This window comes from Odontesthes bonariensis, chromosome 4 (assembly GCF_027942865.1).
Source record: "Odontesthes bonariensis isolate fOdoBon6 chromosome 4, fOdoBon6.hap1, whole genome shotgun sequence".
NCBI lineage: Eukaryota > Metazoa > Chordata > Actinopteri > Atheriniformes > Atherinopsidae > Odontesthes > Odontesthes bonariensis.
In genome coordinates this window covers 33,610,369-33,681,411 of record NC_134509.1, presented here as the reverse complement: position 1 = coordinate 33,681,411, position 71,043 = coordinate 33,610,369, and the positions used below count along the sequence as shown (strand labels likewise).

The window sequence follows — 71,043 nt, the reverse complement described above, 5'->3', positions numbered from 1 at the left end:
GAGGGAAGTACTGAAGATTTACTGTACTGAAATGTTGTATGTATTACAGTAGGCTACTGTACTTGGGAGACATTACAGTAATTGCAGCTCCTTGACCCCTTTCAATATAAGGATTATAATGATAATTGTATCATACAGTAAACTGTAGTTTTCTGCTGCAGTTTTTAGCCAAAATGTTGATGTCAGATACAGTAAAGCAAATACTTGGAAATCTTAAATCAGGTAAAGGGGGGACAGAAGCCCAAAAAGTTTAGGAACCACTACTTACAGTATTTACAGTTAAGGTTATGATGACAGACAAGCACTAACTGACTTACTTCTACATACTGGTACCGTAGCTCTTTCACTCTATCAGAGTTCCTCTCAAAGGGTACCCTGTAAATATGTTTCATGGTCATGTGATGCTTCTTCAATGTCCGGTCTATTGTGGAGATGCTTATAGAGTTGATATTGTGGAATATGGCATTGTCTTCAATAATGGCAGTGAGGATCTGTCTCAATGTGATGGCATTATTTGCCAACACCATGTTACAGATCTCTTGTTCTTGTTGATCACTGAGAAGTTTTTCTCTGCCACCCATGCAAGGTTGTCGTGCAATCCTAGGTCAACTCTGTATTACTGTACTGCACAGTACAATTTGTATTTGTCTGCCTTGTGTTTTTCTTACAGAATGAGTTACCAATGTAATTGTATTGTTGTTTTACATGTACTGTAGTGTAATTGGTCCTGGTCAAGCTCTTTATATAGGCCTACATGTTTGGCAGCACTCACAATCATGGACAGCATCTGTCAGGTAACTAACTATGCCTACCATTTGATTGGTCACCTGAGGTGCTTGAAACTCCTTCTTCATTAGTAAAGTTCTAGTTTCACCTGATTGTCAATTACTGTCATGAATTTATCAAATGTTACATGAGATTCTATATGGTATTGATGGTATCATGTTCTTGGCCCATTTTGACAATTGAACAGATTATTGTGCATGTGATGACTTATACAATGAAATCATGCTAACATATTTTGGATAGAAGAACCATTAGACCAAGAATCAACTAATCAGTTCAGATCACCAAAATCTATTCACTTGGAAAATGTGCTAAATGTAGGCAAACTGTGCAAACTGTAGGTTACTTGTACTTAATCTTTTGCAGAGATGCACTGAAACAATTGACACAATTATTAAGACAATTGCAATTTGATGAAAGCAATGAGAAATGCCATTCTGTTGTGAACAATTGCGAGGTGGTTTGGAGATTTGTCCATGTTATTTTGATAATGTAATTTCTGTTTCAAGAAATGAACCAAGCCAATAGAGAAAAACTGTAACGCATGTTTTATATTTTTTTTAAATTAGAGGGGGAACAACGTGCAGCACAGGGCCGTCCGACGTGGGACTTGAACCGGGGCCAGCTGCAGCGAGGACTATAGACTCTTGTACATGGGGCGCCTGCTAAACCCACTACGCAACGGACCACCCCTGTTATAATATTTATTTTATTTTGTAAAAGTCTGTTCCTCACAGGCTTTTTTATTTTGTAAAAGTCTGTTGCTGTCTGCTGTGGAACCGGAAAAGAAAGTAATCGGCGGATCCACCAAACATGGATAAGGGTACGGAACTTTTACTCGGCCATTTTCATTTTAAAGTTCTTCCAGACGCCGGAGTTGACAGAACCAAAGTCATCTGTAAACACTGCCAAGTTGAATTGTCTTCTCACCGTAGTAGTTCCAGTCTAAAATATCACTTAAAGGCAAAACACACAACTGATACCAGCAAGTCATTCAAGGAAACAGACAGTGGAGCGAGGCTTCTTCATAAAAACTGCATATGAAAATGCTGATGTTAAAAGTGTGTTTGCACAACAAATGTTATGGCACTTTCATTCATATGGCAGCACATTTAAAATAAAACTAAATGCTAAAAGCTATACACTACTTTTGAATTCATTTTTGGATTTTGCGTACAAATGTGATTAATCGTGATTAATCAGGGAAATCATGTGATTAATTAGATTAAAAATTTTAATCGTTGCCCAGCCCTAATTATAACATGTAAGATCAGCAGTACAGGGAGGATATAGAAACATTTACACGCAGGCATTTAAAAGCGTGACACATTTCAGCCACATTTCCCGTATGTCTCTTCCTTCACAAAATCATAATGAATTCAACCCTAAACAATTGGTTTTCAAAGAAAGAATCACACAAATAGTTTCTTCTCAGTGCAGCACTTTAAAAGACATAAAGCAACACAGAAGTGAACCTTTTTCTTATTTAAAGCGTTGCTGTCATCACGTTCAAAGTTCAATAATAATCATTTAATAAATGTCACTTTTGACATTTGTCATTGTTGTACTATTTCTAACTGCATATACAGTTGAAATGCTTTACAAAGCATTGTACTGAACTGATGTTCAGGAAAATTGGTTGTACATCAGCCACAGGAGCACCAAAATTATGCACTGAAACAAAAAGTGATTGATTGGAAAAGTGGGTAAAACACAGTGCAGCTGCATTTATTTGGCAACTCACAAAGTCTTCCCAAGCAGACCAACACTGAAAGACACTGAATGTGGTGTTTGCCTGATAACAAATTACAGCACCCCAAAAATGACCACTGAGTTAAACCCTGTGTGTCTGTCGGCTGCAGCAAAATGCCATCGTGAGCTCTGCCAATCTGTGCACAGCTATTGTACAGTGAAGGCTTTTCTGTCATTCTGCCCATCCCCGCATGGTATGTGTCAGCTTATACCATTTCCAGATATCCTCTCTTTTGTCATACATATGCATGGTAAATTGATGTACACATTTTTTTTTTAATTTATTTATTTGTATCTATTGTTTGCAGCGATGGCATATATTTTGGAGGACATCTATTTTCCTTAGCGAGTGCGTGTTTGTGTGTGTGCTGATGTGTGTGTGTGGCAACAAGCTATGCGAATGGGGTTTGATAATGAGAAATTCTTATCAACCTTCAACAGCCTGTCAGCTTGCTGCTATTAGCTGTTAACCCAACAAAGTTACAGGTAGGCCAAGAGTGCTCTAATTGATTCCAAACATACCCGTTTGTCTTCCCAGAAGGCGCGCAATCAGCAGACGGATTTAGTTGATTGGGATTATGGGTAAGTCATTTGTGCTGGAAGTAAGTGGGCATTTTTAGCAGAGCTATTAATGTTGCGAAATTAGTTTTCTAATACCTGAGGTGGAGTTGCTTTTTGAATGTAAATGATTGTTTATGTCAATTGTTTGTGAATGAGAGAAAGGAGTGCTGAAAGAGGAGGAAGGAAACGGGACCAAGCATACTTGTATATGTTGAGTTGTTTCCATCAGTGTAATAATCCTTGCTGAGGGGGCTTTCAATATAACCGAGTGGCTTTTTCTGTAGAGAGACCCATTTAAGTATAATGGTAACAAGAACCTTGACAATTAGTTAGACAGGGGAGGCCATGCAGGGGCAGAGGGGCAGCGGGGCAGCGTTCAGAGTGACAACGTGAATAGACACCAGAGGGAGAACAGAAGGGCAGCAGACTGAGGAGAGGAGGCACAACCTGATCCACAACTTTGTTTCTACCAAAACAATTAATCACCTTTCATCCCACTGCGTTTCTTGTAATTGGTGCTCAAGAGGAAGCGGATGAAGGCCATATTTCACTAATCAGACTGGTTTTATCACATAAGGACGCTGAGATGTGGCTGATAGGACTTCAGTCATGCTATGAGCTTTTCACAAGACTTGCATCAGAAACAGGAAAGTGAATTATGTTGCTTTAGCAGCACATGACTTCATCAGATTTGACAGTCAACATTGAACAGTTGTAAAAGCTTGTGCAATAATGTTGAAATGGGAAATTACATAAACATAATATATGTAAGGGAACATTTGTTGAACTGAAAACATCATAACATCAGAGCAAAGATATTTGCGTACATGTTATATTCTACATCACAAAGTCAAAACAAAGCAACAGATTTTTTTGGTCAAAACTGAGTTAAGACTGGACTTTTAGCACTGATTTAGCTATAATGTGAATATTTTTGCGCTACAAAAGTGTATAATTTCTTTAAAAAGCATCTCAAATTACAAAAAGACGTAAAAATATCGTAAAAGATGGCATTAAGCTCAGACAAGACCAGCTGAGAAAACAGAGCTTGTAAGCGAAAGGTGAGGATAGTCACCACTAACCTTATTTAGGGCTAACTAAGCTTGTAAGAATGTAGCCAATGCAGCTGAAATTAAATCAGTGTTGGAGATATTTCATATTATTTCAATTATTTTTGGATACACCTGCTAGAACAAGCCAATTGAATATGTTCTCAATCCTAGTAGTGGCCTGTTGATCATTGGTGCTTGGGGTCTGCGGTATAACCGGTCCAGAAACTACCTTTAACTCCTAGGGGACGAACCTGTAACTGGACATCAGCACCAATCTCATCTCTTTGTCTGCTAGTTGGTGCTGTCTGTTTCAAAGCCCTCAATGTGAGATGTTAAAGTCAGTAAATGTGTGTTTCTGAATAGAAAAGGTGAGCTGTGCCCCCTCTTGTAGCCCTGACCTAAGCACCCTCATGTGAATCCAGGTGTTGCGTTGCCATCAATGCCCGCCGGAGCTGAAGCTGAAAAAATTGATTCAAGACTGAATACCAAGTTAACACTTTCCAATTGCACTCAAACGTCAGATGTCAGTGGATGTTAGTGGGTTTTTGACTTGTTTGGAAAGGGATTTAGATGCCAAAGTAATTCTAAGTAAAAGCACCTGTCCTTCCAGTTGATCTTTTCAGTTGTCAGGTCATTAGAGCAGGTTGTCTCTTCAGTTCAGCTTCCTTGCTATTCATTTGTTCATCTTCTCAGTCTTCTTTTTATGTATTTTTGTCCTGTAAATTTCTTTAGGTTCTTGTAATCTTCCCTGTGTTTTTTAAATTTTTTTCTGAACATTGCCTCTTGTCAGCCTCATGCCTGTTTTGTCCACTTTGCTGAATGCTTCTCTGTATGACCTCTGCCAGTGAGTTAAGATTTGAACATGACTTTTACCTGCTTCTGGTATTCTGCCTTCGGTTCTTCTCTCCTCTGACTCACCCTACCTTATCAGTTGGTTTTGGTACCTAAACTTAATTAAAGAGCAATTTAAAATTAAGATATTGTGTCAAAATAAAAACATATCATTTCTCCTGGTTGGGATATGGATCTGCATTTCCTTGATGAAAGTTGAGCGTTTTTCCACCAACAATTTATCCTCTTAGTATTCTCTTATATACTCTGACATTTCTTAGCTAGTTTACTCTTACATGTAATTTTTTTCCTTACATGATGATCATCTAATCTTGCTATGCCATTACAATCTTTCTGTAACAAACCTTTTCTTTTCCCAACATCTCTGTCTCTTTGGTTGGGGTCACTGCTGCCAGTACAGTAACTGTTATGTAAATCCAGTGCTCTGTTTGTCACAGACATGTTGATCATGGCATAATGTGGTAGCACTTTCAGGTTGGACAAAGGCTACTCATTCTGTTGCTAATCATGTGTGTTTTTTTTCAAGGAAGACCTTATTAGATTGGATACCAGCTGCCACAGAGGATTGAGACTGTGACAGTGAAACATGTATATGAGATTTTCAGGCAGATGTCAGACAGACAGAAGGGTTCCTTAAGAGGACATACAACTTTAACAGGATTGGAAATGGTAACGACCAGCTGTAAGTGGTAAGAGCTAGCAGGGGATGAGAGTCAAAAGGGAGACTACGGAGGGGTGGCAATGCAAGAAGTGTTTTCTTTTAGCCGCAGAGTTGACCAAGAAGACATTTTTGCTTGCTGCAGCAACTTGGGGAAATGGATAAGAAGGATGAAATAGATGCGAAAGAAAAGGACGGAGCTTTGGGATTGAATGAAGCTGTTTAAACATGTCATCAAACGCTGGAGGCACAGCAGGGGGCCTCGGGATACACCCGTCTGAGAGATGGGTGGTGTGGATGTGTGTATAGTTTTGTATTGGCCTAATAAACCATCCATCTGCAGGGAGAGGGAAGCAGTGGATGTGAGTAGTGGGGGTGTACCCACTCTTGACTAGTGTTCTATTTGCTCCATATTTGCACCCATTTCAAATGCACAGACCGACAGGCGCACAGTCCTGCCCAGAGGTTCTTTGATGCTTGTCGATAACGCTGCGTGATGATGTCATACGGCAGAGAGCAAGGGAGGGAGGCATGATCAAAGGAGAGAGGGAGGGATGAAGACGCAGGAGAGGATATCCAAGACAACAACGGGACAAAGATGGCGACTGCTTCTGCAATGGGACGTCCACTGGCGTCAACACCTCCGAGTGACCAGGAGAAACCCAGGTCACACAGCAAGTGTGTTCCCTTCCCTTATTCTAACAGGATGACCACCAGTATTATACATTTGAACCTCCACGCCAACCTCAGCCTTCTCAACCGCCAGGCTAACACGGTAAGCTCTCCGTCTACCTTTGCCTTTCCTCCGCTGCCGTTAAACCTCCAAAGCCTCAACACCCCGATGTCTAGTTACCATCACTCCATCCGAAGTATTTTTTCATGAGTTGCCATTCTTTTTGATATCACATTTTCTACCCATTTTCCTTCCTTTTCTTAGCCCTTTCATCATGGTCTTTTGCCTGTTAATATAGGCCTCTCTTTGCCATCAAAGGCAGCACATCAATTGCCTTGACTCCCAAGTGTATGTGTGAGGGTGAAAGGGAGAAAGGGAGAGAGGAGAGAAAAGAAAACACCATGTACCAAAGATCAAGGCAAGCTTTCATGCCTGTTTTGGCCTTATTTGGGTTTTGCTTGCAATCATCTTTCCAGCGCCTTTCTCCACCTCTTCCATGCGCTACAGATGCTCTCCGAACCCACTGACGAGTCCATCGAATCCTCCAAATTCCGCACTCGTTGAAAAGATGAAATTAGACGCTTTTATGGGGAAATTGAAGCAAAGACATTTTTTTCTTTGAGAATATTCTGTAGCTTGCTGGCTCCCGGGCCAGAGCTCTGCCCCAGTGATGACAATACGTGAAACAATATTTGAATAAGCAGCAGGAGGGCAGCCAGCTAATCCACTGTGGCTAATCCAGTATTGGTGCAGGCCATATTGGTAGCTGGAGTATTCAGCCCCATCACAATACACATCAGCAGGACGCCATGGCAGATATACTGACACTCTTACTACAGGCATGGCTGGGAAAGGCCAACAGATGGATGGATGGATAGATGGATGGATAAATAAGAAATAGATGGATGGATGAAATAACTAATAATATACCTGCCTATTTTTTTCTATTATCTTAGTGTGCTTATGTAATTAAATTGGAGCAGACAACAAAAAAAGACAAGAGACTCTGGTAAGGGCGAGATACTTGAGGTTCAACTCACAACGTCATCCGCAGCTTTATGATAATGTTTATGTCTAATCTCAAAGTAAAGCTCAACATTAATCCACCCGAAGTGCTGATAACACCCTAATCAAAACATATTGACCATATAGGCTCCACTGTACAAGTGTTATTCTCCTTTTGAGTTTTTTTTTTTGTTTATTTTGTAATTAAACAAAATACATGTCTCCAATTAATATTCTTAAAGAGTTGGGAGTCTGTTTGTATTTCAAGACGTTTATAATGAAGATTTCACTCTCACTGTGAGGATCTAAATGGGTCATTGTGCTGGGAGGCCCCCAAGAGATAAGCCTGTTTCTGACAGGCCTCCGTACAGGCGCCGAAATCTGCTGTGGCAGCTGGAACAAAGGGCCCCCCTGAGCTGGACCAGTTCACTGACAAAAAGCCCCGTCTCAGTAGTCCAGGGGGCTGCCTCGGTTTAAGAGTTAATAAAGTACTCTTATCTCCTCTGGAATAGTTTAATTTCATCACATAACTGACATAATTTAAAGGGTGGTTGGATGGTGGAAGCAACATCATCAATCATTCATTGTAGCAGTGGCAGAGTACACATGACGCCATCACGCCGTGGAATAAAGCAGAAAAGTGAAACTATTCAGTCGTAGCAGATCTTTTTTATCATCATTACAATATTGATTTAATTTGGCACAATTTTTTTTAATCTTTGAACGTACAGTGATATATTCAGATGGAATCTGTGTGACTTGCGGATTGATCATCCCCCATGTAACTTCTTTTTTTTTTACTCCCAATTTAAATTATTGCTGAGGGACGATTTCCTCACCTGAATAGGAGTTCAGAGGGTGGCTGTGATTTGCAATATCAGGTTAACGTCACTTCCAAAATAATCCACAATAGACTTGGAGCACACATCATTTTGATAATATACTGTTAATACTGTATATTTCAGATAACTTATACATTTTCTTTTATTCTTATTTTATATATTTTATTCATTTTTATTCATATTTCATATTTAATTTTAATTATCTTTTTATTGGTAGCAGGACGAGGAAGAATTTCACTGCGCATTGTACTGTGAATGATTGTGTATGTGACAAATAAAACTCTCTTGAATCTTGAAATCTTGACATGTCAAAGCAGTAATAGCTCAGTTGTCAAAAAGGAATAAATAATGGCTAAATACTATGCGTATATTTTACTTTGAGCTCCAGAGTTGTGCACTCTGCTCTTTCCTTACTATGCTAAGGTACAAAAGACCCACGGCTTAGTATAAGCAATTAAAATCGTCAGCATCCCCGTGTGGCACAATCGTGTGACATTTAACAAATATGTGTTGTCTCATAGTCATAATGCCATATATTGTCGTATGTCCAAGTCCTGATGTCAAAGTACATTTTCACAAAAATAATTAGCAAATATGCCCAGTTTGTCCATGTCCAAACTCTTATCAATTATGCACACCGATGCTGCTCATCATTTGCTCATCTTGGATCTGTGTCTGCCGAGATCTGCACATGCACATTGTTTCACAAAAAGAATAAAGGTGGTCTCACACAGCAAAGACCAGGAGACAAACACCGTGGAGTGCAAACAAACTACACGCCTCCTCACACCTGAAGCTGTTCTATCCTGACATCCTCAAGAAGATAGATAGATAGATAGATAGATAGATAGATAGATAGATAGATAGATAGATAGATAGATAGATAGATAGATAGATAGATAGATGCGGGGTGAGAGCCAGGTGTATTAGTGCCCCCCTTGTGTGATGACCTTTCTTCAGCTAAGAACTCAGACCTCGACAACACACACACATAGGGGAGATTCATTATAAATTCATAAGTAGCAACATGCCTCCAACCCTTCCACACCAAGACATCATAAAGGTCAAGTTCATCTTCGTCAGTATTCTCTCTTTGTCTCCTCATTGTCTCCGGGGGCACCACAGCAGCAGGAGCAACACCAGCCTGTTGCCACAGGAAGCTGTGGATGCAGGTGCTGTGTGTGTACGTGATTACGAGTGAGTGTTGAACACTGAGAATATTGGCCAAAGCAATGTGAATACATTTGCATAATGAAGTGTGTTTGTCTTGGCCGTAAAGTCTGCCAAACAAGCATGTTGTCATTTTCTACACAACCTGCTGCCTGTCTTCATTCCTGCCCCCTGGAAGCCTTTTCTGGATCTCTGACTGAACAATTTCACACTGATTATCTGTTTAAAGGCATGCTGATAGTTTTAAACGTCCAGGGCTAATAGAGTTTAGGGTGAAAGTGTAAGAGATTACAATGTTTTTCACCAAGTGTCATTGGATTCAATCACACCGATCTAAAAGGTTTAAGATATTGAAATGATAATATTGTGTATTGTGGCTCAAGATATTGTGGGAAAAAAATCTAACTTGATATCGTAATCGACACGTGAAAAATTATTTTTGGGGTTCTGGACTTGCCCATGCTGTGCAAATTAACACAAGAGAAAGGAAAGACAACCATACAAATGAGAAGCAGAACACCTTATTTAAAAAAATATTTAACTTATAATTTACAGTAATACTGCTCAGGTGATGACTGTAGAGGTTCAAGAAAAAGGATGTCTTGTCTGTCGGATCCATATTTTCATCTTGAGTTACCGTCAGTTTCCCATCAGGATTGAGCCGAATGAATATTTTTGAAAATATTGTGCACATGCCGCTGAATTCCACCTTTATCTTCAACCTGTTATGAGACAGGATTATCAACGCGTTATACTCAACCTCAGTGAAGTGGCTGGACTCATAGGTCTGCACTAGTTCATATCTATATTTCTAGCTCCACTGTAATAACATGGAGCTGTTGCTCTTTACCTACCCATTACCATGGTGACGCGCAGTATTTGAGCTCCGTTGGTTTTCTCTTTTCTTTTTCTGCATTGCCCACACACACACTCACCTCAGAGTGATCACACTCAGAGCTGATTTAAGTAACACTTGAGTCCATCGACTCAGAGTTCAGGGTTACACTCGTTAACTCGTGGGCCACATATGAGAAGTGGACATGGTCAAACATTGTCAGACATGAAGCCATTGTGGAATTACCTTAAATTGCAATACCACTGGACCCAGAACATCTTTGACTCCCAAAAAACTCCCAATCAAAACGCATCAACTTCTCAGATGAATCAATAATTACTTTTCTGATGAATTACGGAGATAATAACATTTTTTTTTAAAGTCATCATGGTGTCATTAATAAGATTCACTTCTGATCAGTGTGCTTTAAACTTTATTTAAACCTTAAAGATACATACTTTTGTCCAATCAGCTTTCCAGCTCCACCCCCTTTGTCCAAATATGGTCACTTCTGACTCCAAATGCTGAACTCCTGACTTCAGAACGGTAGTTTACAATTCAGAAATGATCGTGTCCCATTGGTTGCAGGCATTTCTTGACTACAGTGTATGGGGACAGTAGGAGTTTGTTCAACTCTCTATCTGCAAGCTGTACCACAACATTTCATGCGATACAATAACAAAATATACAAGCTTTTCAGAAAACTGGTCTCATGTGGAAAATTTTAAATGGTCTCAAAAGACAAAACTTTATACTCTTTGCATGCTGTTGCACGATAGGTGTGTTAACCTGAGGGGTCAGAGCCTGGCAGCCAGTAATCCAAGCAAAAGATATATATTAATGCTATACATCTGTATACGTCTGTAAAATGTAAAGCAGCGACGAAACAGTGACTAAAGTATGGTGACTTTAAAACACAGGACTGGAACTGAGTTGTTTTGCTTGACAGTCCGGTTTTAGCTCTGTTCTCCGACCCCTCTGACCTCCGAATTACAGACTTTGTTGGAAAATCATGTCTGTGGACGTGAAATTCATCCTTTTTGCCCATTTCACGTTCTTTTCTGAATCCAAGCTGCGACCTGTGGCTGGTCCATCAACTCCATACACATCCAGTTTGGCCTGTCATGTAGGAAGGTCACATTTGAGTGGATAACAAAACCCTGCCCGTGGCCCTTTGTGGCCAATAAGCTAAAACTTCAAGTATGCAACTGTCTGGCCTGCGAAATATCGAAATTTGTTTCATATTGAAAAGCTGTTGTTTCCTACTGTGTCAAACTTCTGCCATACATCGAAGATCTCGAACAAAAAACTTTGTTAATCGTCACCAGTAGGTGTAATACTGTGTTTATGAAGAGTTTACGGCTGAGAATACAGCTCGTCTTTTTAATTTGTGGTCCTAGTTCACTTTGTAAAGTTAACATATGGATGGAGCCACAATGGTGTTGACACCTAACACGTCTTTGTTGAGTTAGAAACCCATAAAGAATGACAAAGTATTGCTTGAACTCCTACTGTGATCTTTGATTATGCACAGAATTCTTAAGGTTATGCATTTATCAGCATAGTTAACTTCATGGAGAATTCAAACCAAATGTATTTGATTTCGCTGTAATTAGGTTGTAGGATGAATACGTTATGTGGTCAAATAAGAAGTTAGTTAAAGGGGTAGTTCACCTCTTTTGACATGAAGCTGTATGACATCCCATATCAGCAATATCATTTATGAACATTTTCTTACCCCCTGCTGCGTCCTGTGAGCCGAGTTCCAGCCTCGTTTTGGTGTTGACGAAGGTAGTCTGGCTAGTTGGCTGGGGCCACAAAAATAAAGCGTTTTGCTTATCTGCACGGTCTGCACAGCACGCAGTGATATGAAGGGAGAGAAAATAGCGCCAAGTGATTGTGAGCTCTGACTTTTTCTGGGTGAACGATTTTGTGATGCAATTGTATTGCTCTTTTGAACGCATATTGTTTTGAGAAGCAAAACGCTTTATTTTTGTGGCCCCAGCCAACTAGCCGGACTAGCTTCGTGGACGCCAAAACGAGGCTGGAACTCCGCTCACAGGACGCAGCAGGGGGTAAGAAAATGTTCATAAATGATATTGCTAATATGGGATGTCATACAGCTTCATGTCAAAAGAGGCGAACTTTCATGTCCACTGCACATTGATGATTATTGATTTTGAGCTACTTTGTTGATGTAAAACCAAAACGCAATTCTGCTGCACAGTCAGTTCATTTCTGTGTACTGTTATTATCATCACCGCCATTATTTTCCAGCTTCAGGTTGTCATGGAGAAGAAGTCCATCCAGGATTGGACAAGGGTGAGGACGAGTGTCTGGTCCCAACCTGAGCCACCGGACCCTGACCTCTTGCTAATGGGACAACCAGCCTGACAGGAGCCATGGTGAGCTACTGTACATGACATGTTTTATAGGAAACATTTCATAGAGCAAATCTATCCAAAATTAATGCACCACAGTTCAGGTTTCTTGTTTTGACAGTCATGGTTCCGCCGATTATCATTTGTGTCATCATTCGTGATTTTTATGTTTCTATTCTGACCTGGTGAACTTTCTGGGATTTTCCAAGTTTCTGATACACATTCAGATCAAAACCACCTGGATGTCACATTTAGTCACTAATTAACTGTCAGAGTACAAACTCCAAACTTAAGTTGTTAAAGCAGGTCAGGTGCTGGTGTACTGCTGCATGGTCAGATCCACAGATTTAGGTGAGTGTGGTCTGTGTAGGTACTGCTGACTGTTGTCATGGAATCAGGACTGCATTAGTTTTAATAAAGAAATGATCCATTTTAATCAAGGCTCACCCTTAAACCACTAATTCTGATGCTTGTAAACATGACAACATTACATTATTCACAAGACAGATATGTCAGATATTGCTCATGTTAAGGCGTGTTTGTGACATACAAATTAAACACCATGTGATATGTCCATATGTAGACATGTGTTGTTTTCGCACTCATCACATGTCTAATATAACTTTCACTTCCCACGTCTGTTAATATTAAACGGCCACCTCTCTGTTTCTCTTTCTTTCTCTCCCTCCCTCCCTCTAAAACACACACAATCTGCTGGCAGCTTCGTGCTCCTGAATGACTGACAGTCCGGCGGAGGAGAGTGACAAGGAGGATGCTCAGGTGGTGGCAGCAGCATGCTCTTTCTGTCCTGTCATTCTCTCTGTTTGATGGCACAACCCGTTAGATCTGAGGTCCTGTTCAAAATCTCAGAGGTGAGTGACCTTCTTAACATTTAAGTTGCTTTAGATTGCTCTACCGTTCAGACCGGTAGAAGGAGCAAAGTGAGCGCTTTACCTGGTCATATTGTCTGGTGCACCAGTGCTGTTCCTGTGTTTATCCAGCGTTATTTTTATATTATACGAATCATTGTTTCTTTTTTTATTATTAATCTTAATGGCAGCGTGTTATCCAATTAGGTTATGAAAGATCAAGTCATAACTTCTGATTAGTGTCTTTTGAAATGTTCCGTTTAGATTGCAAATCCTTTCACATTGTCAAATTATGTAATGACCTGTTCTTGTCGTTGGGGGCGCTGTGTGTTGTATTTTCGCTACCTTGACATAGAACTGTGAAGGATAGAACCGATATAATCAATTTAAGTCACTTACTGATACAGAGGGTAATACCTCTGGACCGAGGCCCTCGAGGACCGACTTTGGACATCCCTGCCCTAAAACCTTAAATTTTGGGGAAAAAAATTGGGGGGAATTCATACCCCATAGAAAAAGAATTTCCTCTTGATATAATAAAGTATATCTGAATCTGGGTTTCAATATATGCTACTTTATATTTACTATACCTGCCCAATGGCTTCTTTTTCTTACATTTGCTGATAAACACGTGTGCTTTGACTTGTAGGTTCTGTAACCCAGTATTCTAAAATGTTAACATTGCGACATAGGGCAGTCGTGTTGATTATTCAAACACCGTGCCTTTCACAGGTGTGGCTTGTGTGTGAACATTAATACATCTTAGTGGAAATAAGTACCCAGAGGATGCGTGTTTGAAACAAAGAAAAAAATCCCCAGTCCCAGCTTGCTGATAAAGCTTAAGATAACCTCATGAGTGGAGTAATTTATAGTTGACATTGCACCACACTATTTATGCAACTCCTACTACATTTGAAAACAATGTTCGTTTGTCCTCATTCTAACCATACCCTTACAGCATTAAAACATCTCTTACTGATATCAGAATCACCTTTCAAAAGCGCACGTCGATTTAAGTGAGACTTTTCTTGATGGTGATTTATTCACAAGGGCGTCTACAATCCCATTTTAAATAAATACTTCTCCTGCGTTACAAGGGCAGTCTTTATCGTGACCATTGATTAAAAGCAGCAGCGACACAAATGTACAAATGAAGAATCCCCAAATGTTGTAAAAAGCACACAGTGGTGTTGGACTGAATAATATGTTTGATTTCCAGGATACCCAAAAAGTAAAAACTCAGAATAGATCAATAATTTTTCGTTTAATTTTTAATTAATTTATTTTTAAATTAATTGTAATTAATTCATTTTAATTTTAATTAATTTAAGTAATACTTTTTTCGTAATGCATTTGATTACATTTCAGAGTTCTCAGACCCAGCCCTGATTGTTACCTTTATTTTGAGAAACTTTTAAAGAGTGCTTTCTTCCAGACTGAGCTCTTCGTGACACTTGGTGCTTATCGCTTCTATCCCGTGCAGGTCTAAGAACGTACTTCATTCCGCACGCAGTCGGTGTGCACGCACGTAGTCTCTCGCTCTGTATTATTGCTCTGAAACTAACCACCATGGGGAGTTAAGGGCAAGGCGACGGGATATTTTTATTAACATTTAGTGACTGAAAGCTATCTCTATGCTGCGTTTCGGAGCACATGGTTCGCGCCAGTATCCCCAATGCAGCGGATTACGGGGAACGGGCTTTCAGAGACGGTAGGGCCAACACTTTTAAGGGAAACACGGGACGTTAACGCAGCTAGCCAGCCAGTAAGCTAACAAACTAGCTCACCCAACGAAGCTAGCTGGCGCTGCAGCCACTGAAGTGGAAAACGTGCCCTCGCTTTCTTGTTTCGTTTGATCTCATATCGGGGGATTTGTTGGGTTCAATCATTCAGAAAGTTTGCGTTGTTTCTGTGGGAGTTTGCTCGGCACGAGTAAATGTATAGCCCACGGTTGTGTGGAAGTGTTCTTGCACGCAGGCCCGTCTTGTGTGGCTGTAGAGTTTGTTGCTGTACCCATCCCCCACCGTCTTTTGCAGGCCAAGATGAATGAGATTCTCACTTCAAAGCACTGGCATTGCTGGTGGCATTGCTACAAGGCTAGCTAGCTGTCTTAGCTTGTTCACACCAGTTGATTGTTTGGAAAATTCTGTATAGATGCGCGAAGTGCGAGTTTTAAGGGCTGTTAGCATGAGTGAGTAAGCTTATTGATAAACACAAGATCAAAACTTGATGGTGAACTTCAGCTTGAAAACTTGCATACGTTGTATTTAGTTGTTTTTGGTCACTCTGAAGCCTTGGTTCAGTGTAGCTGACGGTATGGAAAACACTTCAAATGTAGTTTGATGGCATGTTTATGCGCCACATTAGCATTTTGTCAACTGTTGTAGATCTTAATAGTGTTTTTAACAACACTTACCGGCTTCTTTGTGTCTACTTATGAACACTTATTTGATTCCGTGATATTTTTAACGTGTGTAATGCGGATGTGTTCGTATACGTGTGTGCCTGTGTTTATTTTGGTGGTCTGATTTTTATGTTGCGCGTTCAATATGACTTACTCATCATTATCATTTTACAATTACTGTTTATTTCTGTTGTGTCGACTCACATTGCTGCAGCTAACTGCTGTTCCTGTTTCCATTCCAGGGTGAATTGTTTGCCAGCAAAATCATTGCTAGAGGGGAACGTCTGACCTCTGCCTTGTGCAATCAGAGACATGAGTGTTGTCAGAGAATTACATGGGATTGGATACAGGGGCGGTGGAGGGGTTGTGGCCTCTATGAGCGGCCCTACCCACTTTACCGAAGATGCCCCACGACCCCCAGTCCCTGGTGAGGAGGGAACTGATCTGGACCCCCCAGTCCAGTCAGTCAACACCCGTCCAAACACCCTTTCACAAAGCCTAGGCTATCCTCCGTCTTCTAAAATGGGGGATTCGTCAAGTTACACACCGTCGTCGTCGTCTGCGACCCCACGTCGCCCTGATCTGGACTTGGGATATGAACCTGAAGGCTCAGCTTCTCCAACTCCACCTTATCTGAAGTGGGCTGAGTCACTACACTCTCTCCTGGATGACCAGGAAGGCATCCAGCTGTTCAGAAACTTCCTGAGCCAGGAAGGGTGTGCAGACCTTCTTGACTTTTGGTTTGCATGCTCGGGGTTCAGGAAGACGAGCCAGGAGAAGAGGGCAAAGCTGGCCAAGGCCATCTACAGGAAATACATAGTAGATGGAAGTGGGATTGTCTCCAGGCAGATCAAAGCGGCTACAAAGAGCTTCATCCGAGACTGTGTGGGAAAGCCTCAATCAGACCCTGCCATGTTTGAACAGGTGACTATAGCTTATTCTACAGGTTATCAGTGAAAGTTCCTATGAGTGAAGCATGATGTTTTATGTTGGCCATTGGAGGAAGGTTTAGTTTAACCGCTGAAACGGTTCGGTTCAGCTGTGCTGAACGATTGCGTTCAAGGCTGATGTGCTATTGGGATTCGTATAGACACGGTACCCAAGTGAAACTGAATTGTGTCTGTTTGCAAGATGATACATGACACCCATAAAATTAGACAGTGGGCTTTGATGTCTGCATGTCTGCACTGTACTCAGGCTGACAACCCCCCCCCCCATATCTCACATCTTGCTAGTACACAAGTGTTATAAGCCTGTCAGGATTTACTCACAGAACTGATGGAAGCTTAAAGCTATGTCTGGTTTCACAGACGAATAAAGCCAGCTATGGAACAGGCAACAAACTGTATACGGATGATGTTTTAAAATGTTTTTTTATTTATTGTGGAATTAATAGTACGAGTGCTCGTATTAGCTGCAGAGAGATGTATGAGTTGTTAAACTATGGTTGCTGAGTTGTCAAAGGAAAGATTTAAAAGTTTTAGTGAGGAAACTGCTACAAAATATAAAATAAGATAAAGTTTTAGTTTGCTTATGCTCCCTTTAGGCTCCCTTACACTCTTTTAACCCGTGTTACCTTTCTTCTGCATTCCTTCATTGCTCATTTTTGATACAATAAGCAGATTTGATTGGGGTCTTTTTAAGGGGTACTTTCCTCGCCCCCCTCTCCATTTTGATCACAGGAACCAGAGGTTGAAACACAGGCACAAATAAAACGCCCTCAATGCATAGAAGTTTATGACGTATACAGATTTCTGTTAAAACGACTGGTTTTCCATTATTTGTTGAGCCAACCGAGGCTCTTCTTTAACAGTTAGCAGTGGCGATCTGACAAGGTCGGACACAGTAATGTGTACGCGTGGTTTTCAAGATGGCACAAGCCTGAACTTTTTAAATCACTCCAATTGATAAACACACACAGTAGGGATGGGTGTGATCTGCTCTTTACAGTCAGCACTCAGAGTGCAGCGTGTCAGTCACAGTTCTTTGAAGCATCACCTGTTCAGTAAGCTCAAACGTATAGAAAGGTTGATTTATTTATTTTTTTTTTCCGCTGCTTCCATTCATCACCTGTATGTTTCACACAGCCACAGCATGCTTGAAATGCTGATATGAATTACGGTGATGTGACATGGGATGAGAAAACTCACTCTCAGGCCAATTTGCTGTACTGTCTAGTTTACATGATTGACAAATGCGGTGCACACCATGGTCTGTCAGCCACTGTCGAGGGTTTACCTGCACGAAGCCATTAGGAACATCAAAATAAAAGTGACAAATTTACTGAAAACACCCCTTTTGACGTCTGTATTGAATATTAGTTGGGTTGTGTAAATTCAGATTGACAAGAAGCGCGTATACCTGACATTTGGGAAAAAATTTAAAATGCTTGTGTCCGACCAAAATCTGACTTTTAAAATACGTGAGAAGAAACATGTTAGCCCGACCTAAATTGAGCTTTTTAAATGTGAACTAAAGCACCCAGATAATGCACTGGCGATCAAATCGCTCCTGCATATAGTACAGTGTAAACGTATGTTAGTACAGTTAAATTGCCAATAAAGCTGCTCACTTTCACATATTTTTCCTCTTTTGTCTGACAGCTTAACAAGTCAGATAAAAAAATCAGCCCATTGAGACTTTGTGTCAAGTCGCTTAAAGCACTTTCAGACTGTTGCTCTGCTCTAATAAAATCCTGGTTCTATAACTGCTACGTCATCTTAGGAAATCACCATTCGAGTAACTTAAAGTCGGCGTCTGTGCCGTGAATTCGGCAACACTTGCATGTACGATCTCCCGTAGAGAAAGTTAGACGCTGCAGAATGTCTTGAACCTTCTCTCACACAGTCCATAGCGTCTCAATTCCCCATACTGCGCATGCATTCATTGACAAAGATGGTGGTCGAGTGCACTCGAGCTGTAACCGTGCAAATGTATTAATTGAGAACAATTGAGAGGTTAGATCCATGTCAAGAACTTTGAATCCATGCATCTTTGCTTTAGTCTGACATTAAGATCAGCTATGAGCGGGCTGACTAAAGTGGGAAAAATGGAATCAAATTTGAACCAACTCTTAAGTCCCATGTGTGTGACCACGTTGTGAACACCAGGCTCAAACGGAGATCCAGGCCATGATGGAAGAGAACACCTACCCTTTGTTCCTCAAGTCGGATCTGTATTTGGAGTACACACGGACAGGAGGAGAGAGCCCCAAGCCTAATCCCAGTGATCAGAGCCCTTCATCCGGGCCAACCAAACCTGTGCCTGGGTACCTGCCTACACTTGCTGAGGATGAGGAGTGGAGGTGAGATGAGATGGGTTCGATTCTTATATTCTTAAGTCTTGCACAAGGTCCGTGTTTGATGTCTGGAATGTTTAAACCGTGAAATCCACCGACTGTTTTTTCTTTTTGAAAAGGTCCCTCATAATTAGTTTAGAAATGATATACGAATTCTGTGTTTTAACCTTTTTAGTTGTGTTGGAATGTGTCTGATTGAATAACAAATATTAATCTGATTTATTTATTTATTTTTTTTAGGTGTGGAGGGGGAGGGGGAGTTAGGGAAATTGAGGAAGAGAAAGACGAGGAGTGTGGAGATACACCAGCTGAGAGGCTGACTCACAGCCTGCTGATGCAGACGGCACCACAGAGAGCCACGACGAGCAGGAGGAGGCAAGACAGCAGGGAGTACAGGTGTGTGTTGTCGTGCATGTCAAATCTGATTCTCTCTGGTGTCGTAATGCTGGTATTGAAGTTTTTTTTTGTTTGTTTTTTTTTTCATAATAAACTGAATTGACTCGTTCATGATCAGAAAAAGAACCCTGAATATATTCTTTGTTTGAAAGAATAACAACTTCTACAACCATGAAACTACAAACGTGTAGACGTAAAACAGGGAATAAACGGTTTAATTTGGGGGGGGAAATTGACCCAGCACGCTTTAAACATTTGCCTAATTTTTTGTTGGAGCGGATGAATCAGTGTCTCGATCCTTCCTCAGGCCGTGGAGGGAGCCGGTAAACCCGTACTACGCGAACATGGGCTACGCTCGGGCTCCAGCAACCAGTGCCAATGACAGTGAGCAGCAGAGCATGTCGAGTGACGCAGACACACTGTCGCTGACCGATAGCAGTGTGTGAGTACACACAGAGCACGTGTTCATAGATGACAATATCACACCTCTGAATTAGGTGCGGAACACTTGGGTTCTGTGGTTAATTGTTCTCCTTCTGTGTGTTTGCACCCAGAGATGGTATTCCTCCCTACAGATATCGGAAGCAGCATCGTAAGGAGATGCATGAAAGTGCCAAAGCCAATGGCCGTGTGCCCCTACCTCATATACCTGTGAGTACAGATGCTAAACATTAAACCTGCCGTCAGCATTCACAGCTAAAGTTAGTATATCACACGTACAATGAAACGTGAAGCTCCCTTCATCTGTTAAATAGTTTTCTAATTCAACATAACTTTCTGGAAAATTTGAGAAACGTCATTTACAGTTTTCCTTACTCGGGTTTTGGTTCTTCTCTTGACCTGTTCGGTGTAAATGGAGGGGTATTCCACACAGTTGGTGAAAGTAAAAGTGTGTCCGCTGAACATTGTCGCTGAAGTTGTGAAATCCAACTTGGACCAGTGTCTCTTTCAAAAATGGCCAACAAGTCTGAAAGTTGCCATTAGAACGGGGAAAAGAAATGGCTCTATTGCCACCCCCTCTTTCTGTTTCTGACATGTTTTATTTTAGATATCAAAGTGTACTTTGGAGCTTCTTGCATTATGTTTATGCGTTTGGGAGACGCTTTTATCCAAAGCGACAAATGACTCACAGGAGATTGTGAGCACCTGTGCTCATTAGCTGGGAAGTGACTTTATTTAGTGAAACGCACCATGTGACTTGTGTGCAACAATTTATCATCTGGAGGAAAAAATATTAACATCATTGTTTATTCTGCATTTTTTTGTTAAAGGAGAGAAAGTCGATGTTATCTGTAATCTTTGTGAAACAATCATTGTAACAAGATGGAGCACTCTTATGTCTATAACATGTCTTTTGGGAATATTTCATTATCGTGTCCAGAAGTGGAGATGCTGGTCTTTTTTTCATTTCTACCCAGGGACTTTCTTTTGCTCCTCGGTAGTTCTTCCCAGTTTTCAGTTCCCTCCTCATTCTTACTTTTTCGCCAACTGGAATGTGTTGATTTACAAGTTTGGAATGTAAATGTTGGCAGCAGCAGAATTTATTGATTGCGATTTACAAAAAAAGAGAAGAAGAAATTGTATTTTTTTAATATTTTGGTCTTCTTGCCTTTTATGAAGCGCACACATCGTATGCCAAAGGACATCCACGTAGAGCCGGAGAGGTTTGCAGCGGAGCTCATCAGCAGGCTGGAGACCGTTCTCAGAGAAAGAGAGGCTGAGGAAAGACTCGAAGAAAGGCTGAAAAGAGTGCGACTGGTGAGTGTGAACTCTCTGTGACGTGAGGGAAGATTCATCAGGCATTACGGTGTGAAAGTCTATTTTGCTTTCCAGTCTGGCACTAGTTGGTAATTTTTTCTCTCATTTGTTGTACATTATGTGTGCAGTCTGATTTATGGCAGTGTTTACCTTTTTGTTTTGACAGGAAGAAGAAGGGGACGACGCTGACACCTCCATGACGCCCTCCATGTCCTCTCATACCATACCACTCCCCCTCCCCACGTCATTTCCACCTCTATACGGCGCCCGTTATTCAGAGACCACTGCTAGCACAGGAACAGCTGCCACTTATGGCGGCCTGGTTGCCATGGAAGATTCCCATGACGACGACCCAGAATCTATTTTGGACGAGCACGTACAGCGGGTGATGAAGACGCCGGGCTGCCAGTCGCCGGGGGCAACCAACAGCACCTTAGGAGGAGGAGGAGGTCGGCACACTCCTCCCAAATCATCACGCTCTCCTGATGGAGGAATCGGGCCACCTCACTACGCCCCGCACAGAGGGGGAGGTCACAGTCTGCCTGCAGCTGGGGTCAAAGGTAAGGGGTCTGGGGTCTGTGCCGGGGCGGAGACAAAGGTTTGTGGGGTGGGACCAGGGAGAGCCCGATCTCTCAAACAGACCTGTGGTTTACAGTGTGGAATAAAACTTCTTTGGTTTGGCCGCAAGAGAATTGGATGCAGGGTTGCAAAAATAGTTTAACCCGATGTGTCGTTGACTCAATAATGCTTGACAATGACTGAATGTTTCAGTCTGCCCACTTTCCAAAGCAATAATTAAAAATGCTTTTCAGCAACGGTCTGTAAGCCACTTTGTGTGGCTGCAGCTGAAGTGTACTTGCTCCTTTCACTTGTGGTTTCTCTGCTCTGTCTGTGCGCTGCAGTAGAGACCTGCTCTCCTTAGGGGTGTGCAGCAGTGACCAGAGACATTTTTGGGCACAGTAAAAGCAACAAAATGCAGATCTGCCCGTTAATAAGCCAGTGGTGATAAGTGACCGACCGGCCGTGGGAAATTAAACGTGGGCTATCCTTCGATCCTTGAGTCGAACAACCGTGCACGTAACTATGTTATAGCTCAACTGTGCTGTCTACCTGGACCACCGTCCTTGTAAATGTATCCAAACAAGAGATGGGAATTGAGGTATTGATTTAGTCCTGTGTGTGGACTGGATGAGAAAACGTTACAGCACGTGTAAACCGGTGTAGTTGTGCGTACACAGACTGGAGGGATTCAATCCCACAGGCCTGTTTGGGAAGCTTGATCCAGTAGGATTTCAGCCAGACTAGCATGTATACATGCATTTTAAAGGTCTGGTTTTGTTCGGACTCACGTTAATTTAGATTTTTTTTTTGTGTGTGTGTCATATAAATGGGCTTACTGTGTTCTTTCTGGAACTTTTTGTCAAAATATGGCTTTTGTCTTGTTAGATACATGAAGGATGGTTCATGGCTTTTGATGGGATTGTGTCGCTTAGGGGGTCGTGAAGTATATATACTGCAGTCCTGGTTTTAATACTAAAATAATTAAGATTTCGTAGAAGTTAGAATCTTGTGAAGCATCTTATTTTCCGGATAAGTCGCACTTTTTTTTCCTTTGTTTGGCTGGTCCTGCGATCATATTATCAACGTGGATGAGGTCAGTTCATGTCTTGGATATTGTGAAATAAATTTCTAAATAAGTGCGACTTATAGTCCGGTGCGACTTGTGTTGTTTGTTTGTTTTTTTGTTTGTTTGTTTTTTTTTTAAAGGCCAACTTTCACTAAAAAACGGTTTTACTCGCTCCTTCTGAAAAAGGGAGGGTCACCCCTTGTTACATACACATACTATGCTTCCAAGTGTTGCATCACCTCCACAGGCTATTTTCCCGAATTTACATAAATAATGCAGAGCCAGGAGCGAATCAGAAAAAGCCTGTACATTCTACGTCACACTGAAAAAAGGCGTTGCCCACTTGGGATTATGTCCGCCCATGGAAACCCGCCTCCCTTGGACGGAATGGATAGGTACAGGTACTAGTGAAGACACGCGACTCGCTGCATGCGGAGTTGAGAAGCTAATCAGCTAACTTTTTATTAGCATGGCGGAACATACTCGTACGTGTGCGATCTGTGGCAATAAGGCATCGTCGATGCATATGTTGTCCAAGAATGAGGATGATAGGAAGAGATGGCAGGAGTTCATCTACGGAACATCACAACAAATTAAGTTTAACAAGACGCTAGTGTTGTGTTCCACACATTTCCTGGACAGCGACTTCACAAACTTGGGCGAGTACAACAGGGGTTTTGCTACAAAGCTGTTTCTACGACCTGGGTCTATACCATCACGAAGAACAGGCACCAGCCCACAGGCGGTAAGTCGTTGATTGTTAACTTTTGCATCCAAGTTTTTGTTACAAACACAGCATGTTAATTTCATTCCGTGGCAGCCTGTGTTATGGGTACAGAGGTCTGTTTCACGAAGCAGGTTTAGTGAAAACTGAGTAGATTAACCCTGAAATGAGGGAAACTCTGAGTTTTCCGTTTCACAAAGGGAGGCAACTCAACCCCGAGAAAGGTGCTGGTGTCCGTCAGTCTTGTCATTACCTGAATAGTCGGACATGAATGTGTATACATTATTTAACAAGAACAAAGGCTACCTCGCAGCACACATAAGCGTCAGTCTATCATGCATATTGTAAACATGTAACCCTTGTCAGCAAGCTTTGAGCCACAGATGCGAAAGTCTACATACCTGGGGAATCTCCCGGCAGCAAACATTCTCTTCTTCCGTGGACATTTTTTCACAGTTCCCGCAAGTGCACCTAACAAACATTACTCGTATTAGACCATTTATATCTCATATTGGATATACTGTACTATTACCGAATGATCATTCTGTGTTGGTAAGTGAACTGTTATCTGATATTCAATGTGTAGATTGGCATGCTAGTTTAGCTGAGGAATTTAGCAGGAAGATGAGCCTTTCTGCCAAAGTAGGCTAATAAAATCAACAAACTGAAAGATTGCAAAGATTAACAGCGTAAAGTATCATCCCTCGGTCAAAACATTTGTCTATTATTATTTAAAAAGCAGCAATTGTTAAAACGCTAAGCATAACGATAGACAAGAAACTTTGAGGATAAATATTGAGGTGCAAATATTACTAGTCAGAAACGCTCATTGATAAACGAAGAGGAACCGGTTGTTCCTCCTCGACTTCCCCTTTGTCCTCTGATTCAGGGTCATAGATGTACGGCTGTATTTCAGAAGACATGTTAAAAGGTTTTATTTCCTCCAAAAGTTTTCAAAACAAGCGGCGAAACTCGAGTAGCGTAGTTCGAGCGAGCTATCAGCTGATTGCTGCTCTCGGATACACACAGAGCGGGGAGGAGGGGGGTTCATTCATTCATTCATTCATGGGAGGGAGCCAATCAGAGACGCCTCATTATTGCGTCACGGATATGCATGAGAAGGACCGGAAAACCTTGTCGTTTGTCATCAAGCCATTCTTCCTGCCCACAAAAACAGCTTGAAACCAAGCAACCATAACGTTTTTTTTTTAAACAGAACCGACGCCTAATGCATTCAATAACAATGGTGAACACAGCAGTATTAATGAAATGATGATGGAAGTTGGCCTTTAAACTCTTCATGATGCATTTTTTGACTGATGCTACTTGTATTCCGGAGCGACTTATAGTCCGTAAAATACGGTAACTGCTCTATTGCAAGTGTTGAACTTAGCCATGGCTCCCTTGTTTTTTGGACTTGAATGTAGAAAGTCTTTAAGAGTCTTTAAGAAGGGCTTTTCGTCAATTAACATTTACTGATTTGCCTCAGGTATGCATCACCATAAGCAGCTGTTGCACCACAGAGGAAGAGAAGGGCAGGAGGAGGCAGGCTCTAGGTCTCAGGCCAACTTCCTGTGGAATGGAGAGGCAGCCAGTCAGTACACAGGAAGAAGAAACTACGCTGATGGAGCTGGAGCCAGCACTCTTGAGGGGATGGGTTACAGGTATGCATGCATGCATTTTTGATCTACAGCAAAATGTAAATGGTTGATCATTCAGATGGCTTTAATTTGTTTACGTATATGTGTTCTACAGTAGTAAAGGCAGCACACTATCCCGGAGAGGTTGTAAGAAGACATCTGAGACATCAGGCAAAGGTGATGAGAGTGGGCGTGGCCTGGAAACACAAGTGCCAATGGAGGATTTGGAGAGAAACCAGAAGATCCTTCAATGGATGATGGAGGGAGACAGACAGAGGAAGAGCTCTCATGGGTGAGTGATGCCTTGTGTAATATTCCTTGTTAATGTAAGAATGGAGCATCAAGCAACTTGACCGACGTAAAGGTTTTAAATAATTTTTTTATTTCCATCTGTTCATTAAGATGTTGAGTAGACCTGTATTTTCTCACTCCTCGTCCTCTTGGCTTCATGTGCGATAAAAGCCACTTTCTCACACAGACTGGAATTGCCATGTTTGTAAAGAAAATGCTGTCATTTCCACACATACTTTTTGCATCTCATGCTGACACCTCCTCCCTCGCATAACCAGCCAGGAGAGCTCATCTTCAGCATAAAGTCTCCCACTGCGATGGGTTTGCATGAACAGCAACTGGATAAAGACCGAACCAAATTGCCAAAACTTTCTCCTGAACATTTCCTGTGTTAATGTGTGAAAGCGGCTATGGATTTGCATCAATGTCATATGTTTGAACACTTTGGTCTCACTTCTTTTTCAATTAAAAAAAAATATTCTTTTATTTAGAATTCGGAAATTCTGTCTACTGGTGTTCCTCATGTTGTTGTTGTTTTTTTTTTTCCTCCTCAGTGGCAGCACCAGCAGCTCCAGGAGGACAGGAACCAGCAGCGAGTCACCGCGTCCGACTTCAGTGGAGCGGCCCGGAGCTGTGCATCCCTGGGTCTCAGCCCAGCTGCGTAATAACCCCTCTTCAGTGCCCTCCACCATCCCTGGCTCATCGTCCACCCAGGTCCAACCATCACACCCTTTCATCCAGGACCCCGCTATGCCTCCCAACCCAGCTCCCAACCCCCTCACTCAGCTGGAGGAGGCTAGAAGGAGGCTGGAGGAGGAGAGGAGAAGAGCCGCACTACTGCAGGCCAAGCAGAGGTACGTGGCAAAGTCCAGTGTTTCCCACAGATGTGAAAAATAAAAATTCTTCGAAATAATTCCTTCGTTAATAATTGCTCACACAGAACTTTATTGTATTAACCCATAAGAACCCAGACCCATTTCTACTAAAATGAAAATTAAAGGGGTTATAACACAGACTAAATAGACCACATAGAACCCATTTCAGAATTTTTTTCCAGAATACCACCCCCCACTGTCAGAGATCTGTAATGTGACATAGGCTATATGTCACATTGGGAGTTAAGAACCTGGATAATTTCTCCATCAAGGAAAATTATAGGGGACGGAAGGATGTGTGACACAGGTGCGGCTTATCTGCAGATTTTCACATCTTCATTGTAAACAAATTAATAACATAGCTAATTACACTGGTCGGACTGTTCAGCTGTTTCAGACTGATACCTCCGGTTCAGGCTGCTCCTCATCCTCAACACGTCTCTTTTTCAATCGCGGAAAATATTTTTCAATACTCATCTGGATTGAAGCAGCAAACATTCAGTGTAAGAGTTTAAAAAAACTACTTTTTGATTCACAGCTGCTAGTGTTTTGACCTCGACAACCCAACTACATTATTTATTTATTTATTTTTACGACAAACTTGCGACTAGTTAACTTTATAAAGAAGGCGTAATCGCTTGTTTGCTATGGGTCGGGTCGGGACGGGACAACATTGTATTCAAAATATAAAATATTTTTATAGGACTTTTTAATGTGTGATTTTATAAAGGTGCACGTGATACCAACCTTTCGTGAATTTCGCCAGCCGTCTTCTTTCGGTTGAGCCAGAGCTATAGAGCTAATCTAACGCGACGCTGAAGCTGGCAAGCTTCCAGGGAATCGCGGAGGGGAGGGGCTGTGTGTGTGTGAAGGCTATGCGAGAGAGACTGAATGAGAGCAGGGAAAGGAAATTCAGCTTAACGAATACGAGTATTTTTTTAAAATAACGTTAAAAAAAATAATAATAACGAAACGCAATATGTGGCGGCCGGTGTTTAATCTGTGGCGCACCACCACGAATTAGTCTATGTGTGGGAAACACTGAAGTCTTTTTGTAGATTAAAATCCCGTTTGTCCCTGTGTTGTATTTGTACGTGTTCCTGTTTTTGAGATGGATCTTCCTCTATTTTAGGCATAAGTCTGGGAAGCGGCAAATATGTGAGAACATGACGGTAGCGTACTACTTTTGTGGAGAGCCGATCCCATACCGGACATCAGTCAAAGGTCGTGTCGTGACTTTGGGCCAGTTTAAGGAGCTGCTTACCAAAAAGGGCCATTACAGGTTAGAACACACAGTGCACATATTTAAAAAGAGAAACAAAGTGTGTGTGTGTGGCGGGGGGACATATTTAGATGGTCACGTGTCTTTGTGTGCAGGTTTTACTTCAAGAAAGTGAGCGACGAGTTTGACTGTGGAGTGGTGTTCGAGGAGGTTCGTGACGATGACGCCATCTTGCCTATCTTCGAGGAGAAGATTGTAGGGAAGGTCGAGAAGGTTGACTGAAACTTGGGAACAGGAAAAAAAAAAAGAAACTGAAAAGATTGGTTTTAAAAAAGAGGACATGACAAGAAAACGTTCGGGTTGAATAAAAACTCGCCTGCGACAAATGGAACGTCAGGAAGTAGAAAGATGGTCTCAGCAATGTGTGACAGAAGGGAGATTGTGCTGCATAGAAGAAGCATGAGTATTAAGGAGGTGGATGTTGTTGTTTTTTTTTATTTTCCAATGGATAAATGGATATCTGTGTCAGGGCCTGGATCAAACCCACACAAAGTAAAGAAGCTCGGCCAGATGATACAGGAGTGGAGCAAAAGAACAAAAAAAATTTCACCAATCCTGTCTCTCTTGTGGATCTTCATGGAGAGCTGTAAAAAATTACGTCTGACCAGTCTTCCACTTCTGCTGCAATGGATGGAAAAGGGTGAGGGGACCTCTGGAAGGAGAGAGGATAAAGTAGTCTTCCACTTCTGCTCTGGAGGAGTCTGTCCTCCGCAGACCATAACAATGCTGCTACATTACCACGGAAACTCTTCAATCGGTGCTCGGGACAGTCAAGAAAACGGTTTTGTTCCTTTATGGAGTCTAGCTGCCTTTTGCTGTTTCTGTTCCTCATCAGCTGATGACAAGGGGAGAGGACGGAAGAAATCGGGTAGTGGAACTATCATCCTGCTCCTCCCTTCGTTGACTTCATGGCCTCAAAACAGAGAAACTTGCTCACCTTTGATTTGTAGATGTCACATGGTGATTTCTCACATTTAACATCTTCTGACAACAGTTCTCTGCATAACTTGTTTACCAAAGCTACATATTTTTGATAAGACAAGTATCCTCACTACTTGTTTTCATTTTATTTGAATTGTGTATGTACAAGGCAGGTACTATTATTACAGCAGCTTAATTTTGTCATATCTCAATATTATATTATTGTGTATGTTTTGAAGGTAGTTAATTTGTCATGTCATGTCAGGGCAGCCAATTTGTTTCTCCTCATTAGATCACATTACAGAACGTCACTTCTGGCCTTCGAGTGTGGAGTCTTGTTCCTCTGAAAGAAGAGTTTTAGCAGCTAACTTTTTTTTTCTTTTTTTTTTTCTTCCACTATCAAGATTCTTTTATTATTTCTAACAGGTCTCTCTGTCCCCCTTATGTTTTTTTTCTGCTTTATCAAAAGCCTGTGTATTAAACCCGGAGCTCATTCTGGGTGCCTGCCTGCCCGCCCCGGCCAGTGCCATTTCTCTCTAGAAGCTTATTCTGAAGCGTGTTGTTGAGTGTGAAAGCTTGTGTCCCTCTTGTATGCCTGAACTCAGCCAAAGAGCATAACGTGTGTGTCCTATATGCCTACATGAGTGTGCAGTCCACAGCTATGAAATGTTTTGTTTTGTTTTGTTTTCATCGTGAGCTGAAGGGGGGAATGTACCTTCTGCAGAGTCCCAGAAGTAAAACACAGTACTGCAACGCTGAGTTAAAAATCTTAAATGATTCGTTTGACAACTTGGAACAGACTTAAAGTTGATACAACTCTCATCTAAGAAGTACATATGAAGCCAAAGCCAGCAGCTCTCAGTTTATAGGAAAGGATGGAAACTAGGAAACTGGTATTTATACCAGTCAAACTAACTAGGTTTGCAGCTTAAGGTTATTGTATTTTATTTATAGTGTTTTTTTTTTTTCTCCCAATGTTATTGGTTTATTATATATTGATTTTAATTATTCACTCTATATGGTGTTCAACCAGAGTCCCCCCCCCCCCGGTGTCTAAAAACAGCTTTTGTCTGGCTTTACAACATCTGTAAACCCAAAAGCGACACACAAAAGGATTGCAACTCAGAGGCTCGAAAAAAAAAAAGCGCTCTTTCGTTGTGGACTAATTATTGTAAGGCACTCAGCTTTGGCTCTAGAAATATGTTAATAAGGAAAAAAATGAAAGGTGCCATTGGGCAGATTTGATTGAATCTGGGCAGAACCGGGCATTCTGTCTCCAGGCGTGACTCTGGCTGTGGCTCATTTGCTGCAGGTTGAGGCTTCATATTTATTGTGGCGACGTGAGAGTTGTTTTAGGTTATTTAATCTAACTGTTGTCAATTATCAAAGAAACAAAAGAGGAAAAAAAGCACATTTTAAACGGCGTATGACTTGTCCTTTAAACGGCTTGCATCTGTCTGACCTATTCTGCAGTGAAAGCCTCGGTGCCAGAAAATCTTAAAGCACAGTGCCACAACTGCACTGACACACCAGCTATGTAAGCTGAATGTCATTTTCTTTTGTTTTATAATTATTGTTTTTTTTATTTTTTAATTTTGCCCGCTTCCTCAAAGGAATTTATTAGTCTGAGACGTCGTGTCTGTCTTCGGGATCGATCTCGGGTTGTTGGCCTGATTGTCGTGTGTTATCTATCTAGTTAATTGAATGTGCTCATCAAACGAAAGAGGGTCTCGCAGGAATGTCGCAAGCAACAATTTTGTCCTAGGTTCGGCCCAGCAAGGGAAGCATAGAATCAGAAAACATGTTTGTCCTTACAGCCATTAATGCCTTCAATATGAAATATGAAATTTAGATATGTATTTGTTTATCCAAAAAATAAGAAAAAACTGTTTTAATAATCATCAAGCATGTTCTTTAAAAGGAATGTTTTCCAGATGAGTTAAATTATCTGTTTGGTTCCTGTGCAAGGCGCCCCCCCCCGGTCTGTTTTGTTCGAACACTTACTGACATGTGAATGATGCCATTTCTCAAAGGTTTTCGTCTCATTCTGATGCGACGAAAAAAAAGACTTCATCTGCTGCGTTGTTGATTTGCGTGAAACACAGTGCCTTTTCTCATGTAATCTTTCAAATTATTTTTATTTGAGCAGTCCTTGCTTTTAATGCTTTCAGTCAGTCCCAGTGTATCCTTAGCTGCACTCATGCCTTTTTTTTGTTTTTTCTCACTTCTGTTCAGATCAACCCTGTGCTGTAAATATGTACATTATCATTTCATACGTGTCTTCAGATCTGCACCACATGTCCATGGTGTTTCTGTTTTTCAACGCCAGATGTCACTGTGCTGGTTCCACTTGTACATTTCTTTTAAAAAAAGGTACTTCATAATAAAGATGTTGAATAAACCTTTCTTCCTTTTTATTGTTCCAGTCGAAAGCGCAGCCCTGGCACATTAGTTGCAGTCCTCCCCTTTTGCACCAGCAGGCACTGCAAACGCCAGAGTTTGGGACTTTGACAGGTGTTACTAATAAGAATGATGACTCCATATGTAAACTGACAGTGAGCCAGCATTTATTTATACTTGGGCTCAAGCCTATTCATCATCTATAAATTTCATTTTGCGTAATGGGGATCAGTGATGCATGTTTAAGGTTCTTGTATTATAGTTTATGCCGTTTCTCCTGCATAATTAGAGCTTTCATTTGATCCATTCAAAAGTTGGTAGTTAATTAACAATTTTACACAAAAATGATACTAAGTTGTCTTGTGTATGTATTGTGAAAGAACTGGAAACTTGAACATAGTTTTTAATTAGGCTGTCGCGGCCTTTAAAGTTTCCAAATTATATTTTCCAACAAAGAACAACAAAAAAAAAAGGCCCCCAATGTTGTGACCATTTATGTTATGAAGTCATGGGTTATATCGGTTTGCTTTTCTTTGGGATATTGGAATATACTTTGGTTGATTTGGAGTCAAGATTTGGGTTCATTTTTGTATTTGAGATTGTTTAAATTATTGTGGTGACTTTTAGACCCGCCCATTAATCAGACAGATTAAGAGCACACCAGGGGCTCTTTTTTTGTTGGTCAAATGTCCGGTGTGAGGACGGGAGGTGGTGGTTAAATGATTGTTTGACTTAATGTTTCCAAATTATATTTTCCAACAAAGGCCGTGGGTGGCAGCAGGTGGTTTTGTAGTTTATTTTTGACAACAAAAAAAATATGAACAAAACAATAACAAAAAAATTCTTACAATTTGGATGAAAACGAAAGTTAACTTATTTTGATTTAACAAGATCTAAAAGTGGTCAAAAAATCATTTAACCACCACCTCCCGTCCTCACACCGGACATTTGACCAACAAAAAAAGAGCCCCTGGTGTGTTCTTAATCTGTCTGATTAATGGGCGGGTCTAAAAGTCACCAAAATAATTTAAACAATCTCAAATACAAAAATGAACCCAAATCTTGACTCCAAATCAACCAAAGTATATTCCAATATCCCAAAGAACACCAAACCGATAGAACCCATGATTTACAAAACATAAATGGCCACAACATTGGCTTTATATTGATTCATGTTATTGGAAAGCACATTTGTCCTCACAGAATATATGACCATTCAACTCGAGAGGTACTTTTGACTATTGATTCTCTTGGTTTACACTGTGACTTTAGTTTCACAGTGACTTTTAATGGGATGTCATCAAATTGTGATAAAGGGGTTTATTTAATTCCAAGATACTCACAGGATCATGGTCTAACCTTCTTAACTCAAACCAAATAATCTAATTCTACATCCGAATAAAATCCAGAGTAATCAGAAAACTGTAACTTGCTACAATAACCATTTTATATTTACATGGTAAGATACTAAAGCTGTTCATAAAAAAATTATCATCGAGCATATCGTTTAATCTAATTATAGATTACGTTTGTTTTCGGTCCAAAAAAAGTTTCTTTGATTCCTTGTCGTGTTGTAGACAAAGAATTCCTGGTTGTTATTCAGTGTTCAACAGCGACTGACTGTACTGTTAAATGTAGACGTTTTCCAACTAAATCTGTGTGGATGAACAAAATACAGTGCATCATCTAATTGCTTTTACACCGGCCATAATTTACCAGATGTACTACAACGCCATCTTGTGGTTGTGGATTTATTTTTTACCGAATAGACGCACAGCGTGAGGTCAAAGTTGAGTTTTGACGTACACAACTACAGACCAAACGTACTGGAAGAGCTAGTGGTGCTAGCATTGTGTAAACAAGCATATTGTGAACAGTTTTTCCCCATTTTTTCGTCTTCCATAACATAAATATGTGAAAGAAAGGACTTCGGTAGTTTGTCCTTATTATTTGGTGAACCTTTTAGTTGTTAATGACCACTCGGAGTGCTGAAAAGCCGGTAGTTAGTTAGCATGTTGGCTAGCTGGCAGCGTTAGCCCAGGGAGTCGCATACCATGGATGCGCTGAGCATAGTAGCGGATGAAGTGGCTTTGGAGGGACTGGACGGGATAACTATCCCCACTCTTTGGATACGACTAGAGGATAGACCGTCCAAGTTTCCCCTTAAGCTCGACGAATGTACCAAGGGGTTTATCTGGAGGTCACTTGTGAACGACACCGAGCTGAGGTTCTATGAGCTCCCACAGGAGAGAGAGGACGTGGAGCTGGTAGACAGGTGACTTTATTTTTCTCATAGTCCTCATGAAAAAGTCAAGTTAAAAGAGAAGAGCATGCTTCCTCCGGTGGGATCATCCAAGATCACTTCAGATCACCCTGTCAATAATTTAAGCTTTTTTTCCCCCTCCATGACATCTGTAGTGATGCAGCGTTGCTTTGGAGGCTGTTTGTGATGCTCCTTATAGACGCAGCTCAGATAGCCCGCTTGTGGTTTTGTTTGATTAAGAGTCCAGAGCCCCAGAACAGTCACTTATCGATGTCTGTCATCTGTCAAACAACATTTTGTAAATGTTTTCGCTTCAAAATGACATTTGTCCTCGAGAGTGGTGTGTTTTATTCACCCCTATTCGAATAGCATGAGGGGAAAAATACCCTCAAAGCTCTTTCAGCACTCTTTGAATGAAGGACTGAACAAAGTGTTGCATTTCTTTTTAATTGTAGAGTCCTATGTCGAGTTTAAAAAAAGCATTTAAACATCGTACCTTGGGGCCTGTGCTGTTGTGTGTTTGCAGGTTTAGTGACATCGACCCAGAGACGGGCATTGAAATAAATAAGAAGAGTTCTGAGGAACTCAAAGACATCTATCCCGTTCACATCATTCCAGAGAACAAGGATGGGATACAGGGCTCCTGTGCCTTTTTCAAAGAGAGGAAAGACGTCACAAAGCATATCCGCTCTAAGTCCCTCACCCCATTGGTTGACATGGAGGAGGCTTTGGAAAAGTTGGTAGTGATTGTTTCGTAATAGATCGATTTCTGTTTAAATTGGCACATGTTTTTGGACCACTAGCTGCCTACTGCCGACTAAAGTGTGGATCTGCTAGACATTATCTTTCTCAGATATACAGAAAATAACTATCTAAAACGCATCTCTGATCATTATAAAGGGCATTTTATTGGGTTTTTATAAACAGTGGGTCGTGTGATCTGTGAAAATAATTTTGTTAAATGTATTTCATCAGTTCATTTAATATTTAATATCACCGTCGGTGTGTTTAGCCCAAGTCAAAGTCTTCAGTGTTCCTGGACAAGTGTTAAAATGGTGTAATTTCAGTTTAGTGCATCATTATGTCCGTCGTGTTTCACATTTTCTTTTTTTTTTTTACTTCCACGCTCTCAGGTATGGGCGAAAACTTGTCGTAGTGGCGTCTCAGGTTGTGCGATTTCGAGCCCTGATTGGGGTTGAGAGTGATCCAGACCTAAAACTCAGCAATGATTCTTACTGCGTTCTGGAAAGAGTGGGCCGAGCACGATGGCAGGGGGAGCTACAAAGGGATCTGCACGGAGGCCTTTTCAAGTAGGAGAAATGCGCACTGTTATTTCGCTCAGCCACAATGCTGTTTTGTATTTAAGCTGTGGTCAGTTTAACAGACAGGGCTGTGTTTTGAGCAGGGCAGACGCTCGGAAGTTTCACTACTTGAGGAAGTCTCTTGTCAAACATAAACTGATCACCATGCAGCCTTACGTCAGACGACCGAAGACGGGACAGCAGCAGCACTCCATTCTTCTCCTGCTCAAACGCTTCCATGTAAACAGGTCTGTTTTCTGCTCTAGATCAAATGGTTTACGGCTCGGCATTTCTACCTCGAAAGATCATTGTTGCTAATGATATATTTGCCTCAAAGGGCTTTGCAATCTGTTCAGCATAGAACACATGACCTTTTTTTTAGTTTGAATAAAGAAAAATCCCCTGAAGAAAGATTGCTATTTTACAGTCCTCTGTCAGCCGCTGACACACTGCTCGAGTTTCTGCACAGTAGAGCTTTAAGGTCGTTTTTTTTTTCTGTATGGGCTCTCACTCCCTCTCCCTGTGATTGCCTCTCTCCTGGACAACTTCGTCCCCACTTCCGCTCCCTCAGACGGAACATGTACGACATGCTGATGGAATACGTGTCCAACTTTCTCCAGCAGACACCTTATCAGTTTGTCACTGTGGACATACTCAAAGAACATCTTGTAAGTATCTCAGAGTCTTTGATGGTATGTTTTTGTTTTTTTGTTTATGGTGACTAACTTTGTGTTTGTCCTCTTTTGCTATTTTATTTTATTTTTTTCCCTCCTACAGAACCTGAACGATGGTGCTTTTAAACGCTTATTTAGATACATGCGAGCTTCCAAGTTGACTGAGTTTTGCCAGTACCCTTTAGAGGACTTGGATCCCAGCGCTGGACCCTGCACCAACAAAAATGGTGATTGAAGCAGTTTTTTTATTGAATTATTCTCTTTGAAATTTTAGTTTTGAGCAATATTTACTTTTATGTATCAAATTCAACATGAAGAATATAAATCTGAACATGATTTTTCTAAATTTTCTATTTGAATATCTTAAATCTACATTGTTTCAAATCATGGACAGCTTCTGAGCATTCAGAATAAATGGATAAAATCAAACAAACAATGTAAATGCAAGCAATTATCAGAAGTTTTATTTTGTGTCTGTTTTTGTTGGGTAATTTGTGTCGCAAAAGCATATTTAAAGCTGTAAGTGTGGTGACAAAATAAGACAAAATGCAACAAAAGTGGGAGGAAGAAGTTTTCCAGGGAGATGAAGGTTCGGAAAGCTCTGCCTAGACTGTTGAGCTGCTTTAGCTCGGTCTATAAAGGACACTTTGGAGAATAATAAAAACACACTAAATACATGCTAATCATCACAAGGGTAGAGTGAGAACTGAAAATTATGACTGCGAAAGGAGGCACAGCTTTGGGACACAGACACAGAAAAGGTTGGGAGTCAGTGCCACTACGAGATATGATCAAGCAAAAGTTAATCAGTTCACTCGTAATTCTGAGTAACTGTATATATATTAAGAAATAAGAGGTCCTGATGTTCAAAAGATTTTATTTTTACTGTTTTCGATATAATGCCTAGAAAGTGCACTTCATTATTTCATTCGTGTTCCAGGCAGCAAAGTGCTGGTGCGGTGTGTGAAACTCTTAAAGCCGTATGCGAAGAAGGGCGTCGCAGATGATGACGACGACGACGACGAAGATGAAGAAGAAGAAGATTATTCTGGTGCAAGAAGAAGAGCCGACCCTTCAGAGGGGCGACTCATGGAGAGGGACATCATAATGCAGGCTTACCACATCAGTATGTTTGATCACAGCTCTCTCCGTTAAGAGACGAACAAATCGGATTCTAAGCTGGTAGAGACGGGCAAATTAGTCCTCAAACAGAACAGCAGCCTCCTAATTTCCAGCTTATAAAGAAGTTGGAGGATGTTTTCATCTGACTTTGGGGAATCCATGAACAGGAAAGAGCTTAAACCTCATATGACAATTACCTCACGACATAACTGCAATGACAGTTAGACTGTGCAGGTTAGTCTGGTGTCTGCATCAGTATCTGGAGGACTCCAACATAGAGCTGCTGGCAGCAATTAAAGTAAAGCATAAAGTCAGTTTTAAATTGTTGATATGATTGTTTTTAATCTATGATTAATTATTTATACCCCCTAAAAATGCAGAGAGGGTGGAAACAAAGAAACTTTGTGTGGTCACAGATGTTCTCAGAGTAGCATTCCATCGTGGTATTTAGATTTTTTTTTTAATACATTTCTAACAACTAGAATGATCTTTTTATGAAGTCCCTCAAGTCTTTGTAACTCTCACAGAACTTATTTACAACTAAAACACAAGATTGCCTAAGTTATTTTTTAGTTTTAATCACAAAATTGTCCTTTCTTTGCAATTTACAACTGTTATTCAGCAGAGATAAAGTTATTTGTTGTCCCTGAAATCCAAAACATTTTTCCACAAAGCTCCTGTGTGGTATCAGCGAAGCCATAACAGAGATCTACTACGTGTGGCTTGTATGGATAAAGCCAGCATAATTGCATATTCTTTTTCTCTTTTCAAACCTTAAAAATAACACGATAATCATCCAAACAGGTGACTACTGCATTTAATTTTCCCGTGTCTTGCTCTCTTCATTCAGTACTGTCATCTGGTGCAAAGGGAATTCCACAGAGTGCCATCTCAGTAAAAATGAACATTGGGAAACTGGAGTCTCGCATGGTCTGGCGAAAGCTAGAAAGGGAGGGTTTTATCAAGGTAAGCCCCTGGTTTTTACGCTTTTTCTTTCTGTTTTTTTTGCCACCTAAACAAATTTGTTTCCTACAGTTAAAACTCCGTTTTCAACACATCGGCTTCACATTGGCAGCCCAGTGTGTCCGGCGCTTGTGCAGATTGTGATGATTTTTTTTTATCTCAGCTCCCACATTAGCTGATGAGATCATCCACACCAGCTGCATGACACCTATGTCTAAGCTGCTTGCCATCTATCTTTTCTATGTCGGGCCTGTTTTTCGGTGAGAGGTAAACAATTGCGAGTCATCATATTGACCTCATAGCAGCAATGCAGCTTTCTCTGTTTCCTGATACATGATGGTGAATTTTCTGTTGATTTCAGCAATTGCAAGTGACTTGTCTCAATTTACAACTGGGCAAATTCGTGGTCTGCTTTTCAATCTTATGAACCAACGTTTGAACTCTTGTGTATTTATGGGCATTAACGAAGGCAAAGATTATGTACCACGATTGTGCACACAGAAGCTGTGCAAAAGAAAGGTCGGTGTTGTTAGTGCACACGTGCAGCCATGAGGTGGCACTTCAGCAGAGCGCATGCAATGTACATGCCGCACTGACAATGTGAGAACGGCGTCAGAGTCCTGGAAGTACAGACAAGTCTAAGTCAGGCAAGCCTACCGAAAGGGCTCGCACAGGGACATGGAGACGAAGTGCTTTGGCCAAAGGCCTTTTTTTTCTTCCATTATTGATGGTCGCACACATGAATGTCAAAACAGCCATTGTTCTGCTCTCTGACATATGAAAATCATATGTCAGAGAGCAGATTTAACCAGTCAAATGCAGTGGAAACAGTTTGAAGGAGCCCTTTATTTTCTTGGAAGGAAAAATTCCTGTGACTAAATGTCTTGGAAATTAGCATTTAATGCGTTCACTCTCACAGAGCCACAAGGATAACTATAATTTTAAACTTCTCTATGTAAGTTTTTCTACTTTTCAGTTAATTATTTGTGATGACTTTTATCCTGCAGGGATTTATGGAGGATGAGGGTCGGCAGAGGACTACAAAATTTATCAGCCACAGGTTTGTATCCACAAACTAAAATATAATTCTGAATCCTTGCTTCAGCACTTAGTAATATCAAATCCTATCAAATGATGAGATTTGTTCATTATACTTGTTATTTATGATTATTCAGAATGATTTGTTCCACTCTCATCTCTTGGCAGGTGTGTGGGAGTCAGTGATCAACTCCAGCTCTTTGCTAAAGAGCAGGAACGGAAGAAACTGCTTTACTCCTCTGCGCCCGAAATTTCAGATGCCACGTCCTCAAAGTTGCCAGCAAACAAAAAGGGGAAAACTCCTGCTGCCAAGAAAAGCAAAAAAGCAGGTGTAGACAAGAATAAAAACGCAGAGGAGGAAAAAGAGAAGTGTGATGATGGAGGAGGGGATCAAGACGTGATTGGAAGAAAAGATGAAACAAAAGGAAAATCAGGAGCACAAAGAAAGGAATCACCAGAAAAACACAATGTGACAACAAACCAGACACAACCCGGCATTCCCGTCCTCCAACCTACACCAGCCAAATGTGAGCATTCATTTTTATCTTTGCACATCATCATTTCTGACCTGTGATAAAGTATTGGCTTGATAGTCTATTACAACCGTCTATGATTTAAACTCCTGTCGTGTCTCAGGGGATACTCTGGCATGCAGTGGATCAGTGACCAGTATGGAACCTGACTCTGTGTCCACTCCAGCTCCAGGTAATTCTCAGTAATGGACATTATCAGCTGAACTCGAGCTATGCATCAGAACCCGTCAAACATAAGAGAAGAAGCAAGGGTTTTTCTGTGTATTTAGGTGGCAGAAAGAATCTGCACACCCAACTTTATCTGAAAGTGCACTGGTTATTAAAACACAAGCGTTCATTTGAAGACGTGTTCCTGTCTAACTGATGAATATGAATTCAATAATCATCCTGTATAGAAGTCCTTTTTCTTTTTCAATCCTCTTATAATTAATTCTGCATTACGTTCATAAGATGGTCACAAACTATGTCTGCCTGTTTGCATGTAGAGTAGAGTTTGTTTTTTAGCTTTTCAGTTGATCTATAACCACCGGCTATGATCTACAACAGGGCAGAGTAGAGCGCTGAGATTAAACAATATAAAAACATTTCTGTTTGCACGCTGTTTGCAGTGTTTTTGTTGGAAGATCAACTGCATTTTCAGCTGGTTCTTTGGTTTTGGCAGAATGATCTGGCATCGCAGTTCTATGTTTTATTGTGTCATATTTATTTCTATTTCTTCTGTTTTTGACCTCAGATGTAGGATGTGTGATTAAAACAAACAAACAGTGAAACAAGACGTATTTTACACAGGACTATTTGTGTTTCCGTTTGTCGGGGTAATGTTTGTTCTGCTTTCATTTGTAATTTGGATTTTAATTTTTTTTTCTATCAGACCAAGCGTCGGTTAAAGAGCAAGAACAATCCAACTCCAGTCATGCCAGTCCTTTGCCTCAGAGTGAGGATTTAAACACAGCTGATAACCCGGCAGAGAACAGCATTTTGCTTGTCGATAGTGTTTTCCAGCCACAGGTGAGTCTGATGGATCGGTGCCTGTGGTTTGTTTTCCCTCTGACTAGAATAGGTTGAAATTTGACCTGCTCCTCTTCTTGTCCCACCAGAGGTCTCACGAGACGTACCGCCTGTTAAAGAGGAAGAACCTGATTGTCGAGGCTGTCCAAAAGTTTAAAATCATAGAGGGCCTTTTCCCGTCAGTTCATTTTAGATTCTAAAGTTTACTTTTTGGATGCATTTCATTCCACGTTAAGAGATATTCCTCAAACAAAATATCAACTTTTTATTTTTATGTATTTATTCTTTTTTTATAGGCTGCAGAAGATGATCAGTGATGAAGAGAAGCAGGATGGGTTCAGTTCGAAGTGTTGCAAAAAGACTATTTCACGTCTCGTCCAAACTCTATCTAAAGAAGGCCTGCTCAAGATGTACACAACTACTGTTATACAGGACGGGATCACCAAGAAGGTACATTTTATGCCCTTTTTTGCAAGCTGGTACAACTTCCTGAGGTCTTAATGAAATACCTGTAACATGCTTTGGTCAAAATAATACGAAGAGACACTACAGCAACTCCTTTTTCATCCGTTATTAGACACTTTTATTCAAACTGATCATTTTAGGTCGTTGTGTGACTGACTGTCTTACTCAGGGTCTGCCTCATCTAAAATAAGAATTTATAACTTTCCACCAGTAAAAAGATTTAAGAACGCTGATCAGATTTCAGATTTCCATTGTCAGGATATAAAACATTGAACAGAGTACTGGTAGATCTTTATTAGTTTATTTATTACTTATGTTAAGTGATAATTGATATGTTAATATTGAGATTTGATGTTGTTGTCAAAGCAAGAGCAAAAGAGTTTCCACTTCCCACTTAATGAGGATCAGTGAATGCATCATCATCTGAGGTTACAGTTAGGGAGATGTAAAGAGAGAGATGGCTGGATAACCATGTAGTGACGAATGTTTGCCCTGCAAATCAGTGGAATAACACAACAACAATAAAACGTTGGGGGTTCTTTTTGCCTGATTTTCCTTTCTGATCTTCTGGCACATGTAGGTTGACATGGTAGTTCATCCATCCATTCAACCCAACGACGACAGGGTTGGTCAACTTATTGAGCAAGTCCGGTTCAAAATCTCCAGCTCTTACTCAGCTGTACGGTAAGAACATACGAATTAACTTCAAATCAAATCTGTGAAAAGTATTTCATTTTTGACCCATTCAGATAACTTAAGTCCCCAAAGTCCACCGATTTTTTTTTTTTTTTTTTTTTTTTTTTTTTTTTTTTTTTTTTTTTTTTTTTTTTTAAAGGAACTCAAAGTTCTGATGTGCAGAACTGAGAAAGCCAAAGGCTAAATATGAATCAGATCGAAGAGCAAGTATGGGCTCCAGATATTAAGTTTGTTTGCAAGTCCTTAAAAAGAAAGAACCTGGTTCTTGTGCGTTTCTTTTGGGAGCCGAATGCTGTTGTAACTATATTGAAATGCATTTTACACCATTTCTGTGCCATTTTGTCTCCTGTCCTACAGACAGCAGCAGGCTGAAGAGAAAGCCAGAGAACAACAAAACTCCTTATCACTTCCAAAAGGTGGAATTGGTGAAGACGGCATGGACTTCAAGCCCACAACAGGTTCTTTTTCATTGAATTTAATAGACTATAACGAGAAAGAACATTTGGTCGGGTGTACTACAAACCATAGCATGTTGATCCTGAATCCTAAAGTTTTCAGTGTCATGATGAGGTCTCTTTTTACTTGGCACTGTCACCGTGGTAACATACACACTTTACCTGCCAAAGGGAGGCTGTATGATTATTAGGGCTGGGCAACAATTACAATTTTTAATCTAATTAATCACATGATTTCCCTGATTAATCACGATTAATCGCATTTGTACGCAAAATCCAAAAATGAATTCAAAAATAGTGTATAGCTTTTAGCATTTAGTTTTATTTTAAATGTGCTGCCATAAAGTGCCATAATATTTGTTGTGCAAACACACTTTGAACATCAGCATTTTTATGTAGAAGCCTCGCTCCACTGTCTGTTTCCTTGAATGACTTGCTGCTATCAGTTGTGTGTTTTGCCTTTAAGTGATATTTTAGACTGGAACTACTACGGTGAGAAGACAATTCAACTTGGCAGTGTTTACAGATGACTTTGGTTCTGTCGACTCCGCCGTCTGGAAGAACTTTAAAATGAAAATGGCCGAGTAAAAGTTCCATACCCTTCTCCATCGATTACTTTCTTTTACAAAATAAAATATATAATAAAACCTGTGCTAATGCGAGATAAAATATTTACGCGACTGAGTCTGTCATACGCTGCTGAAGACAGTTGATCACTTCTAGAATAAAATGCTTGTTGTATTCAATAAAAAGTTCAAAAGCTCCAAGGTGCAGCTGTCACACCAGAAAACACCAGCAAGGCACTGAGAGTGCAGTCAATGGTGAAATGAATGTATTTGTCCAGCACTCATAGTTTATGTTCTTTACAGCTCTGCATTATAACATCTTCCCACTGAACTAAGCAGCACGCTATCTGTGCATTTGAACCCGATGAATAAAACCTGCGCTCACAATGTAACCCGATCTCTGATTGGGATTTTGGATTTAGCCAAGGCTATGTTTAATCAACAGTCAACACTCCAAAAATATTTTGCTATGATATAAGACAGGAAATGACTGACCTCTGTCTTTTGAGTTTCTTACATTTCTCTGTCTCTGTTTTTATAGTTCGAGGACTGGGTAAGACTTTGGGGTTCCAACCCAAGATGCATCGTCTGCGTCTCATTCATAACTTCCTCTGGTACCTCGCCTATGGGCACCCGGTCCGAGATCACTCCACTGATTCAGCCAGTCAAATGGCAACAGACCCAAACAGCTCTAGTCGTGACGCCAAACACCCGAACGACCAAGCAAAACAGAACCTGAAAGATAAAGAAAGCTCAACTGTGTCGAACTTGGATGAGACGTCAGATAATGAAGAGGAGCCGCTGAATGAGAAATCAAAACCCGGTCAATCTGAGTCCGACATGAAAGGTGAGAGCATTGTATAAGAACTATGAATCTCCAAGAGGCTTTCATTTGAACTCCTAATAGTTTCTTCATTCATTATCTGTCCCTAATTTTCTACTAATTTTCCCATACTAAGCAGTTTGGTGTTTCTTACAGTGTATGTTGATGAGGAATCGTGGAAGAGGTTCGTGCCTCCTGTCCGTGTACACAAGGATTTCATCAGTGGTTGGGCAATGGTTGGCGACCTGCTCCTCTGTTTGCCTCTGTCCATTTTTGTGCAGTTCACACAAATCAATTACAAGGTGAGATCAAAGTTTTCTTCAGGTTTTAAAAGGCTGCAGTCTAATACATCTCACTGACCAGACATGTGGGAAAAAAAGTCATTTTATGGTGGCATAATCTTCAGGTTCCATTTGTGATTGCTGTGTTCGATCAGTCTTACAACCCACTTGCTTGTCTAATGAATTAACATTTGTGGGTTTCCATTTTAGCCACCAAATATCCAGACAACGTGTCACAGATCTGTAGGCAAAGACCTGTTCTGTGTGGAAGTTGTTCGTACTAATTCAGATACATTAAAAAAAAGTTAATAAAGGGAGAAATTGATGCCACGTGTTACCCGACAGGAAATCTCTCCTGCTGGATGCATAATGTTCAGGTGCATGCAGTCAGGAGAGTTTTAACACAATGCCAAGGAGGAAAGACATCAACAATGAGAACCAATTGTTGCTGCCATCATTCTGGGAAAAGTTTATAAAGCCGTCTCTGAGTGTTGAATGTTAAAGTTCATGACAGTAAATTAGAAAAAGTGGAGATGTTTGGCCGCTATACCTCATACCAGCTGTCAAGCACGGTGGAGGAGGGCTGATGATTTGGGCTTGTTTTTCAGCCACAGGACCTGAACACCTGTTTACCAAAATATTCTAGAGTCCAATATAAGGCCATCTGGCTGACAACAAAACCTTGGCCAGCTGCTAAATATGTCAATTTAATGACTGGTGACTAAATGTGAATGATTTTAGTTTAATGAGGCAAGGCATCTTTATTTATATAGCCCATTTCATACCACAGGCAACTCAATGTGCTTTACATAAAGACAAGGCATTTAAAAGAACAGCATAAAGCAGCATAAAAACAAGCAATTTAAAGAGAATAAAAAAATAGAACAAAAATTAAAACAGTTAAAAGCAGTCAAAGAAGAGGGGTAAAAAGAGTGTTAATCGATATAATAATTCCATATCTCGCAGCTCATGTGAAAGATGGAACACCACACAGTATGTAACCGTACATGCCTGACATGTGTCCACAGGTTGATGGGCTGGAGGAATATCTCAGTGACCCCATTAAGCAACACTGTCTTGTTAGAGCACTGCCTGCGAGAATGAAAAGACAGCTTCTTTATAAACGGTGACTTCTTTTTCCTGTTCACTCTTACGTGGTCATTTTTCTCTCTGCAACACAGCAACACTGTCGCTAAAAGCTGAAGCACAATGTTTGTTTGTTTTTTTTTGTAGGAAATACATTCACTCGTTTCACGAGAACTTGCAGAGGTTGGCCTACATGGGTCTGCTGCAGTTTGGACTTGTAGAGAAGTTCAAAGAGAAGGACCAGGTACTGAGCATCATCATCGCATCGAGTCCTTTACTGCAAGTGCACAAAGAAAGAATATGATAAAGCAAAACAAATGTTGGTGCTGATTTTTGTTGTGATGCTGGGTATGAATTTAATGATTGCATTACGGCTTTTAGTTTTGGAATGGAAGTGTTGGGAAATGAGCAACAATTGAACATGTAGGATGAATTTAAAGGGATAGTTCGCCTCTTTTGACATGAAGCTGTATGACATCCCATATTAGCAATATCATTTATGAACATTTTCTTACCCCCTGCTGCGTCCTGTGAGCCGAGTTCCAGCCTCGTTTTGGTGTTGACGAAGGTAGTCCGGCTAGTTGGCTGGGGTTTAAAAAATAAAGCGTTTTGCTTCTTAAAACAATATGCGTTCAAAAGAGTAATACATTTGCATCACAAAATCGTTCTCCAGGAAGAAGTCAGACCTCACAATCGCTTGGTGCTATTTTCTCTCCCTTCGTATCACTGCGTGCTGTGTAGACCGTGCAGACAAATAGCGCCAAGTGATTGTTAGGACTGACTTTTTCCTGGAGAACGATTTTGTGATGCAAATGTATTACTCTTTTGTTTTGAGAAGCAAAACGCTTTATTTTTGTGGCCCCAGCCAACTAGCCGGACTACCTTCATCAACGCCAAAACGAGGCTGGAACTCTGCTCACAGGACGCAGCGGGGGGTAAGAAAATGTTCATAAATGATATTGCTAATATGGGATGTCATACAGCTTCATGTCAAAAGAGGTGAACTATCCCTTTAAGTTAATGGTAAATGGAGGTGGAAAAAAAACAAAAAAGAAGCAGCAAAACCTGAGCGGATTTTCTTCTCACACGTTTTTATTCTTTCTCTCCTCACTCTGATCCAGGTGTTTGTGTATCTGAAGCGCAACGCCACGATTGTTGACACCACCAACACTGAGCCTCACTACTGGCTGGTCGCAGAGTCTCCCGACAAACCATTTGAGAGGCGCCAGTACACATTCAGCACTGCTGAGGATGTGGAGAGCTACTGGTTTGACATGATGTGTGTCTGCCTCAATACACCACTGGGTACAAACATGTGAAAAACACATCTGCATGCTTACTCAGAGCAATGAATGCTGTAAAAAAAAAGATAAAAAAAAAAGATTGATGACGTGAATCAATTATCTCTTGCCTTGCTTTTAAAAGGGGTCATTCGTAATAAGAGAAATGTCGCAGAGGATGAAGCTCCTTCGTTTGTTCATGATCGCAGTGTGTTTGTAGGAATGGCCTACCTGCTAAAGTAAGTGGAGTATCACAATGTTTTGACTTAAAATGGAGATTTAAAAGAATGGAGAAAGAAAAGTGACACGAGCGCCTTTAAATACAAGTTTATAATTGCATTACTTTAAGTAGAGCTTAAGTATCCTCATCTTTACTGGTTTGAAAATATGGATTTTACCATTTAGGACTAACATGACATTTATGCCACACTTGCTTGTATTTGGCATCACGTCAGCTGCAAACTCGCATTGTGAAAAAAAATCTGCTGTGATCATAAATGCATTTAAATTCATGACGGACACAGTTCATGCGTGCAAAGTCAAACCAACGAATGCTTCTCCGTACGAACACCATCAGGGGCAGTTTTGACGTGTGTGACGACGGGTCGATACCAGGAGACGGTAAAGGAGCAGGAGGTCTGGACTCTGAATTTTTTGGTCATCTTAAACGCAACTGGTATTGGACCAATCACCTGCTGGCTTGTAAAACGGTATTTACTCAAAACGCAAGCTTGTTGATTTCCACTGCCTATACATACGCCTGCCATACAGACTGAAAGCACTTTGAACTTCTATTATAATTTCTAGAAGCCAAGTGGTTCAGAGGAGCCACAGATCAAGATCAGACTGAGGAGCCTCGTCTGTAAAAATGCTCTGAGAATTGCTCTCCAAGCTGGTGAGTTTCCTGGAAGACGGTACATTTCCTTTAAACCACTTTCTGTATTCAAACCTTGCACAGCTCTTTGTGAAGCTTGTTACAATGTGACATTGTGCCTAAACTTAACAACAGCGATTTCTACAACAGGAGGAAACACTTCACCTCGTTATTTGACCAACAAGCGGCCCCTGATGACAGAACATGTTGAGGTGCGACTTCTAGATTATTTACTATGAATTCATTCATCTATTTGAGATTATTGAGACAGATGTGGTTTGAGAAGCAGGTGAACTATTTTTCTGTTCTACTGAGAAAGACCACACTAGTACAAATTGTATGGGCAGAAGAACTCTACGAACCACATACAGTCGAATTTACCCCTCTGTAGGCTTTGGCCGGCATGTTTTCGTTAAATTTCTCATTATTATATTACACCCAGTATAAAGAAAACTGTGTTACTGCAGGCTGTGCCACAGAATGTTGAAATGCTTTGTCAACAAAGACACATTCATTTATGGGTTGAACGGTTTTTGTCCACTCGGTAATGACCTCAGCTGAATGTCCTGAATGTGTGAAGACATTTTTAGAGGGCATTTACACTGTACTGTATTTTCTGTGGTGTGTTCGTCTCCAGGTGGATGTAGAGCCGGCCTCCAGAAACCAGCAGGTTGTCGGAGGAAAGGGACAGAAGAGAAAGAGGAGCAAAAAGGAGGTCGTCAAGGGCTCACGCAAGAAGAGGAAAGGTGCATTGTGTGTGGTTTACCCTGAAGTATGTAGGCCTGAAAATGGAAAGCTGACAGAATATCTGTGTTGTTTGTCTTGAAGAGCCTAAAAAACGTACTCCTGCCCACGATGAGGCTGACCACAAGGCCTTGAAAATGATGACCAAACAGAGAGTCTACTGGTCTATACGGGAGGACTCACTGATGATGCTCTGCTCTGTGGCCTCATTCCTGCTCAATAGCAAGGTACTCGCACAAATACATGTCCACTCAGTTCTACAGAAAACTGTCAGGCAGTCTTAGTATAGGGCCCTAATTTTCTGTTTGTTTGTTCTATGCTGCGTACTCAGAAAAATTCCATTATTGTGATGAATCCAACAAAAATTGCACAAATGAATGACTACTCAATTAAATAAAGACTGTGTCGTGTTTGCTGACTCTCGTGCATTTTTCCATTCACTCTTAATCATCCTCTTCTGGATCGAATTGTAAAGCCCTTTTTTTTTCCATGTGTTGCAGTTAAAAAGGCCGTTCATACCTTACTGTGTGGTAAGAGATCTGCTACATGCGGAGTTTGAGATATCGGTAGATAAAACATCTCTTGCTGTCGGACGTCGTTCAAGATACATCCTCAAAAATCCTCAGACGCTTCTAAACTACAGGTGGGTAGAGACGGTAGACAGAAACATATTTTAATCGGTCTCTCGTGAGGTTTTACTCAACAAGTCTCTGCGGTGTAGGATTTGTCTGGCTGAGGTGTACCAGGACAAAACGATGATGAGGCTGTTGGAGGAGAAGAAACCCTCCGACCCCGACAAACCTGAGGTGTCTCTTCGTTCGTGTACTTGCTTTGTAGAGTCTGTTGAAGGCTGACTTTTTGGCTTGAGATTTGAGTATTTCCACCCGTTTCTTCTCAGGATTGTGCCAAAGCGTTCTCGGAGTATGTCAGGCTCCTAAGAAAGAAGTTCAGCTCTGTCATGAACGCTCGTAATGCGATCATGCCTGACTCCAAACAGCAGCTCTTCGCTCGGTAAGACTGGCAAGAGGTTTGATGTGCGGATTTAAAAGCATCCGCGCTCAAAGTAAATTGCTCAATGCATGTTTTACAGGTACAAGGTTTCCGCAATAGATGATGGCAGACAGGTCCCATGCAAAGACACTCTCAACAGGTAATAATCCAGACAAATTTCATTGAATGCCATTTTTTTTTTTTTTTTTTTCTTTCATCATGGCAGATGTTAACTGTCTGTGTGTCTCCTCAACAGCATTGATGACATTCATGGCATTGTGTTGCATAATCTGATCCAGAGCACTCTGGCCATGACGAACAGTCAGATGAAGTCCTCCAGATCCTTTCAGGTACCGTCTTCAGTTTTATGCCCATTTTCACGAAATCTCTCCCAAAATAAATTCCGTGAGCCGAATCCCAAAACATTTCAGTGAGGAAATTAAGAATATAAAACACTGTGCAAAAGTTCTGCAAATGTGAAGCGCAGATAACTGATAAAACATAAAAACAAACATTTATTTACTTACTGAATTCAGATGGATTCAAACGTTTAAGCTTTTGAACTTTTAAAAAAAAAATTTTTATTCATTTTCCGGCAATTTAAATTCTTTCAGTTTTTGTTTGGATCATCGTCACCCTTTCTTTGAGCAAAATACTGGTTCTGTGAGAGTTCTTTATTTATTTATTTATAGCACTTCGGTCGAGGCAAACGCTGAGTTTGTGCCACTTTAAACAGTATATTTCAAATTCTTCTGTGTATTTTGGATCAAATCTTCTGTTGTCATCTTAAGCATTTTTTAAATAGATAGAATAACCACAAATACAATATTAATGATAATGATACAGTGATCCTACTTGGACTTGTGGACTTAATCCTTGATTTCAGCTTAGTGGCCATTACTGTTTTGTTCTTATGAACCTCGGAGTTACAAGCGAACAATGGATTTGAAGGAAAATGGCAAAAACTAAGTGATCCTGTTGGGTATCAGGTTGTCAGTCACAGTGAAGCCCTGCCCGAATGAAGACCCTGACACAATATATTTTCAGTTTTAATCAAAATCAGGCTGTAGCTTAGCCTAGCAAGCCAGACCCGTACAGCAAAAAGCTGTTTGCGGCCGCTAGGGGCGTCTAGATTTCTAGGCTAGCCGTAGCTCACAAAATGTAGATCATCCTTTCTAAATGAGATGTAAAAATAGTGAGAGTCTGTAAACTCGTTAAGAAAATGTTTGCTTTGATCATAGATCAAATGAGAAATTGTCATTTTTTTCCATAAACGTCAAAAAAAAAAAGATCTATTTTAACACATTTGTCGCCCCCTGATGGCAATTCAATAGAATGCAGGGATGGGGCGCTTCTGCTTTGCAGCTCTGTGTTTTTTGTTTTTTGTAACATAACTTAAAATTTTCACAGTAAAAGACACGTTGACATGTTTTTAAAGAAGTCTATGTTTGAAATAGTTTTATACTTCTGTCCTTAAATCGTTGGCCTCTCACAGAAAGAGAAAATAAAGAAACTAATTTCTCTCTTAGACCTTCCACACGTACAGTAAGTATGACCAGGAGCTGCTGTGCAAAGTGTTCATCCAATGCAGGAAGAGGCGCCTCGTCAACCGCCGCCGTATCAATCAGTCATTTGGGCCAAAGAAGAATCGAGCGCTGCCCATTTTACCCATGTCCTACCAGCTGTCCCAGTCCTACTACAGGTATGCAACCACTTGAAGACAGTGAGGGTTACTGAGGTCTTTCTGCCCGTGTTTGTTTTGTCACACATACGTCGCATCAGCGAGTTCACATAATTGAACATCCTGCTTCTTATCTATAGTCAACTCACTACATTTCCGTTCCAGCTGCCAGCAAGCACATTTTTTATGATTTTCAAATGTTTTTTGCTGTAAGAAGAAACCTATTGAAATCCTCACGTGTCCTTCCTCTTCCTGACAGGATTTTTTCTTGGCGTTTTCCTCAGTCATTGTGCACCGACTCCTTCTGCTTCTTAAGGAGCTTGATCACCAACGGGACCAAAGATGAAAGGCCCGTCACCACTTTCCACCACGAGACTGAAGTAAGGTCACAGAACGGCGAGGAAGTGTTGGAAAGAAAAACAGAGTCGGCAAGAAAAGAAAAGCAGAGTGGAAGAAAGGAAGGCGGCAGAGAAGTCGGTGAACCGCAGATACAACCAGAAGCTGCTCGTGTTGACTCCACAAAGGAAGGAGAAAACGTCCAAAGTAAAATGGAAGGAGAAGACAAGTTGATGGAGTTGGACGCGAACAATGAGAAAACTGAGGAGATAAGCGTATCAGAACAACACAAGAACCCAGAATATTCCCTCCCATCTGAATCAAATGAAGCGTCATCAAACAAAGAGCTGACAGAAGATCAGCTACCCAAAGAGCCAGCAGAAGAGTCGGCCGCTTCGGGTGCAGCTCCTCAAGCCTCAGTGGATCCTCCAGATGTGTCAGACATGCTGCGGTTCTCTCTGAGCTATCCAGGTGGAGCCTGTGTGGCGTCTCTCAGTCTGATGACTCTGGGACTGCTGAACGTCCACGTGTCCATCCCTAAACAGATAGTGGTGGTGGACAGCAGCTTGGTGGACAACGATGTAGCAAAGAGGTGAGTTATGGTTCACAGAAGTCTGTTTTTTTGTTTGTTTGTTTGTTTTAACACTTTATTTATAAAGTTTTTCAGGTATAAACCACATATAAAACACAAGAAATATACAACAAAACAAACTGTCAGCCCACAGGAATATAGACATGCAAAGGTTACAGTTGTGCATATCAGTGCTAACAAATCAAAGGAACAGGGATGGATTTTAAAGTCCGAGAAAGAGTACAAAGAGCCAGGAGCAGGTAAAGTCATAGGTAGGAGATTAGTAGCTGCACAATGCAGACAGTACAAAAAAGAATGAGACAGAGTAATAGTGTCCAGTGTAGCTAGTCCAGAGCATGATGCCTGTCGTTTCTAATATACTCAATAAAGGGTCCCCAGACTTCAAGGAACTTGTCTGACAGAGTATATCGAATTTCTTCCAGATAAATACAAGAAACTATATCATTCAACCATTTTATATAAGAGGGAGGAGAAACTGATTTCCATTCTCTAAGAATGACTCCTTTTGCTACGACCATACCGAACATGAGGGCTTGTTGTAATGATGAGGGAAGAGTGAAAGAGAAGTTGGAACAGCCCAGTATTATCAGAAGACTGTCAGGGATCAACTGTTTACTGTATATAACACTGTACAAGTGGAAAATGTCATCCCAAAAACTCAGAAGCTTAGGGCAAGACCAGAAAAGGTGACCCAGAGTCCTGTCATCTAATTTGCATTTATCACAGGTAGCAGAAACACAGGGAAACATCCTGTTCAGTTTGGTCTTAGAGAAATGTAACCGGTGAATGACTTTAAACTGAACAAGTTGAAAGTCTGGCATTGATAGGGTCTGCGATGGTTTGAATTAAACTTACAGTTCAAGAAAGGAAAGTTGTCATTCTCTAAGGCTTTGTGTCAGTCACAAGATGCACTTTTTACCCATGAGAGGTAGCTGTAATAGCAGACTGTTTCCTAGCTGCCATCCTCAAAGATTGCTATTAAGTGTGAAAAGCCTGAATTGATGTCACCAGTAACTTAGTCAGAGGCATTCATTCTTTAGCAACTAAGAAGTTCTATAAATCCTTGTAAGCAAAAACAAAGAGCCAACATGCAGGTAGCAAACACAAGGTCATTTTGAGGCCCTTTTTTTTTCCTCTCTTCAGTATGGCTGCGTTGGAGGAAGATGATGACGATGATGATGGTGAAGAGTGTGAGGCGAGAAAACGACTGCAAGTGACGTCACACCAAGCTTCACATACCAACTATTTGATCATGCGAGGGTACAGCTCACCTGGCATAGGTAAGCCTTTGCTTTTCCCAGATTAATAGCTTCTGTATATGTAAAGCGTGACATTTCTCTTGTGTCTGATTTCCAGCAACAGAATCCATGAAAGATTAACTTAAAAAATCTAACACTGAGTAACAGCGGAAATGGTTTTGTTTTTGCAAGTACCATTAGCTCATGAAGTATTCCTTATTTCCTTATAAGCCAATGTGCTGCTAATTTTGATAATTATATTTAGAGCAGCATTGAAGCTAATTTACTGAAACGAGACGCAAAACATAGTAATGTTAAACTGATCTGAATACAAATGCAGACAGAAAAATGTAAATCTTTGATGTACAGACAAATGTTATCTTTTATATTCTTTGATATAAAGCCTACACGTCCTTTTCATACAACTATTAAACACAATATGCAACAGAAAGGATGTATGTGTTGGCTAAACGGAGCCTTAATTTATGTGCAAACCACTGAGAAATGTTTTGGAATGCGTAAAAATTGTGGATCAATACATTTCCTCAAATGTCATGATTTAATCATATAAGTCATAGAAATGAATCGGTGGATATATTTGATCTATTTGGGGTGAAATTAATATCTTACTATTTTTTTTTTGGAATGCTCCTTAAACATCTGTTATTTCATTAGAAAAGGAAAAATAGAATAATGTATTCATCTGTTATGTAAATGTTTGTTGCAGCATATTTGCTAATTGTCTCGTGTTTCCCCAGTGCAAATGCGTAACCTTAACAACAACGATAACATCGTGGTGGAGTCGTGCATCATGAGGTTGCAGCTGCGCAACACACCCGCTCACCACTTGTTCAGCGAGGAGAGTAAGTACTCGCGCAGTCGTGACTTGTGCTGCTAATTTTGATTACACGAAAAACCTTCTTATTTTTATTTCTTGATTTTCAAGCCAGATTTTAATGTTGATTTTAATGTTGATTGTTGTTGCTGGTTGTTGATATTGCTCATGTTGGGGGTGGTGGGGGGGTAGTATGTGTGCAGTGTGGTTGTCGGTGTGATGTTGTGTGTGAGTTTATGAATTGAATTGATTTTATTACTGATTTTATTATGTAAAGCACTTTGTGTTGCTTTTTTCTTTAGTATGAAAGGTGCTATATAAATAAAGTTTGATTTGATTTGATTTGATTTTATTTCTAGACTCTCCACCGCTGAACTTGACCAAATGTGGCCCGTCCCTGTTGCCATCCTTGCTCACCTGCTACATCCGCCCACCCTTCCATTCTCTGCCCAGTGTGGACGAGTGTGACAGGCTTTTAACTCAGCAAAGACGATACACGGCTCAGGACATAGACGTGTGCGCTCGGCTCAGGAGGAGCTTGGATGAAGCTGGTGAAAACGGCTTGGACGAGCAGCACCTCCACGCGGCTCATCTGCGCCTGCTGGAGCCGCAGTCTGGTTGCACCAGGACCCTGCAGCAGTATCTGAAGGTAAACGGATGCTCGGCTGTTGGGGAAGGCTTCGTCTATGTTACCAACCTGAGAAAAATGCACCAAAGACCTGTGAAAATGAACATGTGAAGCATGTGACTGAATCTGAACTAGTGTGGAGTGTTGGTGGTGGGGGTGCAAAATATTAAGATAACGATGATCAAGATATTAAAAGTAGGGCTGGGCGAGTTAACTTGTTAATTATTTAACGCCGATAAATATTTTATCGCGCATTAACGCAGGTTTTGTTATTTATTTTATTATTGTGAAAGTCTGTTGCTCACAGGCTTTTATTTTGTAAAAGTCTGTTGCTGTCTGCTGCGGAACCGGAAAAGAAAGTCATCGGCGGATCCACCAAACCTAGAGAAGGGTACGGAACTTTTACTCGGCCATTTTCATTTAAAGTTCTTCCAGACGGCAGAGTCGACAGAACCAAAGTCATCTGTAAACACTGCCAAGTTGAATTGTCTTCTCAGCGTAGTAGTTCCAGTCTAAAATATCACTTAAAGGCAAAACACACAACTGATAGCAGCAAGTCATTCAAGGAAACAGACAGTGGAGCGAGGCTTCTACATAAAAACTACATAAAGATGCTGATGTTAAAAGTGTGTTTGCACAACAAATGTTATGGCACTTTCATTCATATGGCAGCACATTTAAAATAAAACTAAATGCTAAAGGCTATACACTACTTTTGATTCATTTTTGGATTTTGCGTACAAATGCGATTAATCAGGGAAATCATGTGATTAATTAGATTAAAAATTTGAATCATTGCCCAGCCCTAATTTTTTATTTTTTTTTATCAAAAAGAGTCTTACATAAAATGTAGAAGTAAACCCACAGAACTAGAAGTATACCTCCTTAAAGTTCTGTATTTTGGGCTTTCACTGCTTTCTAATTAAAAGAAAATGAAAAGAAAAACCAACTCTGTGTGGTTTATGTTTTCTACACTGTTTAGTTTAACTTGCATTATTTTGTTCAGCCCTCTTCTACCAACACGCTTCGATAGCCTCCATCCCTCCGTGTGTCTCGGTGCTCCACTCATAGTGACAGACAGTTTTTACACCCGGCCGAATTATCCACATTGATCAGACTTTCCTAATTTCGTTAAGTTTCTTTCACACCGTTAAAAATGTATTTTTAATTTTCTCATCAATTCACCAGAGTGACAAAGTCAACGCAGGCATTTCGTTGATTTTTCTGAAGCTATTCTGAAGATATTTTCCAAAGCCTGAAATAACTTTTACCAAAGTGTTCAATCCCTACACCAAGTACTCGGTCAAAGAAGCTTTAGCAGCTGCGACAGCCTCAAGATTCCTTCTTGGTAGGAATCTATGGGCTCAGCCAACTTGGATTGGGAGTATCAGTTCATAAATATTTTCAGTTCTCTCCAGAAATGTTCTTTAAATGCTCTTTAGCCAATGAAAACACGCACTGATTTCAATTAGATTTTTTTCACAGTGTGAAGCAAGTTGTGGTGGGGTTTTTTTGTTTTTTTTTATGTGACTTATTTACTTCTCTTTTTTTTGTAATTTTTGCTCCAGGGTTTACAAGAAGAAGGCCAGGTGGTGCGGGTCGGGAGTTTGGGTGTTCGCTGGGTGCTCATGCGGCATGCTGAACCATGGCTGCTGACTGTAAAATCCCAGCAGTCGTCTCGTTCTCACTCAAAATCGGAGAAGTCTCCCTTTCTGAAGAGTCGGCACAACATCCCTTTCATGCGCAAGAGATCCAGCAGAGAACTGAATCGGGAGACGGAGGGACCGCCTCCAAAGAAACAAGCTGTGGACGGAGGAGACGGTGCTGATGTAGAGAGTGTGGATGAATGGAGTAACCTAAAAGAGAAACCCAACGAGGAAGAACAGCAAGAAGAGCATAAAGGGAGGGCAGACGAGGAAAGTGGAGACGGATTGCTGAATTTGGATAAGGAGGAGAAAGTGCAGACACAGCCTGAAGAGGACGGGGGTGGAGAGGTGGGACAGGTGGAAACTGAAAAAAGACAGGATCAAAAAAGGAAGTTGAGGTCCAGAAAGAGCGGTTTAGGTAATGAAAGACATGCAGAGGTATGCTCTCCACCGACGGGATCAGCCGATGAAGAGTGAGTATCTCCTCTGAGATGCTGGCTTTAAGGATCTTTTTGCCAAGTGTAGAGCTTTCCCCTATTATTAATCTCTTCTCTCCGTTTCCATCTCCAATCTACTCCACACAGGGGAAGCATGAGTTTCATCAGCCGGCCGTGGCGCCTGGTTGATGGCAAGCTGAACAGGACGGTGTGTAAAGGCATGCTGGAGGCCATTCTTTACCACATCATGTCTCGGCCGGGCCTCACACAGCAGACTCTGGTGGAACATTACAAAGATGTGCTGCAGCCAGTTGCGGTGCTGGAGCTTGTGCAGGTAAACACACAGACTCTCACATGGTAGCCGCATGTCAGCTCACCTTTACTCTTTTGTGTATTCCTGCCTTGTGTTCTCTGTGCATATTCTGTGCTATCACGGGAGCATTAGGCTTCTGTTGAAGCCCTGCAATCAGCTCAATGATGATTGATTAGATTTGGCCAAAATCTAAAATGGTTTCAAAGAATCCTTCTGTTTTTCTAATGTTATTGAAACCAAAGTTCACAATTCATGTGGTTACGTTATCCTTCAAATTTCTACTGAGATAGAAAAATGTAACGTCTAAAACAGGGGTCGGCAATCTTTAACACTCAAAGAGCCATTTGGACCCGGTTTCCACGGAAACACTGGGAGCCGCAAATACTTATTGACATCTAAAATGAAGATATTATTTTTTTACCTTTACGCTTTGTATAAACAACTATAGTGTGTTGCTTACGAAAATGAGGCATACCTGGTAAGCCACTCTTGTCGGAAGTAAATGCAAATGAATCTGCCCGGGCATCTTTAAATGTTCTATTTCCTTCAGATATTTTTATTTTCTTACATTTCTCCATACTTGACCCTACCTGGGGTTGAAAGTCTCAGTAAATGCACAGCGTTTTGGTCGGCATATATACCGGCTTTCGGTGAGTATTTTGAGCGGCGAAAAAATTTTTAAATAATAAAATATTATTTTGTTTTAATATTTCAAGATCACAATGATCTTCCAATTCAGAACTACAATAAATAAAAAATAAAAAAAACGAACTAACACAAGTAAAATACACTTCAATTAGATACTTTTTCATTTATTTTGCCAAGCCACGCGAAGCCACAGCATAAGGACGAAAGAGCCGCGGGTTGCCGACCCCTGGTCTAGAATGATTAAAAATGGATCTTAACGTTACTGAAAAGTAAAGTAAAAGGAGTGAAATAGTTTTATCTGGTAATATGCAATATATTATAGACCAAAGTACGCAGCCAACTTACCTTTTTATTAGGGCTGGGCGAGTTGATTCGTTATTATAGCGTTAACTTGTTGATTATTTAACGCCGATAAATATTTTATCGTGCATTAACGCAGGTTTTATTATTGTAAAAGTCTGTTGCTCACAACCTTTTATTTTGTAAAAGTCTGTTGCTCACAACCTTTTATTTTGTAAAAGTCTGTTGCTCACAACCTTTTATTTTGTAAATGTCTGCTGCGGAACCGGAAAAGAAAGTAATTGGCGGATCCACACAGTTACAGCAAACACCACGAAGCATGGAGTAATAAAATAAAAATAAACTAGCAGGTAACATCACCGTTACAGGTGCTCCTCGGTCTCTGTGTGAAGCTCACGGTGCTAACCAGCGCTACTTCCTGTTTTCGTTGTTTCAACATAAAAGCACGTATTTCAAAATAAATTTTAAAAAAACTCCTGCAGTTACAGCCAAGTTGAATTGTCTTCTCACCGTAGTAGTTCCAGTCTAAAATATCACTTAAAGGCAAAACACCCAACTGATAGCAGCAAGTCATTCAAGGAAACAGACAGTGGAGCGAGGCTTCTACATAAAATGCTGATGTTAAAAGTGTGTTTGCACAACAAATGTAATGGCACTTTCATTCATATGGCAGTACATTTAAAATAAAACTAAATGCTTACTTTTGGATTCATTTTTGGATTTTGCGTACAAATGCGATTAATCGTGATTAATCAGGGAAATCATGTGATTAATTAGATTAAAAACTTTAATCGTTGCCCAGCCCTATTTTCTATAGCTGCTGTTACCCTCTCTTTCTCCTCTGCAGGTGCTCACAGACTTGGGCTGTGTGACGAAGAAAACTTTGATTAAAGATCCTAAACCCTCGCTGTTCGCCCGCTCTGAGCATCAGAAAAGAAGCGAGACCAATGCCAAGGTGGAGGAACGTGACACAGTGTTTTATGAACCCACCATCAGCTGCTGCTTGCGACTCTGTCAGGTGTTGCCCAACGAACGACACTGGAACGCCAGTTTATCATGAAAGTCTTCTTCAGGCTCACGCTGACTTGACTCCGCTCTTTTTTTTTTCTTTTATTATTTTAAGCCCCGAGGGCTTAAGTAAGAAGTTGGAACAACAATGTGGCTTATGTGATACAATAAGGACACAGTGAACAGCTTTATTTCATCATAGACTTTTTTTATATTTAGCAGTCAAATGTTTTGTGTTCTTTAACTACTCTGTAACTTTAAATTCTAAATAAAGGTACATTCTTGGCTCCCGTTGGTATTCCACTTATGTGAGCAAATTGAAAAAGAGTTGTGGCCTGAAGGTGTCGGTGCCTGGTGTCAGTAACCGAAGGTGAGCGGTGAGGGAAGCCGTCAAGCTGAAGAAGGAGGCTTTCGGGCTTGGTTTTCCCGGGGATCACCTGAAGCAGCTGATGGGTACCGAGTGGCTAAAAGGGCTGCATCATTGGTGGTTTCATCCATTTATGCTTCTCCAAAAGAGGCTTTGCTACTTATATATCTATGGACAATATAGAGCTATTACTTTGTAGTATTGTAATAAGATTAAACACTAAGACAAATTGCCATGTGAGCACAGTGTATATTTCTGAGCATTCAATGAGCAACTGAGATGAAGAAATGACATTTTAAGACGCCTTAGAATGTGTCTGGTTGTTCCTACATATTTGCCATACGTTGCTAAACAACCCCCTGTTAAAAAGCCTGTTACACAAAAACAGAAAATACACCTTTTGTCCAAGGTGTTGGTAGTTCAGAAGTAATTAAAAGTGCCTTTAACATTCACTTCATTCCCGACACTTTCGTTTTTAAGTCCACAGGGACAGCCTTGATACACAATGCGTCACACGTTTTCCTGACTGGAAAAGAAAACAAACTTAAGAGAGGATGTGTGGTGGGAAAACAGGCTGTGCTGCATACATTGTCCCACTGACCCTCCAACTAAGGCAAAGGAAAGCGAACTCATACAGCAGAATAGATTTCTAACCTCTTTCGGATTTGATGTTGGATCATTTTGTTTTATTTGATGTGCAAAAAACTAGCGGAGAGAATGTTTTTCCAGTTTGTTCTGTTGGTTGTTTCCTTCATGAGTTTTCTGTGCATCTGCAGTGTGTCCAGCTGTGGTAAGTTAACGGTTTCCATCTTTGTCATCAGGCTCTTTCTGCTATAAATTACTTGTGGTTTTGTTTTTATGTTGAACTTTTTTGTTCATAAATCACTGCTGAACGTTAGCCTCAAAATAACCTTGATAAGACTCCCTGTTTTTACTATGAAGTAATGAAGCTGTTCTCTCTGGCTTTCCTTTGAGTCTCCATCACTTTCCTAACTGTCTGGACTTTCTGTAATGTTCATGTAAAGTCCCAGATTATAATAGTTATCGTTCTTACTTTGAATAAGGTCCATGATCAGGATGTGTTGTTGATCATCTTGTTTATTAGATATCAGTGACTCATTAATTACAAAAGTATAGTCAGCTAAATGTTGAATTAAAGAAAGATTGTGTGATAAGATTAATGTGCTGATGTGCAGAATCATAACATTTAGGCTTCTGTGTTTCTTACAGATAAATCTTGTACAAATTGTCCTGAATTCACTGCATCCAGACTGGTAGTGAAGTACGGTGATCAAGCCTCTGCCGCATGTGTAGCTTGTAAGGATGGCTGCAACTTCAACTTCACCAATTTTGGTTTGGAAAAGCCTGTTGGAACCTCTTCAAAGGACAGTGAAACCAATCTGTCATGGCATGTTGACAACCTCACTGAATGGAATCTATCTCTCCTTTGCTATTTTACTGTTAATAATGTCCAATGTATATCCGAGCTGCCTGTTACAGTCTACCGTAAGTACATTTGCTCTTAAACCAGACAGTTGCTTGTGAAGATTTTCTGTTATCATCAGAGTTTTATCTCTTCATTTGTTCAGGTACACAGCTGTCTGCAGCTGTTGACAGACTCTTGCTTCGTTTCTGTCTTTTCTTACATCTTTGTTCTTTTTCTCATCTTCACAGAGCCTCCACAAGAAGTGTCCATCAGCTTTGTAAATCACACTGGGCCCATGAGTGAGGGTGGCCGTTACACACTGCAGTGTGATGTGCTGAATGTTGCTCCTATTCAAAAAGTCACTGTGACCTTCTACAGAGGACAGTCAGCACTGGGTCACCTGCAGTCCAGCAACACAAATAAGAAACTAGTGAATGAGAGCTTCACTCTGAGCTTCAATGCCAGTAAAGAAGACGATGGAGCCGAGTTCTGGTGTGAAGCCAAACTGGAGCTGGGAGCCGAAGGACCACAGCCCCCTCCAGTGGTGAAGTCAGGACACCTCACTGCTGCAGTTCAAAGTGAGTCCTAAAAATTCAAGTGACCAGTAACTCAGCTGTGGTGATTGTTTTGGTGCTTTTTCATAGTAACTTATGAACTTATGAATTATCTGTCTGTGTTCTCACAGGTTCAAATATTAACCTGAAACTTTAATCTTCAACTTCTCAGTGACCCTGCGTTTCCTCTTTTCATTTCAGTTTTTTTTTGAAGAAGTGAAAAGTCTTATTCTTCATACAGTGCAAAGCGTTTTCTGTAGGCTAAAGATATCTATTCTTTGAACGGACAGCAGTTGAGCCTCTGTGAGCAGAGTTCTCTATGTGCCTGGTTTTCCCCTAGCTTCCCTCGTGGGTGGAGTTATGAACTGAAGTCTTTCTTTAAAAGTCCAGTTTTAGTCTGACTAACACAATGGTTTGTTTGATTGGTTTTAACCCATGAACAATGCCACACTTAAGAGAAAAAAAGTGTTAAACTTTCTCAACTGACCGGTCCAGGGTGCACCCCGCCTCTCGCCCAATGACCGCTGGGATAGGCTCTAGCCCCCCCACGACCCGACAGTCAGATTAAGCGGGTATAGAAAATGGATGGATGAATCGACTTTCTCAACTCACAAGCCCCCGACTGAGCGTGTTGGAGGCTGCAACTCGCAGGAGTGTTCTGACTGTTGATTGTACATATGCACCAAACAGTAAAAAGCCAAAACGAGTAGTGAGGGCGAACTGGGAATGTCCAGAATGTCCAGAATGTCCAGAATTTCCAAAACGATATTGCTAATATGGGATGTCATACAGCTTCATGTCAAAAGAGGCGAACTATCCCTTTAAAGTTGTAGGTGCCAGTCGTGGCGGTAACCAGAGGACCCGCTGGTGGACGTCAGCGCTGAGGGAAGCTGAAAAAGGAGGCGTTTCAGGCTTGGTTGTCCCAGGGCTCACTTGAAGCAGCTGAAGGGTACCGAGTGGCTGAAAGGGCTGCAGCAGTGGTGGTTGGTGAAACTAAAACTCGGGTGTGGGAGGAATTCGGGGAGACTACGGAGAAGGACTTTCGCTTGCCTCAAAGATGTTCTGGCAAACCATTCGGCGATGCAGAGAGGGAAAGCAGGGACCTTCGCAGGTTGTGCTTGACCTGGGTGGAGAACTGCTGACCTGGACTGAGGATGTTGTTGGGCCGTGGAAGGAGCACTTTGCAATCCGGCTAGTATGTCCTCCGTTGAGGAGGCAGAGTCTGAGGACTTGGGGGAAGACTCGTCCATCACCTTGTTGGAAGTAGAGTGGGAAGCAGCCGGGATGAAAGTCAGCTCTTCCAAACCCGAGGCCATGGTTCTCAACCGGAAAAAGGTGTAATATTCTCTCCAGGTTGGGAATGAGACCTTGCCTCAGGCATCTGGGTATCTTGTTCACAAGGGATGGCAGGTTGGAGTGACAGATGGACAGACGGATTGGAGCTTCGTCAGCAGTGATGAGGGTGCTGCTCCGGTCCGTTGTGATAAAGAGGGAGCTGAGCCAGAAGGCAAAACATTAAATTTACTGGGAGGAGGTCCCTGGGCAGTCCCAGGACTAGCTGGAGCAGTGATACTCACAATTTTTTTTCACAAGAGCCACATTGGCAGAGCAAAATCAAGGGAAGAGCCACTTTTATGACAACATACTAAGTCCCCTTTTCCAAATATGCATTTCTACATATATAATATCCCACAAAAAAAGAAACAACACAGCCAATACATTTTCAATTAAGACCATATTTGCCTTAATATGTTGTATTTGTAGTTTGTTGTTGTAATCACAGTGAGACATTGAGCCCTTTTTTAATTAAAAACCGATCCATTGTGCCTGCATCTCGTGGTACACCCGACGTTTGCCTGCTCGTCCCCTCTCTGGCGTCTTCATGCTGATTTTCGTTTGGTTTTAGTGCTGGTTTTTGCCCTTTTTTAAATAAAAACCGATCCATTGTGCCTGCATCTCGCGCTGGCTAAAGGAGCTAGCGTGCACTGCGGTCAAGTGTGACGGTGGTTTAAGCGGGCTGCGTTGCCAGGTTTAATAGTGTGCCCCCTTTAGGAAACACCATTAGCTAAGCCTTAATTAATACTTAATAAAAATACTTGATACTGTACTACAAAAACGCAAACTTCATAAAAATACTTAATACTGTGCAGTATTCGCTGTATGTTATTTGAAAAAATGTATTGTCATTGTTACCATATTGTTATAAGCTACTATGCGAGTGCGAGTCACCAATTAAAGCTTGAGGAGCCGCATGTGGCTCGTGAGCCGCGCAATGAGTATCTCTGAGCTGGAGGGATATTATGACCCTTCTGGCCTGGGAACGCCTCGGGATCCCCCAGGAGGAGCTGGAGAGTGTCTCTGGGGAGAGGGACGTCTGGGTTTCTCTCCTGGACCTGTTGCCTCCACAAACTGACCTCAGCTAAGCAGATGAAAATGGATGGATGGGCCGGAAGAAATTGTTGAATGTGCACAGGGACAAGTAGGTCCAGTTAAATGGCCAGGTCAGGACATTTCATACTTAAAGCATGTTAGGAATTGTGTTCATTGTTTTTTTCTTTTAGATCAGAGCAGATAGATTGTATGGCAGTAGAAACTATTTTAAGGAGGTGCTTTTATTGAATTTCAATCGTAACATTTATTATTAACCTACCGGTAATTATTATTTTCTGTGTAATTATTGCTTATATTCATATTTAAGTATACCCTCCAGCAACCAGAGGAGTTTGTAAGAGGCCCTTCCTCATTTCAGTTCTGGCTAACTGAGGCCTCTAGGAAAACAAACATTGTTTTCCCCGGTGGCATTTAACACACTGTGAGGCATTTTTAACCTATCTGAGCTCACTTCCTGAGAACAGTGTGACTTTCATACGTTTCCACGTTACTAACGTTACTGGCTGTTAAAAAGTAATAGGAACACTCATAACTGAATTACTAATGTTTGATAGCCAACCTACAGTAATAGAAGAAAGCATTTTCAGCTTTCTCTTTCTTTTTTTTCCATACACACATTCAGAGTAAGGAATTCAAGAGATGATAACATAAGCAGTCTCTTTAAAGACTTTTCTTTTCTCTTCTTATTTACCTTTGACATCATGATATGTAACAGATTCTGAGAACTGGAAATTTAAATTTATTGCTCTTTTACATTTAAACTATATTGCGAATAAATCTTATTAAAGAACGCTTCTTATGACAGAGTTGGATGGTATTCTGATGGTATTCTGTTGGTGGCGTGGTCATGGTTTCCCTCACTTGACAGCCCTCTCCTCGTCCACTTGTGCTGGTCTGTTGCTCTTTTCCTCATACCGAGTGTCATTCAAATATCTGGGCTTCTGATAGAGAGTTATGGCGCCAGTAAGTACAAGCTGGAGTCGGGGGGAACTAGAATAAACAGTTTAAAATTAACTGGGCAGTGACACAGAAAAAAATGAACACAACTGAAGTGGATTTAAGTGGGTGTGAGGAAGTGAAACGGAGTCAAGGCAGCTTCTGAGCCATCTGATCCCGGACATGCCAAGTGGGGGAAGGCTCACAGAAAAACAGATAAGAGAACTCCGCGTTTGAAGCTAATTACCCCCAAAAATTTAGGTTTAAACTTTTTTCTCTGTTGCTAATCAAAAACAGATATAGGCTCGTTATAATTAGGCAACTCTAAGTCACATAACAACAGTTTTGAGGTGCAAGTGCTTTGCACTCGATTCCTACATAAGTATTGTTTTATTTACTTTATTAAGTATTTTCTTCATGAAAAAGATGACAGAGATAGCCAACGAAAGAGCCTCGTGTGCGTGTGTTGATTGATTAAACGCAGACCTAATGCATTACCTTCACCTCAGAAAATGGTCTATTCTTAATGAACTTGTGTTGAAACGGAGATGTTTTCGAGTGTGATGACTAAGCTCTGTGGGACATGCCCAAATGAATGGTGACGGGTCATGTCATGAGGGCGCCACTCATCCCCTGCTGAGAGCCCCGGGATTTCCCAAAAGCAGTAATGGTTCCACTTTCAGAATCCTTCCCGTTTCTCTAAACCTGATTCTTACTCGCTTTAACTCTCCCGGCGTTACGTCACAGTGTGACCGCGCGCTGCACTCAGCCTCCTTCTCCTTTACGTCAATTATGGGAAAGGGGAGTCGACCATTTTGACTGCGTTTCGTATCAGTTCGAGCCACTCTCTGTCCAACCTTGAATTCGGAGACTTTTAACCTGTTTTAAACCAACGAGAGGAGATGTTTCTCTTTTACACATTTTTGGTGGTTTTCTTGCTGAATTCTCTGCCCGATTCACAGGTGTCCGGCTTTGGTAAGTTTTCCGCATTCGAGATTAAAATATTTTTGTCTTCTTTTTTTTGGTAGACCAAAGAAACAGTTATAGTTAACCTTCTCATAGACGAGTCGTTAAGTTCAGTCTTTTGGTGCGTTCGAATGTGGATTAGGCTAAATGAACTTTGGTGCAGCAGTTCCAGGCGTCAGGAATTTCATCATTTACATGGATTTTGTTCGGTCATTTGCGTTCTTTATCTTCAAATAACTTGTTTGTTCTATGTGTTTTTTCTATCTGATTGTGATTATAGTAATTCAACTGTAGTGTGCAGTACGATGCACAACTTTTTTAGTGTTGTTTATGGTCACCTGTGAACGTTCAAACCAAGTATCAAGAGTTCGTAACAATATATATATATATATATATATATATATATATATATATATATATATATATATATATATATATATATATATATATATATATATATATATATGTGTGTGTGTGTGTGTGTGTTTGTTTCATTCTTATATATCCCAAAAATATTGTATACTGATGAAGAAGATTCTTATATAAAGTCTTTACAATAATTACTGTGTTTCTTACAGATAAATCTTGTACAAATGTTCCTGAATTCACTCCATCCAGACTGGTAGTGAAGTACGGTGATCAAGCCTCTGCCGCATGTGTAGCTTGTAAGGATGGCTGCAACTTCAACTTCACCAATTTTGGTTTGGAAAAGCCTGTTGGAACCTCTTCAAAGGACAGTGAAACCAAGCTGTCATGGCACGTTGACAACCTCACTGAATGGAATCTATCTCTCCTTTGCTATTTTACTGTTAATAATGTCCAATGTATATCCGAGCTGCCTGTTACAGTCTACCGTAAGTACATTTGCTCTTAAACCAGACAGTTGCTTGAGAAGATTTTCTGTTATTATCAGAGTTTTATCTCTTCATTTGTTCAGGTACACAGCTGTCTGCAGCTGTTGACAGACTCTTGCTTCGTTTCTGTCTTTTCTTACATCTTTGTTCTTTTTCTCATCTTCACAGAGCCTCCACAAGAAGTGTCCATCAGCTTTGTAAATCACACTGGGCCCATGAGTGAGGGTGGCCGTTACACACTGCAGTGTGATGTGCTGAATGTTGCTCCTATTCAAAAAGTCACTGTGACCTTCTACAGAGGACAGACAGCACTGGGTCACCTGCAGTCCAGCAACACAAATAAGAAACTAGTGAATGAGAGCTTCACTCTGAGCTTCAATGCCAGTAAAGAAGACGATGGAGCCGAGTTCTGGTGTGAAACCAAACTGGAGCTGGGAGCCGAAGGACCACAGCCCCCTCCAGTGGTGAAGTCAGGACACCTCACTGCTACAGTGTACTGTGAGTGTGATGAAAAACTAACCATACAGCTATTTATATTTTTTCTATCATTTTGTTGTCATTGTGGTTAAAACAAATGACAAAAATTCAGTTACTTCTTGTTTGAGTAAAGAGAAATAGAAATGATTAATTATTAATATACATAGACATGTGCCTGTTAAAGCAAGCAAACATCCATTTTCCTTATCTGTTTCATCTAATTTAGGGTTTTCGAGGCGGGGGCTGGAGCCTATTCCAGCTGTTATTGTCAATACATTACAGGGCCACACAGATATGGGGCCACATTATTAGGGCCTAGAATCACCACTTAATCTAACATGCATGTTTTTGATCGTGGGAGGAAGCCAGAGTAGCCGGAGAGAACCCACAAACCCTGTTATGTTAAATTAATTGGCTCGTGTTGGGAAAGTGTGAAGGAGTAGAAATAAATGGTAGCTGAAAGTGAAAGTGAAGTGCAGTGGACTTTCAGGGACAGTACAGTGTGATGCCAGTTGGGTACTTTCCAAATTTCTTTTCTTACAATGTGTTCATCCCTGAGTAATAGTTAAAAAGTCCCAAATTGTTTCCATCCCAGGTGGACTAACATGTTTTATTTGATCCTCCCTGAACCATCACACAGATGAGCCTGTGCTGGATGGATCAGCAAACCGAGAAACAATCACCATCAAAGAGGGAGGACCTTTACAGCTGAACTGCTCGGCTGTGGGAAACCCCGACCCTTCATACACCTGGACGCTCCCTTTCACTGACAAACCCCACAATGACAGTGTTTTCACTGTTGGGTCTGTAGGCCTTGAGCATGAGGGGGAGTATATCTGTAAGGTCCGCAACATTGTAAATGAAATCCAAGTGACATTCAAAATCCGAGGTGAGTTTTGTAATGTTCACTTTTGAGTTATGATTGTTTTTGGGAAGTGAGTCACAGAAAAGCAACAGCAGTTAAGAAATAAGTCTAACCCACACGAAACCAAGAAGGAAGTTTGTGGTGACTGATTTTGTATTTTGTGTTGTCTGACATGTGCTATTCTCTTCTTCTCTGCAGTGGAGCCCAAACCAAACATAATCATCATTTTAATAATTGCTTTCATAGTCACTGCTGCTCTGGTCATCGTATTCCTGATTGGATACTTCCTCTGCTACAAACCGAACCGGATGGGACAGTACAACTTTAAGGATGTTTTCCGTTTTCCCAAGCAGCACATTGCGGTGCCCCTGAAGTAAACCTGCATGGATATGAATGGACAGTCTTGAGCTGTGGCTTTGACTTGATGCAGAAAAAACCGTTGCAGTATTTCCAGTTTGAGTCTGGCTGATCGTTTCCCATCAGTTTGACATCCCTGTCGTACATGGTCTTACTTTATTAGGGATGGGAATTTATAAGATTTTTACGATTCCAATTCCATTTTTGATTCTGCTTAACGATTCGGTTCTTTATCGGTTCCCTTATCAATTCTCATTTGGAGAAAAAGGACAACAAACCGGTCGATTAGCATCAACTTTGTTTAGTATAGAAGTAACACGAGTCATGACCTTACAAACCCAACAACGGTGAGGTCCACATTGGTCTATCATGGCCTGGGTAATTTAACTCTTCCCTGCTCTGATGAAAGGAGAAGCTGGAGGTAGAGGTGAACTGGGGGTAGTACCACCAGCCTCTGGCTCTGAGCCAGTCAGGCTCTGTTTCTCATGATTTCATCTAAATGTAATGCATGAAAAGGCATTCATTTAACCTTAACCGTTACTAATAGCAGGTTTTACAATGAGGCAAATGGTTTGCAAAATTGCCAAACATTTCCAATGAATTGAAAAACTGGGAACCGGTTCTCAACAAGAACTGGTTTTCGATTCCCATCCCTATACTTTATGCTTGAGGCCATATTAGAAAACAGATGTCAACAGCTTTAGTTGTTAATTTCACAATTTATTGAGTTAAGGAGATGAATGTACAAGAAAAGGGTGAATTGCATATGCAGACTAAAGTAGAAAAAATGTCTGTAGTAGTTTATTGTGGCAACATCTGGACACTACAGTTTTTAGGAAATATTTCCAGCCACTGGCAGCAGAGCCATGTGTGTGTGACTCACTTATCACAGTTATAACCGGCATCATGGGGTTTTTAGGTTTTTCATTTGAAATATCCCTAGCCTTAAAGGATAAGACCGTTTTTTTGACATTGGGCCCTTGATTTCACATTATAACATGATGTTCTACTCACCCCTGCGTGTTGTTGAACATTTGGAGCTGTTCCGAAGATATTCGAGAGGAGTCTGGCTGCTCTCTTGAGATATTCGGCCATGAAACGGTTTCCTATGGGCAAGTTTATACAGGCACAAACTATGCTGTTTATAATTTATTAATTACTGTACACTAGCACTGATAACGTGGAGGTGCGTCGCTTACTTAAAAAAATCCGGGTTACTAATTTTGAATTTTAGCCGAATGAATAAACAGGCAGCAGGTCTGTGGGCTGTCTGTGGCAGTAGCACGACGATGACGTCAGTAACACCCACTTTACGACAAAAAAGAAATCAAAATTACAGTAACCCGGATTTTTTTAAGTAAGCGACGCACCTCCACGTTATCAGTGCTAGTGTAGAGTAATTAATAAATTATAAACAGCATAGTTTGTGCCTGTATAAGCTTGCCCATAGGAAACCGTTTCATGGCCGAATATCTCAAGAGAGCAGCCAGACGCCTCTCGAATATCTTCGGAACAGCTCCAAATTACCAACAACAAGCAGGGGTGAGTAGAACATCATGTTATAATGTGAAATCAAGGGCCCAATGTCAAAAAACCGGTCTTATCCTTTAATCTTCAGTTTGTATCAGTTAGTCAGTTAAAGTGACTGTTTTTTTGTTGGTGTTGTTTTAGCGTCTTATTGTTCTGTGTTTGTATATCTTACATTCGTGCTTTCAATGAAAACTTGGTTTCAGTGGGATGTGCTTAAAAATTATTATATTATTCTATTAAAAAAAAAGTTTTTACATAATGTTTTCTAGAAATCATTGCTGTTTGATATATTTTGTGTGACTGCATGTGGAGCTGTAAATTGTGACCGTTAAAAATGAAAAGAGTTCATTTAGCGTTTTCCTCAGGGAAATCGTAACGCATCTTTTCAGTAATATTGGTGCCTTAACTTAAAGAGGAGCTGCTGTAGATATATATATATATATATATATATATATATATATGTATAAATATTTCTTTTTTCCTTTACTGCTTCATTGTTGTTTCTGGACATGTTAGAACTGGACAGTGTTGTGATGTACTCTGGAAATCTCACTGAAATTCACTGCTGCCTGGGAAACCACTGAAAGCAGCGGCTGTCGTGTGCTCATAGTTGCTGTGCACATATACATGTTGCATATTGTGGTGCAAACTCAGTGCCTGTGACAGAGAGGACCCAAGATGTGAAAACTTTTAAATGATGACCTGCAGGCTTTTTTAATGCATCTTTGACAACCTAAATAAATTACTTGAAAAACTACTGTGGAATAAGTCAGGACCAGATCATTTTTCCTGAAAATCTCTGATTCGTAAACTTGCTTATAGAATTGGTAAATGTACATTTCCAGTGTATGTGATTCCCTATTGCTATATTAGCTTCTTCAGAACTTTTAAGTTGTTGTTTTTTTTTGGTTTTGTTTGTCTAAGTCTGAGTCTTTTACAAGAAACTGCACTTCAGAGCTTGTGTGGGGTGGGCTGAGTTGATACATTCCCAGAAATCCTTTGCCTCTCCTCTTTCTCCCTTTTACTCCCCCGCACAGAGAGAAATGCAGCGGGTGAAGTAAGGGAGGCTGGTATCCTGTTATCTTAACACTGAATGGCTTCTGCTTTCAAGAAATGCTTGGCTGGGTTTTTTTACAATCTTTCCATTAGTTCTGGTCTCTACAAAAAAACTACTTTGTCATGTTTGCTTGTATTGCCCCCCGTGTTGTTGCAGTACACTCGGCGTGAATCAAACTTAAGTTGTGTCCCTTTCTATAAATGGTTAAAACAGGATAATTGCTTCTGTTTTGGAGTGGTTATAATGTTTTGGTTCCCTATACAAATCAACTATAGTTTATCTCTTTAAAGTCAGGAGGATTAGTGACACGGTTTAAAATAAGTCAAATATTTGGATAAGTTTTCTCAATTCTTCAAACTGATCACAGTCTCTATTGTTTTTTACTCACAACTTTACTTTCAGTTAGTTTGCTGTACTGTTGTGAACATTTCAAAGAAATCAGTACAAAATTGCTCCGTCAGGTTGAGGATCAAAAAATTAAACATCACCAAGACCATTAAAAGACAAAATGAGGACATATATTTTGGAAGAACCAAGTTGAGATTTATAGACTTGAGGAATAAATGTCAAAAATATACACTGAAGCTTCTCTGGCAGGCTCAACACCTTCCTAAGATGCCTTGTGTGTAATGTTCCTTTCACTGTAACAATGTAATGTGCTGTGCTTTGTGTTGTTATTGAGAGAATGAGTGCTGGTGTTAAAGGTGGCACCACCACATACAACCACCCCATTTTGAAAGGGCTGATTTTATCCCCATAACCTTTTTGTTAAGAAATACAAAATACATTGCACTCAATATAATGAAAACTGAAAGAACTAGAATCCTTTAAACAAGGCTTATTCCCACTGTAAGAAAATAAGTAGTGCAATCTAAATGTGAAACAGACACATTTGCATCGTCCAAAAATACAAGAGTCATGACTGGACGTCAGCGGTTAGACCTGAATTATGAATTCATGGAAAACTTCACCGATTGTGAATTTAAAACAGCCGTTTAAAGCCTCCTCAGATTCAGGACACTATTTCCAAAAATAATGTGTTGTGATGGGCTGCCTTTGCTTCAGGGGGTTGTAAAGGGGCAGCAGATCAACTAGACTATGATAAGTCAAGTGCAATCACCAGTCAGCTACACAAGAAGTGCAGCTTGGAATATCTGCAAGTTATGTGGAATGTTGAAAAAAAAAAAAAAAACGCTTCAACAGGAACCATCTGGCCTGGGCCTCTTCCTATGTGGATGTTAGACAACAAAAGTTGCTTAGAAGATCCTTCCAAAAGGGTACATGTGAGATTTCGTTTAAACAGATGAGTAAATTAAAAATTAAAAATATTATTGAAGCAACAAATGCGTGGATACTGAAGGTGTGGACAAATTAAATGTGAATCAAC

The 71,043-nt window shown here is 40.7% G+C and overlaps 3 protein-coding genes across 5 annotated transcripts; all 3 read left to right on the top strand.

Annotated features, from left to right (window-relative positions):
• The first annotated feature begins 14,953 nt into the window (after positions 1–14,953).
• LOC142379009 (axin-1-like) lies at positions 14,954–31,053 on the top strand. 2 transcript variants are annotated; one of them, XM_075464064.1, is made up of 13 exons: positions 14,954–15,147; positions 16,083–16,764; positions 18,951–19,144; positions 19,379–19,534; positions 19,842–19,976; positions 20,089–20,185; positions 21,155–21,292; positions 21,459–21,852; positions 25,133–25,307; positions 25,402–25,575; positions 26,129–26,428; positions 27,582–27,731; positions 27,827–31,053. In XM_075464064.1, the coding sequence occupies exons 2-13, from the start codon at positions 16,153–16,155 to the stop codon at positions 27,951–27,953; spliced, it is 2,652 nt and encodes an 883-aa protein (XP_075320179.1). In that variant the 5' UTR covers positions 14,954–15,147; positions 16,083–16,152; the 3' UTR covers positions 27,954–31,053. The 2 variants fall into 2 exon arrangements, with proteins under 2 accessions (XP_075320179.1, XP_075320178.1); XM_075464063.1 differs by having other exon boundaries at positions 25,399–25,575.
• A 1,809-nt stretch (positions 31,054–32,862) lies between these two features.
• gtf3c1 (general transcription factor IIIC subunit 1) lies at positions 32,863–58,164 on the top strand. Of its 2 annotated transcripts, XM_075464060.1 has the most exons (40): positions 32,863–33,327; positions 33,842–34,051; positions 34,449–34,625; positions 34,721–34,864; positions 35,188–35,284; positions 35,394–35,517; positions 36,231–36,416; positions 37,263–37,378; positions 38,383–38,435; positions 38,582–38,940; positions 39,050–39,118; positions 39,818–39,954; positions 40,044–40,132; positions 40,251–40,404; positions 41,000–41,103; positions 41,473–41,573; positions 42,678–42,983; positions 43,116–43,261; positions 44,269–44,366; positions 44,474–44,570; positions 45,448–45,631; positions 45,752–45,845; positions 46,184–46,316; positions 46,414–46,501; positions 46,631–46,692; positions 47,118–47,226; positions 47,309–47,451; positions 47,725–47,867; positions 47,946–48,030; positions 48,123–48,235; positions 48,315–48,374; positions 48,471–48,564; positions 49,744–49,916; positions 50,155–50,823; positions 51,967–52,103; positions 52,820–52,924; positions 53,256–53,545; positions 55,093–55,643; positions 55,755–55,941; positions 57,716–58,164. In XM_075464060.1, exons 1-40 carry the CDS (start codon positions 33,107–33,109, stop codon positions 57,926–57,928), a joined length of 6,621 nt encoding a protein of 2,206 aa, XP_075320175.1. In that variant the 5' UTR covers positions 32,863–33,106; the 3' UTR covers positions 57,929–58,164. The 2 variants fall into 2 exon arrangements, with proteins under 2 accessions (XP_075320175.1, XP_075320177.1); XM_075464062.1 differs by lacking the exon at positions 33,842–34,051.
• Positions 58,165–58,825: 661 nt separating this feature from the next.
• On the top strand, positions 58,826–68,082 carry LOC142379007 (vascular cell adhesion protein 1-like). Its single transcript, XM_075464059.1, has 7 exons — positions 58,826–59,033; positions 59,474–59,749; positions 59,918–60,247; positions 65,095–65,370; positions 65,539–65,868; positions 66,488–66,736; positions 66,911–68,082. The coding sequence occupies exons 1-7, from the start codon at positions 58,937–58,939 to the stop codon at positions 67,087–67,089; spliced, it is 1,737 nt and encodes a 578-aa protein (XP_075320174.1). The 5' UTR covers positions 58,826–58,936; the 3' UTR covers positions 67,090–68,082.
• Positions 68,083–71,043: the final 2,961 nt, after the last annotated feature.

Coding starts and splice junctions, on each gene's coding strand:
- gtf3c1 (XM_075464060.1), top strand. CDS start 33,107: ATGGATGCGCTGAGCATAGTAGCGGATGAAGTGGCTTTGGAGGGACTG. Junction 41,104..41,472: donor AGCTCTTACTCAGCTGTACG/GTAAGAACATAC, acceptor CCTGTCCTACAG/ACAGCAGCAGGCTGAAGAGA. Junction 50,824..51,966: donor GACAACGATGTAGCAAAGAG/GTGAGTTATGGT, acceptor TCCTCTCTTCAG/TATGGCTGCGTTGGAGGAAG.
- LOC142379007 (XM_075464059.1), top strand. CDS start 58,937: ATGTGCAAAAAACTAGCGGAGAGAATGTTTTTCCAGTTTGTTCTGTTG. Junction 60,248..65,094: donor CCTCACTGCTGCAGTTCAAA/GTGAGTCCTAAA, acceptor TGTTTCTTACAG/ATAAATCTTGTACAAATGTT. Junction 65,371..65,538: donor GCTGCCTGTTACAGTCTACC/GTAAGTACATTT, acceptor TCATCTTCACAG/AGCCTCCACAAGAAGTGTCC.
- LOC142379009 (XM_075464063.1), top strand. CDS start 16,153: ATGAGTGTTGTCAGAGAATTACATGGGATTGGATACAGGGGCGGTGGA. Junction 21,853..25,132: donor GCCTGCAGCTGGGGTCAAAG/GTAAGGGGTCTG, acceptor GATTTGCCTCAG/GTATGCATCACCATAAGCAG. Junction 25,308..25,398: donor CTTGAGGGGATGGGTTACAG/GTATGCATGCAT, acceptor TGTGTTCTACAG/TAGTAAAGGCAGCACACTAT.